This window comes from Amborella trichopoda, chromosome 12, assembly GCF_054954075.1.
Source record: "Amborella trichopoda isolate Santa Cruz 75 chromosome 12, AtrichopodaSantaCruz75HAP2 v2.0, whole genome shotgun sequence".
NCBI classification, from domain to species: Eukaryota; Viridiplantae; Streptophyta; class Magnoliopsida; order Amborellales; family Amborellaceae; genus Amborella; species Amborella trichopoda.
Window position 1 is genome coordinate 46,746,471 of NC_142347.1, and position 72,089 is coordinate 46,818,559.

The 72,089-nt window shown below is 34.7% G+C and overlaps 4 protein-coding genes, 1 long non-coding RNA gene and 4 other non-coding genes across 32 annotated transcripts in view; 2 read left to right on the forward strand and 7 right to left on the reverse strand.

The window, feature by feature from the left end:
* Positions 1–5,301: 5,301 nt before the first annotated feature.
* On the reverse strand, positions 5,302–15,341 carry LOC18435517 (protein YIP4b). The gene is made up of 4 exons (XM_006845561.4): positions 15,201–15,341; positions 14,147–14,775; positions 6,313–6,387; positions 5,302–5,773 (listed from the first exon to the last, which is right to left on the reverse strand). Exons 2-4 carry the CDS (start codon positions 14,648–14,650, stop codon positions 5,513–5,515), a joined length of 840 nt encoding a protein of 279 aa, XP_006845624.1. The 5' UTR covers positions 14,651–14,775; positions 15,201–15,341; the 3' UTR covers positions 5,302–5,512.
* LOC148779624 (uncharacterized) lies at positions 6,383–11,612 on the forward strand. Its single transcript, XR_016045347.1, has 3 exons — positions 6,383–7,978; positions 8,086–8,247; positions 8,331–11,612. It is a non-coding gene; the product is annotated as an uncharacterized LOC148779624 (long non-coding RNA).
* A 27,862-nt stretch (positions 15,342–43,203) lies between the features above and the next one.
* VDAC4 (voltage dependent anion channel 4) lies at positions 43,204–52,813 on the reverse strand. 19 transcript variants are annotated; one of them, XR_016045355.1, is made up of 8 exons: positions 52,711–52,813; positions 50,614–50,677; positions 46,124–46,191; positions 45,663–45,773; positions 45,258–45,344; positions 45,089–45,125; positions 44,702–44,910; positions 43,204–43,835 (listed from the first exon to the last, which is right to left on the reverse strand). XR_016045355.1 is itself a non-coding variant. In XM_011625530.3 (7 exons), the coding sequence occupies exons 2-7, from the start codon at positions 50,660–50,662 to the stop codon at positions 43,532–43,534; spliced, it is 828 nt and encodes a 275-aa protein (XP_011623832.1). In that variant the 5' UTR covers positions 50,663–50,677; positions 52,711–52,813; the 3' UTR covers positions 43,204–43,531. The 19 variants fall into 19 exon arrangements, 10 of the variants coding, with proteins under 10 accessions (XP_011623832.1, XP_088709045.1, XP_011623831.1 ...); XR_016045352.1 differs by having other exon boundaries at positions 45,046–45,125; XR_016045350.1 differs by having other exon boundaries at positions 44,996–45,125.
* LOC148779625 (small nucleolar RNA snoR99) lies at positions 46,636–46,736 on the reverse strand. Its single transcript, XR_016046642.1, has one exon. It is a non-coding gene; the product is annotated as a small nucleolar RNA snoR99 (small nucleolar RNA).
* Positions 47,411–47,510, reverse strand: LOC148779626 (small nucleolar RNA snoR99). The gene has a single exon (XR_016046643.1). It is a non-coding gene; the product is annotated as a small nucleolar RNA snoR99 (small nucleolar RNA).
* Positions 48,164–48,264, reverse strand: LOC148779627 (small nucleolar RNA snoR99). Its single transcript, XR_016046640.1, has one exon. It is a non-coding gene; the product is annotated as a small nucleolar RNA snoR99 (small nucleolar RNA).
* LOC148779628 (small nucleolar RNA snoR99) lies at positions 48,940–49,039 on the reverse strand. Its single transcript, XR_016046641.1, has one exon. It is a non-coding gene; the product is annotated as a small nucleolar RNA snoR99 (small nucleolar RNA).
* Positions 52,814–57,628: 4,815 nt separating the features above from the next.
* On the forward strand, positions 57,629–65,799 carry LOC18435519 (Transducin/WD40 repeat-like superfamily protein). 6 transcript variants are annotated; one of them, XM_088852923.1, is made up of 7 exons: positions 57,629–57,727; positions 57,908–58,045; positions 58,155–58,198; positions 59,382–59,514; positions 63,323–63,504; positions 63,610–63,805; positions 64,632–65,799. In XM_088852923.1, the coding sequence occupies exons 4-7, from the start codon at positions 59,392–59,394 to the stop codon at positions 65,661–65,663; spliced, it is 1,533 nt and encodes a 510-aa protein (XP_088709049.1). In that variant the 5' UTR covers positions 57,629–57,727; positions 57,908–58,045; positions 58,155–58,198; positions 59,382–59,391; the 3' UTR covers positions 65,664–65,799. The 6 variants fall into 6 exon arrangements, with proteins under 6 accessions (XP_088709049.1, XP_088709050.1, XP_088709051.1 ...); XM_088852924.1 differs by having other exon boundaries at positions 57,908–57,928; XM_088852925.1 differs by having other exon boundaries at positions 57,629–57,666; positions 57,908–57,928.
* A 3,352-nt stretch (positions 65,800–69,151) lies between these two features.
* Positions 69,152–72,089, reverse strand: part of LOC18435520 (beta-1,3-galactosyltransferase pvg3) — a 3,142-nt gene continuing 204 nt past the window's right edge. Inside the window, exons 1-2 of the mRNA XM_011625633.3 lie at positions 71,374–72,089; positions 69,152–69,668 (exon numbers count right to left, since the gene is read on the reverse strand). The exon at positions 71,374–72,089 is cut by the window's right edge and continues 204 nt beyond it. Of these exons, the coding sequence (XP_011623935.2) occupies positions 69,251–69,668; positions 71,374–71,948 (993 nt within the window). The 5' untranslated portion in view covers positions 71,949–72,089 and the 3' untranslated portion in view covers positions 69,152–69,250. The remainder of the gene's footprint in view (positions 69,669–71,373) is intronic.

The following is a 72,089-nucleotide window of genomic DNA, read 5'->3' on the forward strand; positions in this document are numbered from 1 at the left end:
TTTTCTCTTTGTATTTCTTTTTTTCCTTTTATATTTTTAGCTTAGTTTTAGTCTATACATACTTCCCTTTGATAAAGCTCTACTACACCTCTCTCTTTTCCTCTCTCTCTCTGATCACAATCAATTTAAAGTGGGAACTGAGTTAAATCCATGAGGTAACGTCTATGAAAGATATAAAAACTTTTGGAGTATTTACTCTCTCTCTCTCTATCACCATCATCAACATAGAATGGGTTAAATTTTTAAGTTAATCCACGAGCTAATGTCCTCAAATGAAAGATATAACACTTTGGTTGTCTATACGATAGATTTTTTTTGTTTTTGGGATAAGTAAACAGGGAAAAGGCCCTCTACCCATTTTCTATTAAAAATAGAGTGGAAAAAAATACAAGTTCAATCGAGTATAATCATCTATGTAGCATAAAAAATTACGGAAAATTATAGATGCCCCTATTGAACTTTCTTATCAACCTTCCCAAACAATTTTTTATAGCAACTTTTATCCCAAAACATACTTTTCTAGTAAATACCCCAAGTAAAAAATAAAATAAAATAAAAACCAAAATGCCTTCTCCTTAATTAAAATCCCTCTCTCCGCTCTTTCCTTTCCGGCGAAAGGAAAAATGGTCCGGCACTTCCAACTCCAGTCCGGTATTGTACTCTCTGTCGTCATAGTGTGCACGCGATCAAACACAAGGTGCCCATGGTCAAGCAAATACCCAATGCCGTCATAGTGTGCACGGCGATCAAGCACAAGGTGCCCATGGTCAAGCAAATACCCAATGCAATCCAACAGTTATTTTACCTCGGTTCGGAACAAAATGACATCGGTCCAACACTGTTTTACCTCGGTCTGGCATATTGTTTACTCGATATGGTCTATGCGCAATGGGGTTCGACAATGGTTTTATTGTACTGGTCCGGCAGTTTTTTTTTACTACGGGCCAACAATTAACCTTTTGTCATTGCGCATACTTGGAGGATGCGACTCGACCTTGTATGATTTTTGTCCAAATAACTACTATTTTTTTACTTGGGGGTATTTGTTAGAAAAATATGTTTTGGGATAAAAATTATAATTAAAAAATTGGTTGGAGAGAGGTTGCTAAAAAGTTCAATCTCACTCCATTTTAGTTTTCATTCTTCTTGAATTCGAAGTTTTTCTTTCTTGCATTCAACCACAAGCCCATGCACTTCCAGTAGAAATGAACAAATCCTAGTTTTGGACCTTATGTGGATACACATAATTTGGATTTCGGGGTGAATATGCATCCAAAATGTCCTACCGTGTCTCCTATCCTTACTGGACACTGATCACCCATGAACTATCATATACAGACGAAGAAATGTCATTTTCTTTTTTCATTATCTTTCTTTTTTTCTTTGAGTTCAAGGTTTTTTAGTTTCTTTCAACGACTTCAAAGCTTTACCATATAGATTAGGAGTCATTGTATAATGTTTATCACACATGAAATAAAAGTTAAAAATATTTATTGTATTTTATGTGTGCTTTAGCACACAGTCTTTTCTTTACTGTATTTACTAGTTTTGTTAATAAACGCAGTTGGGTTACTAAGTCGCAACAAAGGCCAACGTCCATTTGAGCCATGGGGTCTCAAATTATATACAAATAATTCTATGATAAAGTTTCATATTTAACCAGTTATTTCTAATAACTGCTCAAAGATTTGATTTTTTTCTTTTGGCCCTTTCTTATTTAGCGTGTGACACTATTTATTTGTTTAAATTAATGTGTGATTGGTCGTGATTCATGCCTTCTCCTTTTTCCCACCCAACAATTTTATGGGGGCATGCGTGCAATTGGTCCACCTCGTTGAAACTTTCATATGCATCCAAACATCTTTGTGAGGTGTTCTGGGTGCGTCAGCCCAAGAACCTACTGTCCTCCAGATATTTAGTCAATGGTCTCGACAGCTTAAAAAAAAAGAAAAAAGGAATTTTGAATTTCAAAAAATAAATATTATTTATTAAAATTAGGTTGCAGTATTTTATATTATTTATTTAAAAAAAAGGTATACAATGAGATCATTTATCTTTGGTCCAAGGTGATCACAATTAATCTTAACCATTGGAAATGGTTAAGATTAGCCCACTAGCTCATATGAATATATGAACCCAATGGTCCAGATTTAATTTAATAAATGAATAAACAATAATAGTAATCCATTAACAGTAGTAATAAAGATATTCGTTAATTATTCTGTAAGTTCAAAATATATTGATGTAATTGTAAAATAGGACATAATATTATAGAAAATTTGTTTCATTTCAAATCTAAATTTATTGAGTGGGGTTCTCGGAGGTAAGATTGGTTTTGAGCAAGAGAAGAGAAAAAGAAGGGAGTTGACTAATGGATGGGTTTGGCATATTGTAAAACAAAAAGACAGAATTTGTAAAGAAACAAAGTAAAATATAATTGTACACGGTTTCTATAAGTCAACGGAGTCACATGTAGAAATGCGGGCCCGTTAATAATTTATGCTTGAAATAGATTTTGATCTTAAGTTTTAGAGAATATATAATCTTTAACATATGGAGATTATTAATCTGTAAAAATAAATAAATTTGAAAAACTAGAAATGATATTTTTTTAAGAAAATATTTGAACAGTTGATTTTACTTTATCTTTGGAGGACTATTATTTACACGGGACCTGGTATTGATGGACGGTGTAGATCGCCAAGCCCGCATAGTAACAAGTGTGGGCTTGGATGCACCAAACAATTTTCCAACATAATTAGAGGGCGAACTGTGTCGAAGTTTCAAATTTGAGAGAGTATAAAGGATTTTGGTGAATGTGAAGGTCTAATATCGATGATAGTTATGAAGAGGGGCTATATTACTTGAAAAAGGTTTCTATGCTTCCCCTACAGCATAGAAGTTCTATCTTCCTCCTACCATCCAGCCGTCCAAGTCATTTACCCTTTTAAATTATCTTCCATCATTCAATCTCGTTATCTCAACGTTAAATAAGTCATTTGTACTCTTATTAAATCATTCAATTTCGTTATCACAAAGAGAGGGCTCTGTTTATTTTTTGGATCCGGTTTCTATGCGGCCAAGCCCGTAGATGTAGAAATGCGGGCCTCTTAATAAATCTATTTTTGAGATGGCTTTTAAGAATTAATTTTTAAGGACATGTAATCTCTCTAACATGGAGATCATCAATATGAAAATATAAATAAAATTTAAAAACTAAAAATAATAATTATAGTAAAAAAACATTTGGACTGTTTAGTTCCCATTGTTTTTAGATGGAACACCTACTTACATCCATCTTTAAGATGGATGCTTTACACTTTCTGGACTGCATATGTAGAAATGCGGTCCAACGTACATAAAACAATTTTCCTTATGTTTTTCTTTTTTTTCGATAAAAAGAACCAAATAGCAGCACAGCAGACTGCTGGGAACCTCTTATTTAGACTTTTTTTCAACTTCAATTTCTCTTTTTAATTCTCTATCGCGAAAACTCGACGAAATAAACTCGATTTCTTTGTTTAATGTGTTATAGCTAAACCCTCTTATCAAAGGTGTTGTGTTCCTTCTTTCATCCCCCAGTGTTCAACTACTTGGGATTAACTTGGGCCCACTTAGGTGGGTGTCCACGTCAAGGATCTTTGAAAAATAAAAAAATTATAGAAAATTTATAAAATAAAAAATCTATTTGTAACATGCTTTTTTTTATGAGTTCTTGTGACAAAGATTGAAAATCATTTTAGCTATAAATACTTTTTTTACATCTTTTTTGGATTATTTTGAAAATAGCCCCAATCACAAATTGATTTTTCAAAATCCATTGCTTTAATACTTTTTTTAACCTCAGTTAGATTTGTATGGTTTAATCTTACTTTAAACATATATTTTCTATTTTTTATTTTAACATTATTTAGCTTGAATAGTACTCCGCCCAACTTGGGTCGAGTTACTTGGGCTAAGGCCAAATACTCAGTCCTGGGCTGAGCACCTAGCCCCAGTCGTTCAATCGAACACTGCTCACCCCTGTTTGTCTCATGGATTCATCACCTATATTTCCTCTTTTCTGACCATCTCAGTTTGCTTAAATTGCCATGGGCTGTATACAGGTCGGGGCACGTCATCGCTCGGTTCTTGATGATCTAATTTATGACTTAACTACACTCATACCTGTGTTGACTCCGAGTTAATGTTGGCTAGGTCTAGGCCTAAATAAAAATTTACATTTAATAAAAATAAAATATGGGTGTGATTTGTATAAAGTGGTAAGATTATTTGCAGATGTAGGATCTGCAATACACAACCCATCTTAGTTGGCGGACATATCTTTAGGCAACGTTAAAAAAGGCCCCACATAGTGCCAAATTTACACCATGCAAATTTATATGTATAATGTGGATTAAGGCAACTTTACTTTAACAAAGGATGCTGCAACTTCATATAAATTTTTTCATGAGATCATCTACAAAAAGATTATTTATGTTTTGTACATGGAGATCACAATCATTCGCAACAAAAGACTAGCTTTAAGACCCTAAATTTTAGGGTTATAACCTATTTAACATATAGATTAACCTCAATAAAAAGTTTCTCCAATTGCACCCTCTTAAGTACTTAAAAATTCATAATATCTCATGATTGAGTAGAAACTGTCCAATTTTTAGAGGGTAAAATCTACGTATTAAAAAAATGAAATTCCAAACTTAATTTTTGAGAATAATCGTTAAATGATTCTAAGGAGGTTACCAAAATTTCAGATTAAAAAAAATCTTCCCAAGTAAGTCATTTAACTGATGGAGTAGAAGTAAACAATACTCCCAAGGGAGCATAGTGTATGTGCTCTATGTGCGATCCTTTGGTGCTCGTCCTAAATCAAAAAATGCCTCCAACCAAAACTAAGCAGTAACCAAAGGCAAGGGTAGTTTCCATTGCTTTACCTTGGTGTAAGTTATCATAATTGACAGAATGGAAAATATTTAACCAATCCCTAATGCACATAGAACTATTTGAGATAAATTTCAAAAGCACAAAAGTCCTTGTTCTGTTGATCAAGCAAAGGGTGCAATTTATAAGGGGGGTTAGCGTTAAACAATCCAAGTAAGGCGCACTTCCAAACTATGCCAGAAGATGCAGTTCCGGTATTGAAAACCTTATTATGGCCTGAAAATCTATTTTCACCTCTAATTAGGACATTTGAAGTTCCAAAAATGGTGCAGATCAAACAAAGCTGAGCACTTGAGAATAATGAAAATATCAAAACTATCAAAATAGCAAATCACTTACCAACACATACAAGGGCTGAGATTTATCCTCCAAAAACGAGGTTGGAAAATAGAGAAGAATATTCAATTGTGGCACATCTAAAATCTTCAATAAGCACAACCTATAGAAACACACCTTTATAACTATATCTCCTATGGCCAAGATGAATAGAAGAGTAAACCACTCCCACTAGCTATATTTAAGGTTTTTTGTTATATCCAAAAAAGGGATCACCCCATGTCTTTCTGTCTCTCTAATCTATGGCAATAATGAGAAAACCAACAGAGATGTACATGAGGAAGACGGGGTATAGAGCAAGAGCTTTCCTTTTAGGGGCAACAGCTGCACTCATGAACGGGTAAGCTGCCCAAGAACTCCAAGCCAATGTGATCAAAACCACGATTATCTTAATTATGACATTGTCCTTAAGCATGCAGATTACGGCTCCTACATCCAGAGGGAAGAGGCAGTAACCGAGAAGGCTGAGACTCTGGAAGAAGATTATGTGCCCACCCTGTGATGATCAGAGACATGATATCTCAGGAAAATTATTCCAATTTTTTTTTTTTTATTGTGGATATGTTATAAATTTGGATAAATACACTATAGTTCAATCACCATTGATCAGTGCCAATAACATGGTCCAATAACTATTGATAGATGAAATGATGGATGGTGGTGGAGAGAGAGTAGGACACAGGAGAATAGGATGTGATCCCACCACTCGCTCGATCCATCCATTGTTTCTCTATGGCCTATTGGACTAGGCATAATTTCCCATGACATGGCAGCAACTACAATGTTTACTGACACCACGAAGTTTAGTTCTGAGAAAAAGGTAGTTCGTGACTTCATGTAGACTTTAAACTCTTGTGAGAAAGCAAAAAGGCTAAGCTGCCAACCTTATATTTAGACTTATGACCCAATTCCCACATACTTATAACAGGAGCATGGCATGGTATCTATACAACAACAGAAGAAATAACGAGGTACCATTTTCATAAACTTTAATTTCTCAATGATGGGAAGCATTAGAAGAGATGTGGAGCTTACCAGGAGAAGCACGTTCAGTGTCAGAATGATGGCTCCAGCCGCAAGGACAGCAAAAGCAACAGCGAAAACTTCAGACTGCCAGAATTACACAAAGCACTTCATGAGTATCTCGTGACCGATAAAACAAAACATACACAGACAACTAAGATCAGATGCAAAAGCTGTGTTTGGAAGAAGTGCAAATCATTGGAGAAGTATATTGTCTCAATCCTACTAAAGAAGCAGGTAAACTGAGGTACAAACTTTGCCATTTAGGTTTCCAAATTTCCTCCAACAGTAAATGCAAGGGGTTCCACACAACAATCATGTAAACTTGTTGCTTCGTTCATCATATAACATTTGAGTTTTGCCACTTGTAATAAAGATATCAACAAATGCATCCATCACACAAATACGCAAATAAATAAACATGCACGCACACACGTGTGTAAATAGTATTTCCTTCACTTACACAAACAAACACACATGCACGTACACACTGTTGCATTGCAGTGTCTCCACCAAAAAAAAACGACAAAAAAAAGGGAGGACAGTCTTTTGGAGAAATTATCTTTATTAGGCTTGGATTTTTGTTTCTGTGGAGACCAACGCATCAATGGCACGTGTATGTGTGTGCATAACACCAAGCCTGATAAAGATAATTTTTCTCAATATTCCAATGCCTGTTCCTTTACCAATACCGACTGAAACCAGGTACTGTCTGGAAAGGTATGCCTGTGTAAGCCAATTGTTCATTTGAATTTACCATGAACTAATTGAATTACCTCTCAATGGTTGGTCATATTTAACATGGACAAATGTTCAGAAGAAGCAAACATCACAAAATGAATTGCTCCTTCATCAGTCTTGAATAAGAAATGTCCTTATTAACGAGGATTGAAACGAGTTCCCCAATCCCTACTTGGATCACTGAACTTTTATCTAATTTTTATTTTAAAAAAAATCGGACTTCAATAAACTGGTGAAAAAGTGGCCAGCAGATTTTAGTAGTTAGGACTGGGCAATTGTGGAGTCTATAAGAAGCTCAAAATACTGGATGGAATATTGGAAGTCCGGAACAGGATCTTTAGGGGTATTGGGAATACAAAGAGGGGTAGTTTAAAGAGAATGGTAATTTGGGCTGGTTAGCTTTCATGATCTAAGGAGGCAACCAAAGAGTTGGAGGATGAATCTAGGGTGTTCTGGTTTAAGAAGATGATCATAAAAAAGGCACCATGTAGAAAATCTATGACATTATCCCCAAAGTCATTCCACCAAGCACAAATTCATTCCAAATTCAAATAAACCTAAAACCCACAATTTTGCACATTTAGTATTAAAAAAATGACCCAAAAATACCCTCAACGAGGGGCATTTCCACCCTTGGGCGGGGCACAGGCCTGGGCGGCCGCCTAGGTGGGTTCAAGCGAGCGCCCAGGGATATCCACAGAGGCGGCGCTTTTTAAAGCACTGGATATTATGATATTATGACTTACCATATCACCAAGTCATGGGTTTAAGTACACCGAAGACAGATACCTGATGGAGCCATACCAATTCATGACTGAATTGATTCAAAGAATCCCAAGATTATTTTACAAATTGGATCCAAAGAAAGGCTATGACCATGTCAATTCAAGTTTCTTGGAGCATATGCTTGGTGGAATGAATTTGGGGATATTGGCTTGTAAGTCCACAGTCTCTTGCCAAATTATGATTCATGGAGTACCTAAAGGCTACTTTAAAAGCATAAGAAGCTCAAAAGTAGAAGTTCTGTTACTTTATTGTTACCAGAAAGGCGCCGGATTGAGGGGGGCTTCCCAGGCAGCAGTATATGGTCTCTAATTGTTTACACACGGATTGAGGGCTTCCCAGGCAGCAGTATATGGTCTCTAATTGTTTACACACGAGCTCTCCGATTGATCGAAGCATAGTTACCGGGATCTCCTATCTAAGGTGGCGCTCTTACTCCTGCAACACAATTCCGTGGTTCTGGTGCCAAAACTCGTTTCTAATTTGTTCACACTCTTTCATGGTAGGTAATGAATTCCAAGATGGAAGGTAGAAGAAAAGAGCGCAATATTTTTCCAGGCGGGAAATTAATCCCGAGCACAAATCAAGAGGCAGATAAAGAAAGTTAAGATTCAGGTTTGATAGATGGCATGTGGAGTATTCCTAGAATTAAAGCAATGAAGCAGGATCATAAATGTAGATGGCGGTATACTACTAGGAGAGATGGCCATGGAGCACTAGTTGGATTTGAACATTGAAAGGATGTATACGACAAAATATTCATAATGCCTATGAATCAATTTCATTAGTAGGAAATTATCAGCATGCTGTTTATTTTCCTAATCCCTTGGGCATGGAATGGAAGCCTGCACCAGGTTGTCAAAGATTCATCAAAGAGTGAAGCCACGACAACTTGTGGAATGGGTGCCTCCCCCAGAGGAGTATTCTGACAAACATCACACTGCTCCAAAGGAAACTGGGGCCCATTGGGTTTTGGACGCATGATAAGGATGGTCCAAGACCATGATAAATTAAAGGCTTATGTGGAATCATTTGTCATTTACTCCACATAGGACAACACAGCCGTAACAGATAGTGAAGGATTTAGGTCAACAGATGTTAAGCTTAATGTCATCCGTGGAAAGTGAGGAATGGGGGGAGAACTTCTATGGGAAATCGAGGATTTGTGCTCACAACTTTTTTATTATGGGCATTATGTTTTCTTTTTTTTTAGAAAAATTTATTGAAGACAATATTAGTATAGTAATGTAGGAAAAAACTTCATAATATTCAAGTATTTTATTTGATCGAAGTCACTAAAGTTATGAACTGATTAATAGACACACTATGATCAATTCCCTACTTTGAGGCTTTATTTTTTACTCGATACCCATAACACCTGGTTCTGGTCCAAACTGAAGAATCAAACTGTTGTCTAGTTTTTGTGACAAAAGAGAGCTCGTATATGCAGCCAAGAAACCTGGTTTGCTTTTAAAAACTTTAATTCATAAAAGAACTCAATCCATACAAAATTTCTAAGTGGTCAAGGACAAGTGAATCGCCTCAAGAAAAGATTACAACAGCAATGAGAAATTGCACACAAAAGAAAATCATTGACATCAAAGATTAAAAAGAATATACAAAAAAGAATATTGACATAAATGGAATTCCATCATAAGTTCAAATAATTTTCTATGAAAGATAAGAGAACTTCTAGATTAATCTTAAACTCATTCAAAACTTCTTTGCCAATTTTTTGGTTTATTTCCAGCAGAATATGTATGATCATACCAGTTTCAGAGGAAATTACAAGGTACAACATGGGCATTTACTAATTCTAGTAGCATTACTACACAAAACGAGAAAAGGAAAATGAAAAGAAACATTTTAATGTCATGAAAAAACATACATTAAATAAATCCTGATTGCAATGAAGAAAAGTAAGAGAGAAGTATGAATTGCACATCCTTCCAAATCAATCAGACAGCTCAGTTTGGACCTAATAAACTTTAAATTCATTACAAGACATAGTGATCAAAAGAAAACTGTCATACCTAATCTACACTGCAGGTTATTAAATCACAGCCAGCAAACCAACACTTTTTTTTTTCCAGGTCATGTGTTGGGATTCGAACCTAAGGCCGCTGTGTAGCAGCCTCTAAACCCCAATTGCTAAACAAAGAGGTTGAACCCAGACAAACCATAAGATTAAGATTGCGAAATGAGATTAAAATGAAATCAGCTGACACATCGCCCAAATCATTGGCACATAGCAATATAGCTTTTCTTTTGTGGTACATAGCAATATGGATGTTCTAGTACTACTTTTAGACATTCTAGAGCTTCTTTGGAACTAGAATACCGGAACTCTAAAGCTCATTCTAGAACAGAACATGTTTCTAAAAGGCAAATCACCAGAGCATTAGGTAATCCAAGTAATTATAGGAAGCCAACTGTCAAGGAACATAAGGTATGGGCACAACTTGAAACAACCTTGTAGATGTAGGTGGCAATTCATAGTTACAGACATATAATGATGCCATTTGGAGCCCAGCCTATGAAGGGCGAAGGGACCCAATTGGTTTAGTAATAATCATGACAAATGACCCATAGGAAGATAAAAGAACATATTATAAAAAGAAGTAGAAAACAATCAACTCCATAAAAACAAGGGATTGTACACAATGAGACCATTTACCTTCGGTACAAGCAGGTCACGATTACTTATAACCATCCGATGTGAAATTTCATTTCATAGCTTGAGTGTGTCACAAAGTTCGAGAAAATTTCTTTTGAACTTTGAAATTGGTCAATGCAATAAATGCAGCCACCCAATTTCACAACCAATGGTCAGGATTAATCGTGACCACCTCGCACCAAAAGTAAGTAGTCTCATTATATACTTTCCCTAAAAATAATCCATATCACATTTTCAAATATATATTTTTTTCCAAGGCAATTCATTCATATTTTGATAAATATAAATCATAAGATCATCATCCTCAAAGCCTTCTCCCAAACTATTTGGAGAAGGCTATACATATCCTGGTCTGCCATTCTGTTATCAAGGGCTATACCCTCAGTGAGGCCATATCATGAATATTTTTGGAAAAGTTTTACGTTGGCTGCCTACCTAACACAACCCACCTCCTTTACCCGGGCTTAGGACAAGTTTAGGGAAACTTTAAGGCCCTTACCCTTCATAGACTAAAATATAAATTAGAAGATGAAACACATAATATATAGCATGAATTATAAATGGTAACTTAGTACTTCACAGCTACAAAATGCTTAAGGATCTAGAATGACAAACTGATGTGTAACTACCAAGTAATTTAAGCAATTGAACATCAATATATGTTGGTCCAAATTGCTGAAAATTTTTCAAATAGCAAAAGAAAACCCTAAAACATTACTTGAACAGAAAGAGGAAAAAGAAAAGTTTACAGAAAACAGTTTTTGTTTGAGAGTCATACTACAAGTATGCCACTCTGGATATAATGGCTATCCATGAAACACCCTCCAATACATGCGTGGCACCATCTCATTCCGGATTTGCAAAGTTATTTCTCCGAAGTAAATAATCTTTATATTTAGTGATACGAGTCAATTTCATTAAAGATAAGCTACAAGAGCATATCATCTTAGATTACATTCATGTTTACCATACAATCCATGGATATTCATCTGAATCATGAAAATACAACCAAGCTTAAGTGCGTAACTAGATTGAGGGAACTCATGATCATATATTTCCTAAAGTTGGAGGTCAAACATGCACGAATGCATGAACGCGCACACACATGCAGGCATGCACACACACCCCTCCCATACCAAGACTTCAGGAAATACATCTTATAAGAAGAATGTGCATCAATTACTAAAATCATAATATACAACAAATCCCCTCCCTCAGATTGTATCCATCTATGGAATAATATAACATATATATATATATATATATAGGAAAATGATCCTGTGAGCCAGTTGGCTCACAAGAAAAAATGAGCCCAACAGCCCAAATTGAATCTAGACCGATCTGACGATCACGGATGTCTGGTAATGTTTGAATTTTAATTTTTTTTTCTACAAATCCAAGTCACTTGAAATTTTAGGCGTGTGTTCTTCTCATCATGCCTCACCTAATAAAAATATATAAAAATAATAATCCGCAAAAAAATAAATTGATCAAAATACCCCTGAAACTCTACGGGGGTATTTTGGTCAATTTTTTTCATGTAAAATATTTTTTTGATATTTTTATAAGATTCATCTATTTTTGATGAACACATGCCTAAAATTTCAAATGATTTGGATTTGTAGAAAAAAAATTTAAAATCCAAGCACTATCGGGCAGGGCATCAGTGATCGTCAAATCGCCCCAGATTCAATCTGGGTCGTTGGGGCTCATTTTTACTTGTGAGCCCACTGGCTCACAAGATCATTTTTCATATATATATATATATATATATATATATATATATATATATATATATATATATATATATATATATATATATATATATATATATATATACATGAAAAACCTAGGAATAACCTGCTTGCTCATATGAACATATGAGCCCAACAGCCCAGATTGAATCTGGGCCAATCTGACGATCACGAATGTTCGATAGTGCTTGAATTTTATTGTTTTTTCTATAAATCCAAATCACTTGAAATTTTAGATACGTGTTCTTCTCATCAAGGCGCACCTAATAAAAATATAAAAAAATTTATTCGAGAAAAATAAAATGACCAAAATACCCTCCGAAACTTTTTGGGGTATTTTGGTCAATTTATTTCATGTAAAATACTTTTTTGATATTTTTCGAAGATTCACCAATTTTTGATAAATACGTGCCTAAAATTTCAAGTGAAATAAAATTCAAACACTACCGAAAATCCGTGATTTTGCAAATCGACCCATATTCAATCTGGGCCATTGGGCTCATATGTTCATATGAGCTAGTGGGCTAATCCCAGTTTTTTCCATATATATATATATATATATATATATATATATATATATATATATACGAAAAGACTTAAAAATTCCTATAGGCGAACTGCTACATCGTTTCGCCTCCCTCACGGACATTACGGTTTTGCCTAAAAACCACCACAGACCTATGGGAGCCGTGGCGGTCCCTGTATATTTTTTGCGTCAATTTTGCGTCAAAAAAATCCCACCACGGACATGCTATATCGGTGACGGACCACCACGGACATGCTATATCCATGACGGTCTTTAATCCATGCCGTCCAAAAAAATCAGACGGCATGGGGCCTCTGGGCGAAAATACAGCTATATCCATGACGGTCTTTAATCCACGCCGTCCAAAAAAATCGGACGGCACCGAGCCTATGGGCAAAAATAAAGTTCATTTTCACCCATAGCTATGTGTGTGTGTGTGTGTGTTTATCCTAACACACAGAGAAAGAAACCTATCAGAATAGGTCTTTAAATATCACAAACGAAAAGCAAGATGTTATCTGGTTATTCTCTCTTCCTTTTTCTATTTATAATGTTCACCAAGAGAAGTAAATTATAATATGTGACTTCCACGGTTCTAAGAGAAGATCTAAGAAATGAACATTTGAAATGAAATACAAATTCACATTCCACCCACAGCCATCCTCCTCCCCTACAATGGACCTATTCATACCCTCCAAGTTTTCCTAGTCAGACAGCCTATTCCACTAGTTTAACTAAGTTGCCTCTTTGAGTTCATGCATTTTAGGTTGCATATTTTGCAACCAATGGATACCACCTAAGTTTTCTTGTTATTTTCTGAATTACATCTACCCAAGAAAATTTGAAAAATGCAAAGATCTTATTTATTCATATTATCCAAAAACTCCAATCCATTCATTCTGTCTTTCTAGAACTGAAGTTCCACCGATTCTCGATTCTATGAATTATTCACCTACTGATCATAAACAATAAGCTTTCCAACCCTGTTTTTGTAACATAGCATCTCTAAAATAGAATGTCAATATAAAGCATGTTCACAAAAAACATACTAGTCGCTTCTATTCAATATAACCAATATTTCAGGACCAATATAAAGTTACTGATGAGGAAAGAAATCATAATAAATAAAAATGAAAGAGATGTATCAGTACCAATACAAATCATTTTATTCTTCTATTTTAATCTACTTTATTGATAAAACCCATGTCCCAGAACTACTATAAAGACAAGATGAATAATGTAGTCATAATAAAATAACACAAAAACAAAAAATCGAAGCTATTGGTACACTACACAAGAATACCAGATCTTTCAAACATTATTCATTTTTCAGATACGAAATTTCCGAAAGCATCGGAAGCTCACCTTCTTCACCGAAGCAGACCAAGACAAAGTAAGACCAAGAAAGATGATGAAGAAAAATGGACCCCAAAGATCCCAATCTCTCAAAGCCTTTCCTGGATCCTCACGATATGGGTTAGGAAAAACCACGAGCTTAAGATTGCTCACTATTCTCGACATATCTCTCTTCACAGTGTCCCAAACTGGCTCAGTGAGAGTGTTCGTTGACGAACCAAATCCATTTGACCCAATGCTCGGCTTTGAGCTCACCGGTGGTTCAGAAGGCACAGGAGGAACAGGTGTAGAAGAAGTTACAGGTTTATGATAAGCTGGAGGAATCGAAGATGCAATAAATGGAGAAGAAGAGACTGGGATTGAAGCCCTTGGAGGACTTGGTGGCCTTGCTGGTAAAACAGTTTGAGGCCCTTGGAGGGAAGCAGATTGAACACTGGCATGAATAAGGCTCTCGATTTCATCGATGTCGGATTGAGAAGATGGGTGGAGAGGGATTGTATCGTTATGGGACATTTTCACTAAATTTGGAGATAATTTGCAGAGAATTGGATCTGAGATTCAGAAATTGAGATGAATGATGGATTGAGCTGTGATGAATTTGGAGAAAGCGACTATACCGGAGATCAATGTGGTACGATCTGAAAAGAGAAAAGAAAAAGAGAAGATCAGATTGCTTACAAAGCATGCAAACCCTAAGTAGATCACAACTGTTCCTCTGCAGCAAAAACTGCAATGCATATAGATAAATTATGAATAAATGACATATACGAAGAAATAAGAATCAAAACAAAAAGAAGAAAATAGGCACTTATAAACCATAAAACAGGACAAGATTTCAGAATTGAGCTAAAGAAACTGTAGATAATGCAAAAACCCAATCAAATCCATCCCTGTAACTCCACGGAAACTGGTTAAGGCACAATAAAACCGATTTAGGACACAGGAAAATCCTAAGAATTGGTAGAATGATGCAACTGAGTATATCACATAAAAAAAATCAAATTGGTGAATGAAGTGAATATTCAATGCAAAATACGGACAAAATGGGGGATTTAAAACGTACCCTAAATCCAAACGAGACTGTAAATTTGCAGAGAAATATACTCAGAGACCATTTATAATCGTTTTCGGAAGAGAAAACGGCCGATACTTTCCGTGATTTATTGAGATTGCAATTCTTCTCATAAACGCGGTAAAAAACGTCGTTCAGAAGAAATCGCCATTGCGTCGCGCGACCTGCAAAGCACATAAAATGGGAGTTGAAATTTCGGCGAAATTTTAAAGCCTTAAATATTCGGCGAAATGTGAGAAATAATGTAAAATAAAAGTGAAGGGGTCCATCACCGTCAATCGTTGGCTATTTGAAAATATATGTTATGAGCGTGTTCCAATAACCATTTCTTGCTATAACTTTGCACCATCATCGTAAACACACTGATGGAACGGTGATAACCACCCGCTGCATTGATTTGTCTCGACTTTAAAGGCAAATCTTGTGTTTGCGATTGTGATGAACTAAATTATAGGAGTCGATTTTGTGTTTGGGATTGTGATTAACGAAATTATAGGAGCTGATTTGGGTGAATCCTATTTAGGTTAGATCAAGTTTTTGGGTCCTTAAAAATATAGAAGGTTATGGGGTTTCTCGCTCTATAAATAAGTTTTATTCTAGAGAGAAATATACGGCAACGTATAGAGAAAAAAAGTGTGTTTGGGTGTTTATTGAGAGAGGAAGACTCCGTACGAGATTGGGTTTTGTTTGTCTGATTTTTTCAAGTAAGTGTTTATAATTTTTTTTTTTTTTTTTTTTGAAATTAGTGAAAAAAATATCAATCTTTGAATTAATGAAGAAAACATGGATAATTTTCGTTGTCTTTAGGTGTAGTGAGATATGTGACGATGCATATAAATTCTAATGTTTTTTTTAGTTTTTTCCTATTTTATTTTTTATTTTTTTGCTTGTCGTCGATTCTATTTTTTTTGTATTTCATGTCAAAAATCAACCGGTCTGGTTTAGAGCTTTGCGCACAACATTACTTGCATATTGTAGATTTTTTTATTTTTTTAAATTTTTTATTTTTATCGTTATATCGATTTGCGGAAGAAAATAGGTTTAGAGGCTTTTGGTGATTGCTGGCCGAACATCTGATCGATTCCCGCCTTTTTCTTTTCTCCTCTCCCAAGTTCCTTCATGCGTGCCTTATGATGTATTAATCAAAGAAAAAGAAGTACTTCCCTGTGATGTTACCAAATATTCTCCCTCCATCTTTATGATTTCATTAAGTTAGGGAAATCACAACCGTACATTACCTAGTTCTTGAAACCTGATGATTTTAACTAGGGAAATCTATCCAAATAGATGTTGATTAAATTTCAATTTTTGGATAATTTGCCAAATTAATTATAGGAATAGATATAATTCAAAGAATTTACTTTAGGGATAAATTATTTTTTAATATACCCTTTCTTAAGATAGGTTGAATTTTTAACAACAAATTTTCATTATAAAGAAATATTAAGAAAGCACGATATTTCTTCACTTTTACATGTCTAAATTGTAAAAAATTAACTTAATTTTATGTATGTATGAAGATCTATTTATTAGTCTTTTATAAAGATCTACGCAGCTTTCATATCCTTATTGTAAATTACTTAAGTTTTTTAAACAATAAAGTTCTTAATTAAAAAATAAACAAAGTAAGGAAGTGCCAATGACTTTCTTTTTAAACATAAAAATTAAAAAGCGCAAAAATTTAAAATTATCTTAATCTTTCATATGTAAGGAGACTTTATTTATTAGGACTTTATAAAGAGATATTTCTAGCTTAAATCTCCATATCCTATTTGATTGGATCCTCAAATGACGCTAAATTTATTGTATAATTTTTTCTTAACGGTTCTGATTATAGTAATTGAAATTGAAGGGTATAGTTGCACGATGTTAACATACAAAAGGGCTTTTAGTACATATTACGATAAATTTCTATTAAACATATTTTTTAATGATCATAAAAGTTGCCATTATCTTATTTTTATTACTAATATTATCATGTGAAAATAGAATTTTGAAAATTAATTTTCCTTGACAAAACAATGTTCTAATAAATAACGTTATTTGACTACAGTAGATGAACCTAAAACACTTTTAAAATAAATATTTCAAGTATGAAAAATAAAATGTTTTTTATTTTTAAAAAAAAATAATGAGAGCTAATTTGTGTGAAAATATTTCCACACCTAATTACATAAGGGAATTTTTTCACATGAAAATATTTCCCAAGCAATATTTTCACACAAACCATTACATAAATTGTTAAAGGAAATTATAGAAATCCAGAAACTAATGGAGTTTCATATCCTAAACTAGTCTAGGCAATAAATAAGGGAAGTCTAATTATATATTCTCATATCTTCAAGTCTTCAAGTCTTCTTTTAATATTTCTTATTTCCTTAATCTCTTTCTTTTATCCTATAAACTTAGTGTTAACTTTATTATTTTTCTATATCTTTTTCTCTTTTTTTATCCTATAAGCTTAGTGTTAACTTTTTCTTTTTCTATATATTTTTCTCTTGTTACTTTTCATTATTATGCTGATTTCTTACTTTTTTTATTTCTTATTTTTTTTTTTTTTTATTTTCATTAGATCCAATCAAGCAGTATCTATTATTCCTCTGGTTTCCCTAATTCGAATTCTATGTCACTTTGGGATTCGTGTTCTCTCTCTATCTCTGAATCTGATGAGTTCTCTTGTTTTTTCTTGACATCTTTCTTTCAAAACTAGTTATAATTTTCTCTTAAGCCATGTATTTCCCCTTTCTTTTATGCAGATTAGAGCTTCCCTCCCTTTTGGATCTCCTGGTTTCTTTTAGAAGTGAATAATTAAAAGTGGAATACTGATTACACCACGGCAAACAATAGCTTAGAAAGGAATTTGGATGAAGGACCCAAAATAAATCCAACCACCAAAAAATCGAAGAAATTAATGATATCAGATGATGGCCTCTAGGATAAATTTATACTGTTGGGTTTATGTGGCCTTTAAAGGCAGTGCTTGTAAAATGAAATAATACAGTGGAACATGAACTCAGTGGGAGTGTGGTCCCTTGTGGACCATACTAAACCAAAGATGTTTGGAAAATCTAGGCCAGTCGGTTGGAAAACCCAAGATATATGGGCATAGATAACAAATCGAGAAGGGTTCTGGGGCATCTCTTGATGAGATAGGAGCTTATGCCTGGATGAATAAGCCGAGGGACTGTGGAACCCTTGTGTGTGATGGTGGGCCTACAGAGATGGAGGCCAAAACCCCATCCATGATTCATCATATAGCATACATATCAATAGATCGTTCGGGAAAGCCAGATATCCACCGTTTAAGGTGAAGTATATGTATGTGCGAGAGATACCCCTATGCGCCATAGAGTTGTGGTCATATAAGGTCTTGGTGACCTTGACTCGTCTCTAGAGAAGGACCTGAAATCCACAAACTGGGATTGCGGCCCTTTGGCTCATCGGTCAGACTTTGGTGACCCACTAATGAGCCACTGCTTGGATTGCGGGTCATGGGAAACAATGGGTCGGTCTGATAAAGCAAGTATAGTTTATGGTCCACAGTTGAAGGTGGAGTGCCCCATGGTTGTTAATTCAATTCTTAAACCATATGGATATTAATTTAATTATGTTTATTTTATGATAGAAATTGTTTTAGAATTATTATTTGAATTCTTATGAGTCTTTTAATATTTTATTTATAATTTTTGGACTTATAAAAATAAATTTATTAATTTTACAAAAGTATAAAATTCAAATAATATTTTAGAAATTAATTTGTTAAATATCATGAGGGCCGATTGTGCATATGGGCCTACTATGTACCATGTGGGTGGGGCCCACACGTGCCACATATGGGTGGCACGCCCTACCTCTTGGTTTGCTTTATTGTCAAGTTATTCAAATTTAGGAAAGGTATTTTGTGGCATGTGATCTAATATTAGATATGGAAAAGATTGACCACATCTTATCCTAAATATTGGAAGCATATCTTGACTTGACATATCTTTGAATAGTATGGGAAAGATTATGTTATTTTATGGAATGAATAATATTTAAATGAGACTCAACTTATTTAAATATATTGATAGGAAAATGGTTTAAAGAAAGGGAGATAATGGTCTAAATACCTTTCATAATGTTGATGGCCCATTTATGGAATGGATGGCTCAGATCTCTCACCCCACAAGTTACTTGATCAACAGTCCATATTCAATCTCAAGAAAGAGGCATACTATGAGAAACTCTAAGAAACCCTAACCTAATTTTTCTCTATAAATAGGGGTCCACTATCTCCCCATTATTTACACTTTTCTCTCTCCCACAACTCTTTCTCCCATATGAGCACGCCCCACTCTCTCTCCTCTATGTCACTGTCTCTCTCCAACTTTCTCTCTTTAATCCTCTCTCTCCTAAGCCTCTAAAAGGGCATGCTCCAACCTTAGGTCTCCCACTTTCTCTCTCATGCTTTAAAATCTTCTCTCTCCTAAGCCTTTAAAAGGGCCTCTAAAAGGGCATGCTCCAACCTTAAGTCTCCCACTTTATCTCTCATGCTTTAAAAATACTAATGGTTAGAAAATTAAGGGTAAACCAAGAAAATTTTGGGGGTTAGAGTTTGTAGAGATTTAAGGGTAAATACTCAGTTTGGCCAAAATTTGTTTTTTCGATTTGAGATTGAACCTAAATAGTTAATCCTACGCCATAGGATATCAGTGACTCAGTGTGGGGTGTAATAAGCTCGGTTGAGATAATCTTCGGTACTCTCTTCTTTTGTTTCATGCTATATTTAATTATATTGGTTTTATATTCCCAAGCATAAGAATTGTGGATATTTTCTTTGTTTAAAGAAAATTGGTTTAATGGCATCAAGGTTTTTAAGATATTGGATTGGTTAGTTTTATTTTCTTTGAAGCAAAAATTATTGTAATAAGACTACTTGTAAGTGATTTTTGTCAAAAGAAAAGAAAATGAGTGAAAAGAAGAAAAAAAAAAAAAAAAAAAATTCCTGGCAAGATTGCATTAGTCTTTCTTTCATTGATGTCAGAGTTATTCATACCTGATGTCATTAGTTATCTTTTTCTCTATACTGAGTCTAGATCAAGCCTGAGAATGAGATATATAAAAGCTAATGACTTTTGTGGTCAAGTAATACACCGACAGTTAAGAATGATTGGAATAATCAAACAACGAAAAGGCACTGTGCTTAATGGGCATTCTGGGCTATTTTGGAGCCGTGATATAAAGAAGATAATGATGTATTTTTCTATTGCATACTCAGTAATATTGTGTGTCTTTGAGAGTAAGATCTACTTACAAAATTTCAGTCGGAGATCCTAAAGGAATTAAAAGTTACAGACTCATCAATGAAAGGTGTCAGTTCTGACCCAGCAAAATTCAAAAACTGTCTATTGAGTTCTGTGATTTTTCTCACCAATGATATGATTTTATTTCTTTCTGAAATTTTGTTGCGACTCATAAAATTGAGTCTACTTTCAAAAAAAAAAATTTCATTAAGAAATTCCTTGTGGTTTGAAAGATATGATCGATTTATTGAAGGGTGCGCAAGTGTTGTTTTCTATAATGAAAATTATTTCCATGACTTGGAAGTCAAGATTTTATTTCTATTTTTAACATAATGTTTTATGGCTCAAACTAAGTTTTTAGACTTCCATTCTGAGTCTAGTTTCTAATAAAATTTACTTAAGAGAGAAATATCAATGGGAAGAGAGGAATAAAAATTTTGGATTGAAGAAAGGTCATCCTGAATTTTCTGCAATTTGGTATGTCCTTCATTGAAGACATGAATAATTATATTTATCAAGTCTACTTAACAGAGTGATATAAGGCTTGTGGAAATATATGTGTTACTATTGTGTGCCTACTTTCAAACTAAAATTGGTTTGAAAGGGAAACTCCATGATGATAGAGATAAAAGACAATTTTACTAGATAATGTTCATCCTGGAGTTCTGCAGTATGATTTCTTTTGTGATATGAATGTCACTTATTTATTTCTCTAAAAAAAAAGTATTCTTTGGGATTTACACTATGATGTTGTGATTTGGTTTTGAGTCTAGTTTTTAACACAAAAGATTTCAGGAAGAAAATCTTTGAGGATTGAGAGAAACAATTTTTTTATTGAGAGATGCTCGACCTGATTTTCAATTGAAAAAATTGCATTGTGATGTAAATGTCACTAAAATGAATACTCATTAAATGATATGATTTAGGGATGGAACTGAGCATTATTTTATATTTTTTGAGTCTATTTCAATACTCAAAAGGATTTGAAGATTAACTCTTTATGAGTTGAAAGATATCATAGTTTTATCATAAGATGCTCAAGTTCTATTTTGCAGTAAATTAAAAAGATGTAACATTATTAAGGCATATCTTTGAATTCCTAATGATGGAGACATTTTTTTAGGGCTCATTTAAAAAGGTTTTATAATGTGCTATGAGTTTAGTTTATTATAATAAAACTTCAGGGAGAGGTAATACAGAGTTGACAATATACGACATTCTATGTGAAGAGTATTCGATCTGGGAATAGTAGAAAGAATAAGAAACACAATACCTAAAACAGCATCTTGGTTTCTTGGAAATAAAGGGATCATCTAAATATCAGTGGGAGAATCGAAATTGTGATATTTGAAAGAATGAGATAAAGATTTTCTTCACAGTGTAAGACAAGAGAATCCAAGTGCCGAAGAGATGGATACTTCGTAACATGTGAAACCGATGACCAATATATTCTCCATCAATTGCGTGCACTTCCAAGATCACAAAATCTTATCAAATAAGTAAAAGCAATGAATCAAGAATGCCTATGTACCACATTACATGGATTTCAGGTATGAAATATATCTTACATTACATGGTACGGTCATATAGGGAAAGATAATTCAATAACTTTGTTTAATATGCTTTGGTTGTATTTTGGCTAATTGTTTTATAAATATGTATGGAGTGTATGGACATTAATTGATACGTGTTAACAAATTTGAAAGAGTCGATTTTGAATACCTTGTGTTTTTGTGCCTTTTTGTGCTTGAGTATGAACTACTTAAAGTAGTAGTATGTGATTTGATCAAGGGATTTGAGCCCTAAGGATGAAACAGGAGACATGGGTGTGGTTCATTCAAATATGTAAGCACAAAGAGAGTGTTCTGATGGAACTCGATCTTGGTGACCATCCTCTCAATAATATCTATAATACGATATATTACATGTGATGATGATCTCTTGATATATTATCCATAATTACCAAAATTGAAGTATTTTGTCAAGGCTTTAATAGACATTATTTAGTCATGCTTTATTTTGGATAAAATTATAAGATGGTATATATGATTTTTTTTGTGGCCATGAACTTGACTTGGTAGGAAATTAAAGGTGAATTATGAAGAGTCTAAACATATATTTTAAATTTAAATTGAATGATTTAAGAAAAGCCTAAGTCTATGAATATAGTTTTGAGAAAATCACATAGTCTTGCAAGGTCCATTAAGTCTTTATGAAAATCATTTTAAACTGTCATACTATTATATAACTATTGCTTGTGAATGCATATATATACATATATATATATATATATATATATAAAATAAAAAAAAATTTATTAAAAAGAAAAACATTGTGTCTTGAAAGTATTTATAAAAGTAGAAGAAAAACTATCATACATTTTTTTTTAAAATGTCTATATGTCTTAATCTATGTTTCTAGTTATTTAGAATCCTCGATTACCTAAGATTTTAAATCATAGGGAATGTTGTATGAATGTCATCATAATAGGCTTCTTTGACACATGTTGTGTTGATTAGATAACTTGATTTGTATGAATTTACTACCAAGATGTCTAGTGTGGTTGAACATTTGTGGTTCATGAAGGTTTTTGCATATTGTGAAACCAACGGGTATTGAATTACATGTTGCAAGAGACTTGATATACTACCTCATGATATATGCATAAGAATGTTGAGAATGTATATGTTATATGTGCAATAATTGAGTGGGAGTTGCTATAGTCCCACGTTTTTTTAGCTGCTTGGATATTCAGATATACAAGTGCAAGATATCTCACGGATCCAAATGATGAGAAGTCTACATCTGGATATGTGTTCATGCTTGGAAGGGGTGCAGTTTCTTAGAAATCAAAAAAAGAGGATGTGACAAAAATGTCCACCATGGAGGCAGAATACGTGACATGTTGTTTGGTGATCGAGGAGGACGTATGGATTAAAAAATTTCTTAATCGACTTGATTTTCATCTCGTGCGTTGTGAGGTAGTAATAATTTTCTACAACAGCACGACGGTGATATGCATGTCAAAGGAGCTACGATTCCATAAGAACTCCAAGCATATAAAACCATGTTTTATCACTTGAGGAATGAGGAGAGATTGAGAAAGATCGAGATCCAGATAAATTAATATTCCAGTGGGAGCACCTGCTAGTATTTGACATGTCAGATGGAACAACAGACTACAATGTTGTTCACTCATGGATCCCCAACGTGTGGTACTAGTTGTATGGCTACAAAAGGAAGCAGTTTATTTGAAAAACGATTTTGAGCCCATGAACATACGACCCCATGCGATAAGCGTACGTGATGGTCGTCTGCGACAACATGTCCACGATGCGCAATGTGATGTGAAAGATGAGTTACGACCACTTTTGGGATGAGATCCGATCAGCAAAGAGAAAAAGGTGTTGCTTCTATAAATCTATTTGTAAAAGGATTGATGACGAAAGCCATGATTAATGTATTGAAAAAATAAGTAAAAATGCTCGAGAGATAATGTACTTGGGAGAAAGAGATGAAAATGAGAGAAAGTGAGAAACAGATAATGTAAGGCCTTCAAAGGCCAAGTGGGAGATGTTAGGTTTATGTAGGTCTTATGAGTGCTTGTAAAATGAAATAATATAGTGGAACATGAACTCAGTGGGAGTGTAGTCCCTCGTGGATCATACTAAGCAAACGATGTTTGCTGATACTGGACTGTGCTTGACGATCTATGCCAATCGGTTGGAAAACCCAAGGTATCTGGGTATAAAGAACAAATCGAGAAGGGTTTTGGGTTATCTCTTGATGAAGTCAAAGCTTATGCCTGAATGAATGAGCCGAGGGACTATGTGACCCTTGTGTATGATGGTGGGCCTACAGAGACGGGGGCCAAAGCCTTATCCATGATCCATCACAAGGCATGCATATCGATAAATTGGTCGGGAAAGCCAGATATCTACCTTTTAGGGTGAAGTGTATGCATGTGCGGAGATACCCCTATACGTCATAGAGTTGTGGTCACATAAGGTATTGGTGACCTTGACTCCTCTTTAGGGAAGGACCTGAAATTCACAGACTGGGATTGCGACCCCTTGACTCATTGGCCAGAATTTGGTGACCTGCTAATGAGCCCCTGCTTAGCCTGTGGGTCGGGAAACATTAGGTTAGTCTGATAAAGCAAGTATGGTATGTAGTCCACAGTTGAAGGTGGAGTGCCTCATGATTGTTAATTCAATTCCTAAACCATATAAATCAATTTCCCATCATATTAATTTAATTATGTTTATTTTATGATAGAAATTATTTTAGAATTATTATTTGAATTTTTATGAGTCTTTTAATATTTTATTTATAATTTTTTGACTTATAAAAATAAAGTTATTGATTTTACAATAGTATAAAATTCAAATAATATTTTAAAAATTAATTTGTTAAATATCATGGGGGCCCATAGTGTACATGGGCCCACCATGTACCATGTGGGTGGGGCCCACACGTGCCACACATGGGTGGCACGCCCCACCTCTTGGTTGTTTGCTTTGTTGTCAAGTTATTCAAATTTAGGAAAGGTATCTTGTGGCATGTGATCTAATATTAGATATGGAAAAGATTGACTACATCTTATCCTAAATATTGAAAGCATATCTTGACTTAACATATCTTTGAATAGTATGGGAAAGAATACGCTATTTTATGAAATGAATAATATTTAAATAAGATTCAATTTATTTATATATATTGATGGGAAAATGATTTGAAAAAAGGGGGATAATGGTCCAAGCACCTTCCATAATGTTGATGGCTCATATATGGAATGGATGGTTCAAATATCTCACCCTACAAGTCACTTGATCAACGGTCCATATTCAATCTCAAGAAAGAGGCAAACTATGAGAAACTCTAAGAAACCGTAAACTTAATTTTTCTCTATAACTAGGGGTGTACTTTCTCCCTATTCTCTACACTTTTCTCTCTCCCAGAACTCTCTCTCTCTCCTCTCTCTCCCATAAGGGCACGCCCCACTCTTTTTCCTCTGGGTCACTTTCTCTCTCCAACCCTCTCTCTCCTAAGCCTCTAGAGGGGCATGCCCCAACCCTAGGTCTGCCACTTTCTCTCTCATACTTTGAAAATACTAAGGGTTGGAAAATTAAGGGTAAGCCAAAAAAATTTTGGGGGTTAGAGTTTCTAGAGATTTAAGGGCGAACACTCAGTTTGGCCGAAATTTGTTTTCTCGATTCGAGATTGAAGCTAAACCGTTGATCTCGCGTTATCGGATGTTAGGGACTCGGTGTGGGGTATAATAAGCCCGATTGAGGTAATATCCGACACTCTCTTTTTATGTGTCTTGTCATATTTAATTATATTGGTTTTATATTCCCAAGCATAAGAATTGTGGATATTTTCTTTGTTTAAAGAAAATTGGTTTAATGGCATCAAGGTTTTTAAGATCTTGGATTGGTTAGTTTTATTTTCTTTGAAGCAAAAATTATTGCAATAAGACTACTTGTAAGTGATCTTTGCTAAAAGAAAAGAAAAAAGGTGAAAAGAAGAAAAAAAAAAAAAAAAAATTCCCCCCAGTAAAATCACATTAGTCTTGCTTTCATATACCAGAGGATGTTATAGCAAGAATCTTGTCGGCACTCCTAGTAAAATCCATCATCAGGTTCAAGGGGGTGTGCAAATCATGATAACAACTTCTCCGGTCTCCATACTTTGCTCGGATTTAATACCTAGTACCTCGTCCGTGTTCTAAGCCAGTTGCCATCGTCCCCTCAAGAAGTGGTTTCTTCTCTCTCGATGTTTCAGACATCTTAAACCATCTTAAAGTGTATAAGAGAGATCTAAAGTTTCTTAAGGAAGGGTTGGTGGGGGAGGGGAGTTGTAACATTGGTCTAGTGTACTTTTCTAAAATCAAAGCAAGTGAGGTAAAATACCCCATGGAATTCTATGTATACAACCCAAGATTACATTACTCTCCCTTTCCTCCAGGCTGAATGGAATAAATCCAGATTTTATTTTGACTCACTCAACTAGATATTTAAGATACTCGCCTTCTCTACAAAACCTAGTCTTGATAAGTTTTGGATTTTTAGTTCCTCAATTGGACAATGGAAATTGGTAAAAGGCCCCAGCCATACCCCAACAGATTGGAGGAGAAGTTTTGAAAGCAGTTTCTTATGTCTCAAAGGCGCATGTTACGATACCAGTTATGACCCCAATACTAAGCTAGAAATCTTTTTTATGGAAAGAAAAACCTGGGAAAGCATACCTTTACCTCCTAAAATTAAAGACGATGATTTTTACAGCTTTGTAGGGTCGGAAGAGAAAGTGTGTTTGTATCGGTTATCAAAAAGGAAGTTGACAATATGGGAATTGAGCTGAAACAGGAATGAGGTGATGGAATTGAGCTGAAATAGGAATGAGGTGATGGAATTGAGCCAAAACGGAAATGAGGTGACCGAGTTGAGCCGAAAATGGAATGAGGTGACTGAGTTGAGCCGAAAATGGAATGAGGTGACCACGCTAAGGATTAGCGAGGGTGTAGCATATGGTGGTTCATACTTCAATATTGCTCTATGAGGCCATTATGTCCTTTTTCTTGCAGAGACCAGCTACAATTCACACCGTTTGCTCTCTCCTAAGCGCCTTACAGCTGAGCTCACTTTGTAGAACTTGAGGAGTAGGAGCAATAGGGGAAAGAAATTCAAATTTCTTAGAAAATATTTTGATTGCAAACTTACCTTTCTTGATTTTTTTCCATTCACCCCAACACTCTATGTTCCCAAGTTCCCTACCACCTAGGTCATTAATTATTCCATAGGAATTTTTTCAGCCCATTCTTTTCTCCCTCTCAATTTTGCATATGAAATAAGACCTTGGTTGTTTTTCTCCCTCTCAACTTTGCAAATGAACTAATTTTGAGTTCTCTAGTTGTTAAGGGAAATATACATGAGTTTGGATTTGAATGTTTAAGTTTGCATACTGCATGTTGAACTACATTAAAAATAGTGATTGTATACTATGAGACTTACAAAGATGTTACAATTACTTTCTCAGTAAATGGTAAATTGGACGGTTTGAAGCATGTCCAAATTCAAGAAATTTTTTTTTAAACTTTGAGTCTAATTAATGATATTCTTACAACCACCTAATTTGAAATTTGATGGACAATAATAATTATCATCACATAGTACCCAATGATTGTTTGTCGGTATACTTTTTCATAAAAATATGATTATACATACAAACAAAGTTTTTAAGCTGAACATATGGGAGCTTGGGCCTAATTTCTTAAGTCTTATCTTGATGATAGCTATCTTAGCTGAAGTAGACTATCTTCTCTAAAATTAATATACTCCCATGTAATATTACCTTATGCTATTTAGTACATGTATAATTGGTTTGCAATTATTCGGATAGAGAGCTCTTTTCATTAGCTCGGTCATCTTTTCAAAAGGATAAATTTATTTATGAAACTGCTTATAAATCTATCTCAAATAATTCATGATGGATTTTATCAAACAACAAAGAAAAAAGTTTATATAAGAATGCTACCTTATAATGTAGAACTACGGATGCCCCTAAAAAATTCATCGAAAAAGGTAGTTTTAATGTTGAAAAACCCTTTGATTGATAATCTCGACCTCGAGATATATGACTATGAAAAATAAAAAGATTTTAAGTTTAAAAAATAATGCATTTTACAACATATTATCTACACTGTCCATTTTGAAGATTTTCATAGGTTTATAGATCTACTTGATTTTAACTATTTTTCAAATTTTAATTTTATAATTAGATATAAAAATAGATTTTGAGATAATCCTAAGAACATTTTACATCAAAAATATGTACCAGGGTAAAATTTGAAGGACACCTTACCTCTACACCTACAGAGGCGTCCATATGCAAACTGCACCCAACAATAAATAACTTATTTAATGATATTTATTTTATTGGATCAGTAAAGTATAAGTGAGAACAAGTACATCCAAAATACCTCTAAATTGTTAAATATATGGAAAATTATATATACCTCAAAATCAACTTTGTAAACATCCTCTCTAATAGTAAGTATCAAATCCTAACTCTTAACACAGTTTTTTCTTATATTTATCCCCAATCAGGAGCATTTTCATCCCTGTTTGGCGCTTAACAAATGTTGTCTTTTCAGTTTCAGACTAGGAACTGTCACCTCCTACATAATTGACAGTTTTCAAGAACTGGATGTCTCTGAATCTAGGTTGGAATGTACAAAATCTTTTCAAGTAAGAGAAACAAGGATCACATATACGATAGGGCTTTCTCTTGCTTGGTGCCAAAGATGCATTCATGGTCTTATGGCTGGAATGCCATTGAAGTGAACACTTTTTCTCTTAACTTAGTCTCCTGATAGGCTGATATATTTATCCATTTTCTACAGTAGAGTATTTCAGAAGAGAGTTTGGGGGTTTCAGTAGAGAGAGAGTGTGTGTGCGTTTGGGGGTTTCAGTAGAGAGAGAGCAAAATAGTTTCAAATATTTTGTTTTCTTAATTTTAGCTTTTTTGATAATGTTCCTTTCAATTTCTTAATTTTCATACTCTTAACTTTCAAATTCCTAATTTTTTTTAATTTTTAATTTCTTAAATTAAAACTCCAAATACATGGACAATCCTAATTTGGATGCTTCCAAAAATCCCGTGTTCATCATTTTCAAAAACTTTAATTTATATGGTTCAAATCATAGCCCGCCATCAACATTTTTTTTTAAAACTTCTCCCTGTTTTCAAAATTTTCTTAAAAATATTTTAAAAAACAAAGGAGTCGGATCTGCGCCAGTAATGATGATCAAAGTGAGCGACAAGTCTGACACGCTCCGAAAGGATCATCACAGGAAGAAAGGTATCATCATCATCATCATTTTAGCCTTTTCCCAATTAATTAAGGTTGACTAGTATAAGTTTATTAGGATTTATGATGAGTTTTGGTGAAATTTTACGTTGGCTACCTACCTAATACAACCATGCCCCTTTACCCAGGTATGGGATGGATTAAGAAAAAGCTTAAAGTCATCACCCGTCACGGGAAGAAAAGTATCATGAATTAGAAATTAAATTGTTCAAAATCCACCTAAAACTCGTAAACTTCCCTAAAATCTCCTAAACCATCCAAACTTTAGCTCAAAATCCCTTGGAAACACACGAGCCACGAGGTAACCTGTAATCTACTCAGTTGAGAACTCTCCCCTTCTCTTCTAAGACCACTTTCCAACCTATGTTTTACATATGAGAAGTTTTGTTTTCCTTGAATATGACACCACAACCTTAGCCAACAAAATGGAGCTCACAGCGACTGCCCCAACTGATGGGCTAAGCTCATCTCCAGGTCCTGCAGATCACAAGAGCCACAAGCCAATTGATGTCAGGCGCTCAAGCGATGACCTTGCTTCAAAAATATTTTGTTCAACTTTGTATTACTCTCACTTTGTGCCTCAAATGTCTACTTTATTATTATTCTCAAATCACACGCGTGCAACCCGAGCAACAAAGAGAGGCCCAATTGAGGGAATCCCAAGAAACCGAAGGCCTCGAATCTATAAAAGCCTAAAATCATCCCAAAACCTTAGACCTTAGCATCATCAGATACCTCAGAAATCAAACCATACACATTCTGACACCCAAAACCATGGAAATTAGCACCCTAAAGTCTGAACTTTAAAAAAAAGTATTTCAGGCCCAATTTTGGTTCCAAATAAAAATAGAGGTCACGACCTTTCCAACGGTTCAATAATCGCTTGGATATGATACACGGATTGAGAGGATGGCCCTTGCAAATTTGATTAGAATAAATAGCCATTTAGTCCCTAGCAAGGCCACCAGAAATGCCCAAGAGGGGGCTACCGACACCACAGATGTGGGGATCCTAACACCAGCATGACCACGGCTTGAGATGGAGGTGGCAAAACTGTCAGCAACAATATTCGAAATGATTGTCTGAACCACTGACCTAAAGGCCCATCGAAAAACAAGGCTCGAAGAGTCGTGAGAGTGCAACATTGGCAATGGTAGGGTTGGTGTTAGGGGTACTAATGCCACCCCCAATCAAACTCAAACATATTGAATATTGATTTTGCAGCACCAATAATTGAATTTGAATGATTAAGACCTAGTGTCGGTGGTGCCGATGCCAGCATTGCAGGTAGCAATGTTGGAGAAGGTCTTCTCCATGCACCTCAAGAATATTATTTTCATTAAATAGGAAGGACAATTATTGAAAATGAAATCATTACAGTGAGCATTGGTGGTGCCCACACCAACATTGGAGCCGCCAATGCTGGAGGTAGAAAAGAAAGGTAGCTTTGCCAGTGCCAATGCCCAAGTTGGAGACAACAATGCCCAAGACGGCATGGCGTTGGTAGTGGCAATGCCAACGTCAATGCCAGTGACACTGTCAATCAATGTACTTGACTAATATATGACCACTCTAATAGTGTTTCCATTAATGAAAGAAGATGTTTTGGACATGCCCAAGTGACTTACCAACAACAATGGCACTATAGACATGACTTTGAAATAATTGATGGTGCAATAGTGGCAGAGTTGTTATTGCTAACATTAGTGTTGCCATCGGTGGCATTGGTAGTCAATGGCCTAGATTAACCTAAAAGTTTTTTATTGTTTAAGGATAGGTTTTCTATAAATAGGGCCATTGGGCTCTGAATTTGAAAACTGAGACTTCGAATCTTAGCCGAAACATTGTCTCACTCAAGATTTGAACCCCTGAACCCCGAGACCTAAGCTTAAGCCCTAACCTCGATGTCCTAAAACCGAAATTTAGACATTATCAAGCACTAATCCTCCTGATACTAATATCCCTTACCTGAAAGACTCCGAAAGATTGGAAAAAATCGGCGCACAAAGCACAATTCTGATTCGGCAACTGACTTCGGGTGCCGGGCCTGGGGGCTCGGCTCAAGGTGAGCTCCCATTTTTCAAATCTTTTTTCCCAGATCTCCCCTTCTCTTATCAGAAAACTCTCTTTTCAAAACATCTTAGAGGATTATCAGTTTCCTCGCCCCTCTAGCTGGTTTACTGATAATCCATACGAGAGCAGTTCGATGAATGAATCCTCACCTGGGTAACAATTCGATGGACCCTTATCTTCTACTTATTTTTATCGACAAGTTTGCATTTGAAAATGATGCAGAAGTCATATTTCCTCTACCAAAAATTTCATGTATAAATATTATGTATATGAAAAACTGAGGCACTATTCAAGAGAGTGCCAACATCGATAAAGGGGCTACAAGGCCTAGAGACCAAGTGAACATAACCACTAATGAGCAATTTGTAGCTATGGTCACTAAATTAAATACGATCGATAAAGATAACGGATAGTGGATCGATACTGGCGCTACCATTTATGTGTTTAACAATCGAGAGCAGTTTAATACCTTTGAACCAATGGATGATGAAAATTCGGTTCAACTTGGAACCCAAGCTATGGCAAAAATACTTGTAAAGGGTACGATGGAACTAAAATTTAGTTCGGGCAAGGTTATTACCTTAGAAAATATGTATTACGTACCTGATACGAGAAAAAATCTTGTCTCAAGATGTATCTTGAATAAGAAGGGCTTTAAAATGATCATTGAGTCTGATAAACTCATTTTGACAAAAAATTGTATATTTGTTCGAAAGGGCTACTCTTGTGATGGGATGTTCAAGTTTTATTTTTACTTAATGAAATAAACAAGCCTTCTACTTATATTGTGACTTCTAGTAATGTATAGCATTGTAGATTAGGACATGTTACCTATACTTCTATTAAATCTTTGATTAAATTAGGATTGATCTATAATTGTGATAATTTGTCTAAAGGAAAATGTGAAATATGTGCACAAACAAAAATAACTAAAAAACCATTTCCTTCAATAAAAGTAAATAGTGAATTGTTAGGACTCATCCATAGTGATATATGTGATTTAAATAATATTCTAACTAGAGGTGGTAAATCATATTTTATTATATTTATTGATGATTTTTTGAGATATACTTACATTATTTGCTTAGACATAAAGATGAAGCTTTTGAAAATTTTTAAGTTTTCAAAGTAGAAGCGAAAAATAAACTTGGTAAGAAATTTAAAATTATAAGAAGTGATAGGGGTACAGAGTATTTATCAAATGAATTTAATGAATCTTGTGAAAATAATGGTATTATTCATCAAGTGACCACTCCTTAGTACAAATGGTGAATGCAATGCTTATTTCTTCTTCTTGGCCATTAAATTTTTATAATTTGTTTGTTTTATTTTGAATATAATTCTATATAAAAAGGGTAATAAGACTTTTTACGAGCTTTGATTCAATAGAAAACCTTCTTTAAATTTTCTCAAAGTATGGAATTGCCTTGCTCATGTTAAACTTCCAAATCCTACAATTACGTCCTAGAACATCTAAATGTGTGTTTGTAGGATATTCACTAAATAGTAAAGCATATAAATTTTTGAATTTAAATTCTAACATAATAATAGAATCTAGAGATGCTGAATTTCTTGAAAACCTTACTTGTAAAAATAAATTAAATAAACCAAGAAGCATACCAAATGAAAATAATTATAAAAATGATTATAATGTTGATGAAGAACATATAGAAAATCATTTGATGACAAAATAGAATTAAGAAGAAGCAAAAGAATTAGATGTGATCCATCTGACAAATTTGGACCAGATTTTTGCATTTATCTAGTTGAGGCTAATAAAAATAAATTATTAAACTCATTACCTATAGTCTCATATGTGGAGGAATATCCTACATCACTAAATGAAGCATTGGTATCCCAAGATGCAATTTTTTGGACAGGAGTTATAAATAATGAAATAGATTCCATAATGGCAAATAAAACTTAGAAATGAGTAGATCTTCCACCTAGTTCTAAACTCATAGGTTATAAATGGATATTTAAAAGAAAAAAGAATGTTGGTGGTTCCATTGATAACTATAAAGCAAGATTAGTAGTCAAAAGATTTCAACAAAAAGAAGGTATTGATTATTTAGACACATGTGCATATGTTGCAAGAATTGCTAGTATAAGATTGCTCTTACCAATTATCTCTATCAACCATCTAGTCATACATCAAAAGGATGTAAAAGCTATTTTATTAAATGGTGACTTAGATGAAAAATTTATATAGAACAACCAGAAGGGTTTGTGATGACTTAGATGAAGAAATTTATATGGAGCAACCATAAGGGTTTGTGGTGCCAGGTCATGAAAATAAAGTTTGCCAATTAGTTAAATCTCTTTATTGACTTAAACAATCACCTAAACAATGACGTAAGAAATTTGATAATGTTTTGATATCAAGTGGTTTTAAGAAGATAAATTTGTATATATTAAGAAAATAAATTATTTATGTGTCATAATTTGTCTATATATAGACATCGTGTTTATCTTTGGTTCTAAATTTGAAATAGTGTTGGAAACTAAAAGACTTCTCATATCTAACATTAATATGACATACTTAGAAGAGGATGATGTGATACTTGATATCAAAATAGTGAGAAAATAAAATAAATTTATCTTAGTTTAATCTCACTACAATGAGAATATACTCCATAAGTTTGAGCGTATTGATTGTAAGTCAGTCTCTACCCCTATAGATTTTCATAGTACGTTAAAGAAAAATGATTGGAGATGTATATCTCAAATTGAATATGTTAAGGTAATTGGTAGTTTATTATATACAATGGCTAGCATGAGGCCTGACATTGCATATGTAGTAGGCAAACTTAGTACATATAGATATACAATTGCATAAGTAAATAGCATTGAGATGTTATATCTCGAGTATTAAGACACTTGAAAGGAACTATCAATTCTAGCATAAATTATGTAGGTTATCCCAGAGTGTTATAAGGTATAACAATGCTAATTGGAACCAAAAAAAAATCCAAGATTGACTATCAACAAATAGATAGATCTTTACATAACAAAAGGTACGAAATCATGGGGTCAAATAAACAAATGTGTATTTTACGCTCTACTATGGAGTCTAAAATTATTGCTTTTGACTCTGCTGGTAAAGAGGTAGAATGGATAAATAACTTGTTATATGATATTTCCATATAGCCAAAACCAATACCTGCAATCACAATATATTGTGGTAATCAAGCTACTATTATGAGAGCATGTAATAATATATATAATTGCCTAAGTAAATAGCATTGAGATGTTATATCTCGAGTATTCAGACACTTGAAAGGAACGTTCAATTACGGCATAAATTATGTAGGTTATCCCGGAGTGTTATAAGGTATAACAATGCTAATTGGAACAAAAAAAAATCCAAGATTGACTATCAATCGATAGATAGATCTTTACACAACAAAATGCACGAAATCATGGGGTCAAATAAACAAATGTGTATTTTACACTCTACTATAGAGTCTAAAATTATTGTTTTTGACTCTATTGGTAAAAAGGCAGAATGGATAAATAACTTGTTATATGATATTTCCATATAGCCAAAACCAATACTTGCAATCACAATATATTGTGGTAATCAAGCTACTATTATGAGAGCATGTAATGATGTATATAATGAAAGATATAGGGAAAATTATAGATACACCGCCCTCTCCCCCCCCACGATTTTCTAAAAATGTACTCATATTGCGAGAAGACATAACTCCATTAAAATGTTAATTGGAGATGAAGCGATTAGTGTAGAATATGTATAATAAAAGGAAATTTGCTTGATCTTTTGACAAAAGACTTTGTAAAGGATGACATTAGTATTATGTCAAAAAGAATGGGGCAAGAGTCTATTGAGTAATCATCTATAGCAGGAACTCAGCTTAGTCTTTTATAACTTCAAAATTCTTAGTTCAATGTCGTAAAAACAAATTGTAAATATGATTAATTTGGTTACTAGATGATAAAATAGTATTAACACTCATTCCAAAAAAATCCATACGGTGGATAAGTTTAGTGATGACATGTATGTTAGTAGGTTGAGTTATACTCTAAAATTGTCTATGCACTACACATAAGTTAGAGTGTTTTATATGCAGGGGCAGTCCAGATAGACACACCTATATAACTGTGGAAGTGAGGCCACTTCGTATGAGATGGGACTCGTCGTTATTAACACTTATGAAATCGGGATATAAGCACACGGCCCAAAACACCATAATTGAATAATGTTTGTAAGTTATGCTACCGATTTGTTAGATAAGCAACGTGGATCAAATTTATATGCTACAATGATACTTGATGGATTTTATAGTGGACACTCTAAGTGAAGGTTTCAAATCAAAAGTTACCTTCATGGTGTGCAATAATATGTTGTTTATATTTTTTTTTTGTTATTTACAAATAGTGAAGGAAAATATTAGTATTGTTTGCTTTGAAAATTCTCGTGTATATTTCAAAATAGCAACATGGGTTTTTGTGGGTTTTTTTAAGCTATATTTGTAAAGAAATAAAGTAATAGGTTTTTTGCGCCATATTGAAGAAAGGAGATTTAACTAAACAGTATTAAAGAGTTGGCATTCACATACCTTATTCTCTTAGTACCAGGTGAGAGAATGATTGTGCATGTGCAGAACACACAAAGTGTGCCCCACAAGAGTGCTTGATAACGCACTTTGCACTTCGCATGTGAGAGCCACCCCTTGCCTGAGCACGTGTATCTTTGTTGTTTAGCATGGTTGGTGTATCTTTGTTGCTGTCTCAGGGTGTGGTTGGGGTTCTCTCTCAGTTTACGCTTCCTTTTTTGCCTAAGGTGGGTAGTGTGATTCGGAAGATTGTAAAAGGAATTATTTTGTAGGAAGTATGGATAGAGAGAAATAGGATAACTTTTGAGGGTTTGGCTTTGCCTTTTGAGAAGGCCACTCATTTAATCAAATTGTCCATATGGTCAATCCTCTCTGTGATTAAGGAGGGGTGAGGGATCACAACAGTAGATGTTATGGTCAATCTTTCTAACTTATTTTCTCTTGAGGTGACGAAATGTCGGCCTAAGGGGTTATGGTATGCTCCACCTACGGGTTGTCTGAATATATAAATTTTGATGGGAGCTCTATAGGGAATCCTGGTCTAGCTGGCATAGGGGGTGTTATTCGTGACTGTTATGGGAATATTGTCTTGTCCTATGCAAGACCTATTAGTGTGGCAACAGCAAATTTCACAGAAATGAGCGCATTGCTTAGGGGGCTAAAAATTTTCATAGAGCGAAACTTGGGTACTACCTGCATAGTTGAAGGCGACTCACTGAATGTTATTAGTTGGTGCAGAAATGAGCAAAATGTACCTTGGGAACTTCGGTCTTTATGGTTACAGATTATAGACGCTTCCGCATCCTTATCTGTGTCTTTCTCCCATGTCTATCGCGAGGTTAATGGTATTGTTGATGCATTAGCCAAAGGCAGTGTTTCTCTTGCTTCATTTTCTATTCCTCATGATGTAATTTCCTTCTAGTCTTTCAATAAAACATTTGACCTCTGGTTAAAAAAAAAATTCAAATACATTTTATAAGTGGTTGAGTGTACAAATTTCTTAAAGGAATTTATGAAGCACATAAGCAATTGTAGATTAAAATGCTAATATATCTCAAGACATTTTTTATTAAGATATGAATCAAAAGCACCAATCGGCGGTCTAAAACCAGCCAGTCCCAAAATTTCAACAGGTTTACGTACCCCTTTTCTCAACACTTCTCGTTAAAAACACTATTTTAAAACTTAAAGTCGGGTTTTGTAATAACCCTTCAAGTGAACCAATCATGCAAGTTGGATGTGAATTTTTTAAAAGTTTTCTGCAACTTTAAATTCTTTTCACACTTCTAATTTCTCTATATCATGCAATATGACTCCTCCTTTCCATATAACCCATTTGATACCCCTTTTTCTTTCTTTTTTTTCTTTTTTTTTTTTTTTTCTTTTTTTTTTTTTTAAATTCCCTTACAATATCATTTCCACTTCCAACCCACTTTCTCTATGACCAAATTGATTCCTCTTTTCTCTTTCTTTGGGTCATACCCAACCGATTAACCAGGTGTGTCAGTACCATACTACATGTTCTTATACAAAACAGAAGGGCTAATCAAAATGGCACCCATTACTAAATATAAATAAATGGGATTGTCTATAAAGAGACCATTTATCTTTTATCTCTGGAAGTCACAATCATTTGTGTCCCTTAATTTTAAAAAATGGGTAATTGTAAGAGTGTCATTAAATAGGCATAAAGTTCTAAAAAAAATTCTCAGACTTTGTGACTCACCCCAAGTCATCCGATTTAATATCTAATGAGTAAAAATAATTGTGACTTCTGTGTACAAAAAAAATGGACTTCTTGTAGACAATCCTTGAACAATAATACAAATAATATATTTCAAGGGTCGGAATTCTAGTCCAGCATGCCTGCACAAGTTGCCCACTGTTTGGTGGTGATTGCGAGACTATCTTGCAATCACCGCCGTCCAATTAAGTTGGACAATGGGCAGCTCATGCAGGAATGCTGGTGAAACAATTACCATATTTTTAATCGCAAAATTTGTATACTCCCTTAGGAGTTTATTTCTATTTACTCCCTTAAATAAAACCCAATAATTTGAGACGTGACCTCTTCAATGCATAGACTAACCTTGGTAAAAGAAATTTCTTAATTGAACCCGCTATGCACTAGAAAAAATAATATCTCAAGATTGAATAGAGACTGCCTAATTTTTGAAAGGCACGAACTAAATTATCAGATCACTCAAAACTTCAAAAAAAAATTTGAAAAAATTCATCTATTGATTCTTAAAAGGGTTCCAAAATTTCATATCCTAAAACATTCTCCTAAATAGGTATTTTGAAAGAGTGGATGCATAGCATATCTACTCATTTCGAATGAATATAATGGAGATAAATTAGAAAAAGAACGGCTACTGAAGGAAGGAAAATTTATCAAAATACCTATTAAAGATAAAGTATTTGACACTATACCCATTAGCAACTATTTTAGTTTAAGGTAATATATTTATTTGAGGTGTTTTGAAATTAAATTAAAAGAAATGAATAAAACACTAAATTGTTTATCTCTCTTAGGTAATTGGATAAATTTGCTTTAAAAGAAAAATCTCCGGTTACCGAAGGACACTACGTTGAGTATATCCTCCCAGTGCCCCTCTTGCAAAGATGGTACACTGAGGAGTCCCACCTCTTTTAGTGTTTTTATTTACTTCTGGAGTTACAATAATTCAATTGTACTTTTTTTAACATAATAATTCAGTTGTACTTTTCCTCATCTTCCAAAACTGAATTAGAATATTTAAATCACTCTTTCCCTGTGATGAGGCCGCTCGCACAGGCGAGTTACTCAAGACTCGACATGGTAGCAGTCTGAGTAGGAACCGACCAAACTAGACCGGTTCCTGTACTACTACTTTACAGACTCGACCGAGTCTCTTGGAGTCATGGATGGCTTGGATTTGGAAAGAACTCGTACTGAAGCACGTGTAAGCCATTGAAATAATGGCCATAATTGGCATCTACGAAAGAGTGAGGTAAGGACACAAGAATCACGCTACAAACTTTCTCATGTGCGGGAATTCGCTTTCCCACGCACCCTAGCTTGCTTCTGGAATACTAGTGTTCCGACCACAGTCAGCAAGTCGTGAACTATCAATAAGTCGGCTCAGCATATAAGAAGTCGGATGAAAAAATCGGATAGAAAATACGATTGGCAAAAATATTCATATATAGATATCACTAATATATCGGATTAGGCTCAAAAAAATTAGAGTAAAAAAATTGGATAAATTTATAATATTAAAAAATTTAAAATTCTAAAAAATAAAAATTATGTCAAAGCTATCAATAACTAATTCATTTATAAAAAATTTACTAGACTAATATAATTGAGTCAATTAATTTAGATATCTAGTGACTCTCATCCAATCATCTAATATTAAATACATAATTAACTAGTATATACCAACAAAAATGTACCATATAAATCTACCCATTAAATATTTTAAGAAACATCCCACCAACTTATTACATACCAAAAACAAATATATTATATAAATTTATTCATTAAATACTTTAACTATAGTATGGTGACATATATACTATAAAAATTCATTAAATACTTAAAACATCACACCTACTTAGCTGGTACCAAAAAAAAGTTAACGATTATTTTTTCTCATTACAATGATTTAACTGTAGTATGGTGACTATGTCACTACATAACTATAGTTAAAGTTTTATAAATTTTTTTAATTGAAAATAGGGTCTTAGAAATTTGGGTTCCATATATTTGTGTTTAAGGTTTAGAGAGAGAAATGACGTGGAAGAGGCTCATGGCCATTAAGGTTTATAGAGAGAGTAAAAGGAAGTATAGAGAGAGTAAAAGGAAGTAGGAAAAGCTCATCGGCTTTGGTTTATAGAGAGAGAAGAAGGAAGAATGAAGAGTTCATCGGCTTCACAAACCCTAATGGAAAAGGCCCTAACTGATTTTTAGAAATAGAAAAGAAAAGGAAGATAGGATGCTGATTTGGGATAGTTTGAATAGGATTTTTTTCTCTGATTTGAGTTGTTGTTATTTGAAAGAAAGCCTTAATTATACTGCGTTGTTATTTGAGAGAAAGTCTTAATTATACTGATTTGTGAAGAGGCCCTAACTGATTTTTTGATTTGTGAAGAGGCCCTAACTGATTGTAGAGAGAGAAAAGGAAGAGGGTTTTTCATTTGTTGGGGAAACAACAAGTTTGGGGGATTGCTTGCTCCTGTAAGTTTACAATTTACACTATATTGTTTATCTTTGTTATCACATAATCAAAAACATGTACTCACACTCTCTGCTTCTCATTCATCAATAAAAGATTATGTTTTGAGCTCTAATTTGTGCCATAAACATTATTTTCATAAAAACAATTATCACAAATAATAACAAAAATCTGCATATATATGATTTTCTTTACACAATGATTCACTTTACGAAATGATTTGCTATAGACAATGTTATTTCATTTGCACAATGATTTTCCATAATAACAACTTTGTTTAAATTTTTTTTTAAAAAAAAAAAAAAAAAAATTTAGACTTTCAATCTGCAATTGTGGCTTTGAAGAACATAGTGATGATAAAAATTTCTATTTTAGGTTTTTTTTTAAATAATATTTTTTTTCAAAAGCATGAAAGTAACAATGGCTGCAATACACAAAACAAGGGGGAAAAATTATAGGTAAAGAAAGATACGATTTTTTGGCCAAATTTAAATCGAATTATGAAAAACTCAAGTTTTAAACGTTTTTTTATGAAAAGTACACGATTTTTTCACAACCTTTTCAAAAGGTCGCCGTTAAAAATTGCTTCCATAAAAATGCCGATTAAACAGCGATTTAATAACTATGGTTTCACTTAAAAAGTCCAAAATGCCCTTCTGTATCATTTGATCTTCAAGTAATATAGGAACAATAAAAATAAAAATACAGTTCACAAAGGTCTCTAATTTGAATTTATGTAATTTGGTTGTTAAACCTAAAAATCCACATATATATATATATATATATTATATTATATTATAGAAGTAACATACACTTCAAAAATCCAGTAGATGATATTGTTCTAAAGTTGGAAAAGGTTTTGATTTATCATCTCGACCTCGAGATAGATCGATATAAAGAAAATCATTCAAGTCCTCAAAATTGATGCATCTATTTTCAAGATTTTCAAACGTTTATAGGTCTGCATGATCTCTATTGTATTCATTTTTTAAAATTTAATAATTAGAATTAAAAATAGATTTTTTAAGCCATTATATGGTTTCAGACACAGAAAGTACATTTTCCAGCAAAATTTAGAGCCGCCTTATTTGTAGAGTACAAGGTGGGCATCTTACAAACGTCACCCTTTGTGTGTCATATCAGCCCTGAACCATTAGCTAGCCACCCTTACAGCACCCCTTCTTCTAAATCTGTTTTGACCCCAAAATTTCAAGGATGATCCTAAAAAGAGTGGATCAAACAAAATTTAGAAGAGGAAAGATTTTTCAGCACATCGAAACCAGAACCGCAATGCCCGAATAGATCTTTAACAATGCTCCAGTTTCTCTCTCCTCTAAACACCAATGTTTAGTCTTTCTTTTCAATTTTTCATGGGCATATTCGCTACGATCAAGAGGATGTGTGCAACAAAATTATCTTACCTGGCCTTACAAGGCCTATTTGTTCCCTCCGGCATGGACCAGCAAGTCCTGGTCCGCCCTAAACCAAAAATTTAGTGAACTTGGAAAATTTTGGCTTGGCATCCCTACTGGGTGGAAATGCCTCATCATTTGCCATATACTGTATAAAGCAAGGGCCAATTTTCTCATGATATTGTACACGAAAGGTAATGAAATATTTGCAGGGGCTTCTTTAACTTTTAAACCCGTGCTGTGCAGGAGCAATACTTTACTCGGGAGGAATTTTATACACAATTTTTTCGGATCCACATGAGAATATTTTTTTCAAAAAAACAAATTGAAATTTTGACTTCTGCAAGGACATAACCCTCCGAAAATTGGAGAGTCTCTAAAAACGTTTCCTTTGAAATTTTGAGTTCATCAACACATGGATCTCACCCTCAGAAAATTGGAGGGTGTCAAAAAAACGTTTCTCAAAGAAACATGAAGAATGAGATTTGGACGTCGTCTTTTTTTGAAATTAGCCTGAGAGTTGAAAGGGCCACATCCACAAACACAAAATTTGGGGTGCCACAAATACCGCTGGATTTTACTCGAAGGGGTAAATGCACAGTATGCTCCCTCAAGAATATGAAAGCTTTGGGCATCTTGCCATCTTACGGTAAAAACTCGTCTTGTGCACTCAGTTCCATGTGACCTATATACACCACAAGGAAGACTTTGTATGTGCGACTGCTTGTACAGTGGTGGTACATGATCACTTCAAAAACCTCATTACAAGGATTTTTTGGGATCTTCCTTGATTCAATTTGTAACCAATTTCAAAAACAATAAAATTTATTTTGAGCTCCCAAAATTCAAGTGCCCATCATCCATAAAAGGACGTTCCAGAAATCATTTTCAGACAGTGCAGATATAGAGTTTTAAAAGCTCAAAAACATTTGGATCCGGTTTCTATGCGGCCCGCATATGTAGAAATGCAGGCCTAGTAATAAATCTATTTTTGAGATGGATTTTTTTACTTAATTTTTAAGGACATTTAATCTCTAACATGAAGATCATGAATATGGAAAAATGAACAAATTTTAAAACTAAAAATAATAATTCTAATAAAAAAACATTCGCACCGTTAGTTTCCATTGTTTTTGGATAGAACACCTACTTGCATCCATCTTAATCTTTAAGACGGATGCTTTACACTTTTTGGACCGCATATGTAGTCATGCGGTCCAGCCCGCATGAAAAAATTTTCTAAAACATTTTGTTTTCCCTCTTTTTTTGGTAAACCAAGCAAATATTGCATCTGGCGTAGAGGAATGTAAGGACAGGCACAAAAACAGTCTATCCTGCAAATTGCACATAATTATGGAGATAAAAAACATTGCGTGAAGCCTGGAATATCTCCACCGAAATGGAAATTTGACAGTGGAGGGGTGATCAGGGCATTTAACCCCATGCACCAAGTGCAGATGATCTTTTCCCTTCACTGGTTGCGACTTGATATATAGGACTTGTATATCTAGTAATACAGTCGATGCAAGAACAGTCAGAATCATCACAGACAAGATTTACACCAATCAAATCTCCCCCAAAATTGGGTTCATCCTTACGTACCAAAATGTTTGAGAAAAATAGTTTGCGACTGCCCCCCACCTTTTCTCTCAATACAAACAAGACAAACCAAAACCAGCTGAGTTTAAAAATTTACGACACAAAAAATAGTGAGAGAGAGGAGCAAGAGAGTGCAAATAAATCAAAACTACTTGCTCACTTTTATGAGTGACCTATAGTGCTGTGGGTATAAATCTGAATCACTTGCTCACTTATACGAGTGACCTATAGTATTGTGAATTTTGGTAACTTGAATATTCTTGCTTAACCACAGAGAGAGAAATTTAGGACCTGAGAGCAACTGCAAGGCCAAACCTGGTGGAACTTACAGTCTTTGGATCCATTTCAGCAGAGAAGGTCATCAAGGATTTTGGCCTCCACTGCCTTTGGCAGAGCATAGCTACCTTCCCATCGTTACTGAACCGGGTTTTGACCATGGTGTAAGGATCCACAAAATGAGAGCTACCAATGGTGAAATTATTTTCGTATGTTGTGAGCTTGTGGGAAATCTCAGCAGCAACAGCAGTTCCATTGACTGGATTCACAGTGTGAAGATATGAAGCCTTCAAAGTCTCCCCCTTGTCGGCTCTGCACAATGGAGATTTAACTGGTTTTTAGTCTTTCAAGTCTAAGACTTTATAAAGCTTACAGGCATGGGATTCCTATAAATGGGAAAATAAATCTTCGTCTTTCACATTTGAAACTTCATAAAGCTTATAGTTGTGGGATTCCTATTAATGGGAAAATAAATCTTCAAAATGCTTATCTTATAAACAGGCTTCACGACCAAAATGTAATGGAAGTTTCTAAAGAGCACTATAACTACAATTGCAGCAATATAGTAATGGTCTGTGCCAAATGAAGAATTTGATGAGTATCAAATTAACATATAAATTAAGCAAAAGCAGCTTATACACGATTCATGAATGACAGACAAGACTAATATGCCCTTGAGTACAAGAGGACCACAAATGGATAAATGTACTAAATCATGCTTACATTTTTTTATAAACCAAACATGGATGGTTCTATTTTGTTGTATAAATCAAGATCTGAGTCAATAACACAATATTTTCAGTAAATTCACAGCTGCCCAAGCAATATAATGATGCTTCAAACTGGCCAACATATTGAATTGTCCCCAAATTTATGAGGAAAGAGCTAAGCCAAAGCAATGGAATTTCAAGTACAAAACATGTTTAGATGATATGGCAACATAATGCTAGAATGTGCAAGTTATAGAATAGAATTTTCATTTATACTTTATCCACATACCAGCCATAGAAAACAAACAAACTGCTTATTTGACCATTTTTTATAATTAAACTACTTCTCTCAGCAGTAGAACTTCAATGCACATATTGCTGCATTACCACGGACTATAATAAATATATGCAAACTAGAAGCACTTTCAATGAAATTTCAAATGAAGAACCAAAACAAACTAGACATACACCATAAGAGCTGCTGAGTAATCTTCCTTGGTTAAGCCAATGCCCACATTATACTTGGTTAGGGAGGCAGTAGCCGTGTCAAATGCAACCTCACCACCGAGACTCACCTCCCCATTGCCCACAGCTGCTGAAAATTCGAGCAGAGGGGTGGGTGTCAAGCCAATGCTTGAATTGATGGCTGCACGGTCATGGAGGTACTGCACTTCGAGCTGAGGCGAAAGGTATAAAGAAATCAAGATTGATGAGTAATGGATAAAAAGTAAAAACAAATAAATAAAAGAAGTGAAAACATACTGTAATCAATGGACAATGGGAAACCGTGGTACATATGGGTCACCACGCACATCTAAAGGGTGCCTAGTGATGGAAAGAGAGTGCAGAACTCACAATCACGGTCATATCCTGATCTATCTGGAACCTCTCTCTGCATCATCCAGCATTTCACTAAGGTCAGACCCCAATAACTATGATTTTCCATAGCCCATTAGATTGTAGTATAAATGCTCATATAAAAGACGTAAGAACTTCTACTTCACACTCATACGGAACTACCGACTTTGCCTGACTTGTGGTCTGGTATTTTAAAGCTGAGTGCTGTCTTTGAGCTAGGAAAAATTTCGTTGACAGTGATCGTGCTCGTGATCTACAAAAAAGCAAAAGCAAAAGTTAAACAATAAAAATAAAAAGGTGTTAGTTTTGACAATCAAAAAAATGAAAAATAAAAAATAAAAAAATAAAGTGTTAGTTTTATATAGTAAAAAAAAAAGCTCTCGCTGCCTCCCTCACACTCACAGACAGAAAAAGTAAGGACAAACGTAATGCATGACCATACAAGCAAGAAAAGAGGAGCAGAAACACAATCAGAAGCATGTGCACACATCAATATAGAATTAATGCAGCGTCTTCAAAACTGACCAAGCTATAAAAGCAAGCATAGTTCATTCGACGAAATGACCCTTACATTACAATTGGTATCCACTTTCACATCTACAGTGGTATTTCCACTCTTGTACTGTGTGCTTAGATCTCCAGTAAAGAATTGCCCCCTCTTCAATCCGGTAGTTGTAAGTGCCTGCCAGTATACATTCCAGTACATTCAGGACAAGAGAACCAACATGTATTCTCCTACAAACAAGTAACACGTTAGTAAAAACTAAAAAGTGCACACACACAAATACACTTACTAATAATGCATGCTATTGCACAAAAGTGTCGGGACAATAATTAAACAATTCAAATAAATAAAAATAAAAACTATTTCAAAATTTAAATGCACCTTAGAATTGCACAGAATCCAACTCCTATGACAACCTTTAAACAATTAATAAAATCTTAAGGCTGATCCTAAAGAGCCCCATGCCATTATAAAACAAATATTAATTCTACAGGTAATAACAAATCTTCCACGGATTCATGTCTTACCAGCCCATTATCACTTAACATTGTCAATGTAAACTTCTCATCATAATTGTAGTCTCTAGTTAGGAGATCTGCATCAAAGCCAGCAGTTTCAAGTTCAGGAGAGGAACAATTAATAGGCAATTATACAAATGCAAAAGTACTACAGTTAAAATATGTCAAATTATCATAAGCAAACACACATCTATAACCAAGCAAGTTTCTTTTCAGAAATAACCTTAAGGTTCCCAAGTTAGGACTCAGGAATAACCTTAAAGATTTCCAAGTTACAAACAAAATGATGAAGGGACATACCACTCTCTATGTACAGAATTTGCACTTTTACGGTAAGAGTCAGTGAATTAAAAGGGAAGGAGGTCAGGGGGGCCGAAAACAATTGCTAGGCCATATTCAAATAGATCAACTTAAAAACTCACTTAGCAATTAGCATAGCTCAAGATATAGATTCAACTAAAGCTATTAGAACAATCGATCCCAGCTTGGCCTTGAAATTTTATGTCTTAATTTTGTTAGTAGATTTCCCCATTCTGAATGATCAGAGAAGACAGAGAAAACTTTGCTGACATAGTGAAGCTAATGGCATTAAATATCAGGAACAGGTTCATCCCTGAGACAGAAGTATTAAAAGCCATAGGAGCAGACTTAGAGTCCCAACATAGAATGCTACAAAGGATGAACAAATATACAAAAAATATTTAGAAGGAAAAGCCCTATCATAACCCTGCAGCTGAGAGCGAAGAGGAGAAACCCCAGATTTCTAATAACTAAATTCTAAATTGACAACTATATACTAACGAGTTAATTGCTACATCTGTACATCTGTGCAGTTAATGTGAACTTCTCTTCAAAACTACGGTCTCTAGTTAAGAGATCTGTATCAAAGCAAGCAGTTTAGATCGCAGGGGTGGAACACTTCATTGCACTACAGTTAAAATATGCCAAATTATCATAAGAAAATACGCAAATATGACCGTGCAAGTTTCCTTTCAAGAAGAACCTTATGTTCTCATGGTACACACAAAATGATAACAAGATGTGTCACTATATGATCAGAGTTTGCATTTTTATGGTAAGTAGTCGGTAAATTAATTAATAAATCAATTAGTTAACTAAAGAACTAAAAAGGATTGCTAGGATATCCTCAAGCAGAACTACTTAAGACTTCACTTAATATATAAGGTGTAGATATCAGTCAAGTAACATAGATTTAACTAAAGCTATTAGAATAATCGAATTCCAGATTAGAGTAGAAAGTTCTTATGTATCCATTTTGTCATACCAAATAAAGTGGATTTTCCTATTCTGAATGTCAGAGAAGACAGAGAGAGCTTCACTGACAAATTAAAGCAAATGGGATTAAATATCAGGGAACAGTTCATCCCTGAGACACAGGTATTGAAACATAGGAGTAGATATCCAGTCCCATTATAGAATGCTATAAAAAATAAATAAATATACAAAACATATAGAAGGAAAGCCCTATCACAAACCTCCAACTGGGAGTGAAGAAGGAAAACCCCAGATTTCTAATAACGTGATTCTAGTGTGACAAATACATAGTAATGAGTGAATTGATACATTTGCACAGTAAATGTAAACTTCTCTGTCATAAATGTAGACTGTAGTTAAGAGATTCCATCAGAGCTGGCAGTTTCAGGTTCAGGAGAGGAACAATTTATTGGCAATAATACAAAACAAAAGTGCTACAGTTAAAATATGCCAAATTCCCAGAAGAAAACATGCATATATAATCATGCAGGTTGCATTCAGGAATAACCTTAAGGATCCCAAGTTACAAACAAAATGATAAAGGGATATACCACTATGTGATCAGAGTTTGAACTTTAATGGCAAGAAATCAGTAAATTAAAACCAAAAAAAAAAGGATTCCAGTCCATCCTCAAGAAGATCTACTTAAGACTTCACTTAATATATCAGACACATAAATTAGCAGAAGCAACATCGATTCAATTAAAGAAAATTTGAATCCCAGCTTGGAGTTCAAAGTTCACATGTATTCATTTTGTTGTACAAAATAGAGTGGATTTTCCCATTCTGAATGATCAGAGAAGACAAAGAGAGCATCGCTGACAAAGTGAAGCTAATGGGATTAAATATCAGGGACCGATTCATCCCTGAGGCACAGGTATTATAAGCCATAGGGGCAGACGTCCAGTCCCAAAATAGAATGCTATGAAAGAAAATAAATATATGAAAATAAAGAGAACAAAAGGCTCTATAACAACCCTTTAACTGAGAGCGAAGAAGAGAAACCCAAAATATTTAATAAATAATAACTTGATTCTAATTAACAAATATATACTAATTGGTCAATTGCTACATTGTGCAGTCAAAGCAAACTTCTTTTCACAATTGTAGTCTCTAGTTAGGAGATCTGCGTCAAAGCAAGCAGTTCCAGGTTCAGTGCAATACTTTATTGCCAATTACACAAAAGTAAGATTACTACAGTTAAAGTGTGCCAAATTATCATAAGCAGACATGCATATAAAAGCGCAAGTTGCCTTTCAGAAATAACCCTAAGGTTCCCATGTTACCAACAAAATGATAAGAGGATGTGTGACTTTGTGATCAGAGTTTCTACTTTATGGTAATAAGTCAGTTCATTATAAAATACAAAAATAAAATAAAAAACTCAAAAGGATTGCTTGGCCATCCTCACGCAGATTAACTTAAGACTTAGTGTATAAGACACAGACATTAGCTCAAGAAACATAGATTCAACTAAAGCTATTAGAACAATTGTAGCCAGCTTGGTGTTGAAGTTCTTCTGTATTCGCTTTGTTAAACCAAATAAAGTGGATTTTCCCATTATGAATGATCAGAGAAGACAGAAAGGGCTTCCTGACAAAGTGAAGCTAATGGGATTAAATATCAGGGACTGGTTCATCCCTGAGGCACAGGTATTAAAAGCCATAGGGGCAGACATTCAGTCCCGATATAAAATGCTATAAAAAATAAATAAATATACAAGAATACAGAGAAGGAAAAGCCCTGTCACAACACTGCAACTGAAAGTGAAGAGATGAAAACCCAGATTTATAATAACTTAATTCTGATTTGAGAAACATAAATTAATGAGTCAACTGATACATTTATGCAGTCAATTTCTTATCCAATTGAATATTAACAAATATAACCTGTATCAAGATCCTTCTTTATTGTAAAGTCATGTAGGTGAACTACAGACTAAACTTTTTTGTGTTTTATAAAATTTATAACCCTAAACGTATTCTGGGGTTTTAAATCATATATCCTCTCAGCAAATGCATAATACCAAGATGGCCATGTCCAAGATGAGAAAGGGAATCTTCAATAAACCGAAAAGGACACTTGGGGATATGCATTGGAGCACTTCTTGCAGAGCAGCAATGCTGTTACTGATAAATCTATGTCTACATACATTTTCCAAACTTCGAAAGTACTCAGTCATAAGGAACAATAATAAGAATTTTAAAAAAAAAAAAAAAGTAATATGGAACAGCTAAAGAAAATATATCAGCTTTCTTTTTCATTTTTATCAATGAAAGCAAGTATATCAGCTTTCTCATATCTATTCAGGTTTTTTTGGGCAAATTATTCAAGTGCAATTTGAAGATGAGTTGCGATTACAACAGTTAACATTATCAAAAAAAAAAAAAAGATGAGTTGTGATTACAATTACACAAATATGCGAATGAATTAGAGACAAGACAGATTGGCAAGCAAATTTATGGTATAACACACTTGGGTTTTGATCCAGCATGGCAGAATAAAATAAAATATGACCGTGTCATTTTTTTTTTAAAGTGAAACGAATTTGTCTTTAATCTTTAGCAATGATATGCAAACTTATAAATCATCACAGATGCAAGTTCCTCAGGCTATATAAAGCACTACCAAATACAATATAACCATGACGATTAGCACAATCACAGAATCACCAATATTTACATCGGCAACAATTTAGAATAGGGAACTCATAGCATACTAGTATATTGTTCATTTATTACATGAGTACATGCAATTTCCATCCTGCATTCTCATAGAAGGGTGGTGCAAATAAACTGATCTGCTGCTTCACTGGGCATTGGCAGAGGAACAATTAATCTCCACTGTGGTCACTGGCACAGGTGGCGGAGATTACATACAGTGTACAAATAATATACTACATGTACTATAGTAAACTCTTTTCAGAAGAAATGGTCCCCAAACTCAGGGATAATAAAGTTAGATCCTTTCAATTTTTTTATATAATTAGATATCGAAACCAGGTTTAAACTTTTGAAGAACGGAAACAAAATACACCAACTAAATAGTAAGTACAAAACCACAGCTACTGAAAAGTGAAAAGCCAACAACTGGTACAAAAGAATAATTTCAGTGTAAAACAAGCGCAGAACAATTTCATGCTCCAAAATCAACATTGTTTTCGTAAAATACAGACACCCAAAATTTTAAGTTTTCAATCAACAACGTAAAACAAGATGAAATACCTCTAGCTTTCTTTCCAATGTCTGAGAATGGTCCGGGACCCTTGGCCATATTTAACAGTTGCAACTGTAAAAGGTATGCTTCTATCTGTCATTAATATGACCAAGTATAACTTACTATGCTACTTCTATGGAAACAAGATAATGTCATAAAATGAATATAAATATAAGCATGCATTAAAAGAATAGAAATCATAAATTTTCCCATCTTACTATACCAAATTCGTGTCATCCTCCACTCACATAATTGCAATTTTATCCCATTATAATAGGCTTCTAAAATAGACTTCTGCTAATCATGCATATGTCCTAGTTGTTTTCAGTCACTGTCCCCAAATATGCATTAATTCTATGGATATGCTAATCCATTGAATTAAGCAAGATCGTATGGCTATGTGAGTCATGGAATACCAACTTTAGAATGTAAGAATGGGAAAAGCAAATTTACACAGAGAGGAGAGAGACAGATATGTATAAGAATTTCTCAATTTCTCATAAGAAATGGAAGAGCAAGCTTCATATGGTGATTCTTTTGAGATGCACAGTTTGTTCCAATGACTGACCAACATTACCTCTAACCAAACACAAAGTCTTCAGACCCATATATCTTTCAGGCCATCAAAATGAACAAGCTGCCAACCCTTTCACTAAAATGTGCATTCCATATCCTTGCTTTTCAGGTACTTATAATCATCATATATAAAATATAATAATAACACACGAAACTCAGCAATGTCCAATATTTAAACCTCCCAATATATAATCTGACAATAAATCATATTACATTTTGAATTAGAGGAATTCCAATAGTTATTGAGAACCTAGCAATCATTTTCCAAACTCATCAAACAAAAGTTTGGGTAACTAAAATCTTCCATGTTGGCAATGTTTGTGCACAAATACTTATACTATGGTTTTTTCTTTTTCTTTTTTTTTTTTGGGCTGGGGGGATTGGGAGGGGTGGGGGAGGGTGGGGTAGGGGGTATGGGTCTGTGGGGTGTTGGTGGGGAAGGCCTCAATTCCAAAACCACAAAGAGCACTATAAAGCCCCTCTAATGCCCAAAAAAACACTTAAGCTTAAACCTACGACCTCACAAAAAGGCATATAACACCACCATCTCAAGGAATCTGTCTATGGATTTACAAAAAATAAAGCTTTACGGATAAATTATTTGGAAAAAAAATAACAACAACATGAGACCGCTCTCTTACATCCCCGCCTTCCCCAAAGATTTCAGTAGCATATCTAACGAACCCAACCATACACAGTTGACTGATAACTGTAATTAAATGAGTATCCGACCACAAAATATACATAAAATGAGCAGCACCATCAGTCATATTGAACCACCTAAAAACAACCCTCTCTATCTAACTGTACATCTGCGTTTACCATAAAAAATGGACCCATTACTGCCTGTTTGCGCGACCCATGGACCACCAACTAGGTTAACTACAACCATATTAGAGAGAGAGAGAGAGAGACTCCATTTTAGTATTAGTTGCACACAGAATAACTGTATTAGCCCGTATGCAATAGAGATTAGAGAGAGAGAGCGAGGAGAGAGGGATACACCATGTCTCAGGACACAATACTACAGAATAAACCCTAAACCCAACACTTCAAAATAATATGGAAAAAAACATATAAAACCATAAAAAATAAAATAAATATCACCAGGAAAAGAAAATGGAAACACTGAACTTTCCAGATTCATGAAGAAACACCATAAAAACACAACATTAGATACCTAACAATATAAAGACAGGTCAATATACATAGATCATATGAATGCATAACATTTACCTAGTAAAAATGCAAAAAACAAAAAAAAAATCCAAAATATGATGAATAGTACAGGGGAACTCAAAGTTTACACAGATGAAATACAAACTTAATATATGATTAACCATTTTTTTTTTAGAAAGAAAAAATGAAAATGAAAGTGATGAACTATTGATCAAATAAATACAGAAATGGCACTACCAAGCTAAAAAATGATACCTTCCACTATAAAGGAGAGAGAAAAGGGAACTCTTCACATAAGAGAGAAAGAAACAGGGAGAATGGACAGTTCCAAACTAGAGAGAGAGTGAGACCTGTAAATGTTCAAATACTGAACTCTCTTCAGAAGGGACGATGGCAGAGAGGGGAATGGAATCGGAACCACAAGACAGGAGTAGAATGGTAAAATTTGATTCCAAATGACAAAAATGCCCCCGCAGAACGTCTAATTCAAAGGTTCAATGCTTTTTTGGGTAAACCAAAGCCGCGGGTCTATAAAAATGAGGCCCAAAAAACTCTAATTCGTTGAGGCCGCCAAAAAAAGACTTTGGTACTTGGGAATAGTGAAGCTATCGTCCGTTTGAGCCTCCGTCTTAGTTTTCGGATGGTTAGTGACCTTGTGCGCAAGCCCATGAAATTTTGGATTTCGGACTCGTCGCGAAATTTCGGCGATTTTCGTACGGAGAGAAAGTACTACCGTTCCCGAGTAGAGTTTTGTCTTCTTATATTTGGAAAATGGGTGAAGGCTCTATAAGGTGTCAACCTTATGCTGTTGAAGTAAGGTGTACCTCAAAACTATGTCATTGAGCTTTGCGATGATATTCAAATCTATTGTTGCTTTTAATTATGAAATTTAAAGTTAAAAAAATAGTGAAGATCTAACAAATTGATAAATACGTGAAAATTGTTAGGCTAGATAATATATTAGAAGATTAACTATTTTTAAGACTAAAAATTCCTTTTTTTTTTCATGTCATGAATCTTGAGGTCAAGATGATCGATATGAGAGTTTTCCATCATAAGAACAGCCTTCTCTAGAGAGTTTTTTAAGTGTACTTTACTCATACAGTATAAGATGGACACCTTATATAAACGTTTATCTTAAAAAACAAGTTATATCAGGTGCCAACTTTATATAAGGCACGCCTCAAAAATCCATCAAAGTTGTTTAGATGCTACAAAGCCCTCTTATTACAATCTTGATCTCGATATAATGGAATATGAAAAAGAAAATAATTTCAAATTCTAAAAATAGTGTATTTCATAACATATTCTCCACCATTATTAAAGTTTTGAGTTTCATAATTAGAATAGAGATATACTTATTAGTCATTGTTGAAATTTTTGACATCAAATGTGCATCTTTCGGCAAGGTTTGGAGGTAGCCTTTACTTGAATGGTATGAGGTTGAGAGCGCCCTTTATATTCCTAGTAACTTTTTTTTTTCATCCTACTCATTCTACACATATTCGGGATCAAAGCATGGGGCAATGTAGGAATGGAAAAAAACATTGAAACTCGTGAATTGGAAAAAAGTATGCACTTTCAAAAAAAAATAGGGTCTAGGAGTTAAAAAGTTTACATTGATAAATATTATTATGTTGACTAAATGGTGGTGGCACTTCCAAAATCAATATTATAGCTTCTGGGGAGAGATGTTAAAGGAAAAATATGAAGTAAATGTATTGACTCGTCTCATTAAAAGTCTAATATCTGAAGTTGATTTTTCAAGTATTTGTAAAGGAATTGATGTGTGATAGTCATTATATCTTAGTCATTGTTGCATAGTGGTTGGAAAGGGATATCAAACCTTGTTTTGGTTTGACAAGTAGTTGGGAGACAATGCTCTTCGAGATTCTTTCCCTGAGGTCTTCTCCAAACCGACAATCCATTAGCCTCAATCAAACATCTCAGATGAGCTAATTTTACTAACTCTTCCTGAAATATTTTTTGTAGGTACAAGAGGATCTCGGATTCTTTCTTTCATGAGTTCCGATTACTTATGAATCTGTTGCATAATTTTTTCTATGTTCTCAATAGAGATGATCGATTGGTATGGGAACTCACAGCTTCAGGGAATTTTTCAATAAGGATATCTATCGACTGCTGCATGAGGAGAATCACATAGTGACTGATCAAGGTTTAGCAATAATAAATAATTTGCAGGTGCTGCTGAAGGTTCAGTTATTTTTACGGGTAGGTCTTAAAAAAAAACTAACTACTGTGGATGACCTTGTCAATGTTTGTAGGCTATGTTTGAGGGATAATGAAAGTGCGGACCATATTATTTTATATTGTCATTTCACTCTAAGCATGTATGATTGGTGTAGAAAGTTGTTAAATATCATGATCCCACAAAGCCCAAAGTTGATATTCTCTCAATGGATGAATCCTGGTTTGTCGAAAATTGTCACCATGTTATTAAGAGTTTTATGGATGAGCACTATCTAGAACATTCGGAGAGAGAGAAATAGAAAAACATCTGAAAGAACACACAGTGATATTGAAGTTTTGAAGTCCAACACCTTAGCAACATCAGCTGAATAGTTTTCAACAAACAATGATTGTAAGTTTATGCCAAAATCACATATTTTTTAGAACCCATATGATGGTGCTAAGCTTAATAATTACAAACAGACTTGAAATACTATTTAGATGCCTCCTCATGAAAATTGCTTAAAACTCAACTTTGATGGAAGCTCGATTGGAGACCCAAGCCCAGCAGGTTATGATGGTACCTTGATATATCATATGAGTAGTTACAAATTCACCTACTCGGGACCATGTGGATATACAATTGTGAATGAAGCTGAGGCAAGAACTCTAGTGGAGGGATTAAAGATAATAAAAAACCTCGAGAGTCGAAAGATGATTGAAGGTGATTCAATCAATATCATTGATTGGGCAAGAGGAGAAATGAAGCCACATTAGAGATTATGCGGCATTTTCGATAAAAAAAATTTTCATTTTAAATAGTGGTTCTTTTGAGTTATCTCATTATTTTAGGATGACCAATATATAAACTGATGCTTTAACAAAGGGTGGTGTGTGCCAACATTTATCGGTGGTTACATCGTTTTTTTTTTAACCTCATTGTAATCGTTTATGATTATGAGTGAATGAAATTCATAGTAACTAATTTAAAAAAAAATCCAGAATTACCAATCTTCCAACTTTTTATAATTTTTAAAATTTTATTAAAAATTGGTTGGTTGCCTCCGACTCACTCGAAAGTCAAACAAGGACACTCGAGCTAGGCCCCTCGTGAATCAAAGCCCAAATCCAATTGAATGACATTGGAGGATCTTCTAATTGATTATCTCGATCTGAAGATATGGAAATATGAAGAAAAGAAGAACTTAAATCTTTAAAAAATTAATGCATAAGTTATTTAGACTATCTATTTTTAAGGTTTTCAAATTTTTATAGATTTTCTTGATCAGTATTTTTTAAAAAATTTTAAATTTATAATTAAGGATAAAAATAGATTTTCAAACCACCATAAAGTTTTTGACACCATAACTACATCTCCAAACAAATTTTAAAAGTGCACATTACTTCTACGGTATAAAGAGAGCGCCTTATACAAACCTCACTATTTCTATAATTCACTCCCCTGACGAAAATTGATTTTAGGTATACTATTAGGCCCCCAAAATTTGGTGTTGTCACATCTTCAACCCGACAACCAACCTTAAAAAAGGGAATACAATTTGTAGAGAACAGTTATTAGAAAACGCCGGGGCCGCACAAAATCCCTTTGTCCAACGTAGGAATCATTCACCCCATTCTTGTTCAACGTATATATAGGACAACGACCAGGTCTAGAAGGGAACCGGCGGTTCCGGAATCGGTCACTCCATTCTTATTCAACGTATATATAGGAAAACGGCTAGGTCTAGAAGGGAACAAGTGGGTCCGCACAATAAAACGAACCGCCGATTCAGTGATCTTGATCGGGTTTTGGCTAGTACATTGTTTTTTCACATGTTTTTTCACCAATTCACTGTTTTTTTATACAATAAAATGATGATCTAGATTGTCGATTCACCAACCGATACCGACTTTTGGGTGCCGGATCTAGGGCACTTATCCATTTTTAAATAGTATGCTCCTCTAGGAGCATTACATATATGCCATGCACTTTCCTTTTTTGGGAGACCGGACGCTTCGCCGTCCAAAGAAGTGTGCCGCTTCTTGTAGCAAAGTAGTAGGTGTATTAGTGAGTGGCACCAATTTTTTTTGGGCGAATCAGTGGGGGGGGGGGGGGGGTGGGGGGGGGGGGGAAGGGCCTCTGCCTTAGTAGAAATTGAGTTTAGGGGGTATCGTTGTAAATTATCAAACGCTAATCAGTTAGGCTCGGGCTTTTTGCCTAGCCACTAGCACCAATCACTATTGAAAAACACAATATTTGTCATATTTGTTCATGAAAAAAAGTTACCAGTGGTTGTGATTGATAATTAATAGCGGTTTAGATTATACTTAAATGTATATTGCTATTTAAACTTTAATTTTCATTTTTTAATGTAATTTTAATTTTTTATTTGATAAAATTTTGAACGTAGTATTACGACACACAAAAACAGAACGCACAAAGAACATCTTCTAAAAAATAAAATGACCAAATTACCAATGGAATATAAGGGGGTAATTCAGTCATTTAAAAATTTTAAAATATTTTTTATGTTTTCTATGACGTGTGATGGTGTCAAGCGTACTAGAGTTTCAACTGAATCCATTTTATAAAAAATATTAAAATTGACGTAATAACATGCATTCATCATTTAGTCAATCATTTAGTCAATATATAATGGACCCGGTTTCTATGCGGCCAAATCCGCATGTGTAGAAATACAGGCTTCCTAATAAATTTATTTTTGAGATAGATTTTAAGACTTAAATTTTAAAGACATGTAATCTCTAACATGGATATCACGAATATAAATAAATAATTTTTTTAAAAAATTATAAATAATAATTATAATCATAAAACATTTAAACCGTTAGTTTCTATTGGTTTTAGACAAAAAACGAGACTTACACTTTCTAGACCTCATATATAGAAATGCAGGCCAACCCGCATGAAACAATTTTTCATATATAATAGGTGGGAGTATAACTTGAACTACCTTTTATTTTAGGCACAACCTGTTGGTAGCTTTATTACTCCTTGTTGTTTATTTTTGTTAAAAATGAACAAATTTAGGAGCTTATTGTTGGTGCTTTTCAAACAAGCGAGGTTCATCGAGGGACAAGGACCAAAAAATTATGTAATAATTCCTGACCTAGTGTTCAAAATATTATTAGTCACATTTTGATGCGATGAAGAAGGTACAATGGCGCCAACTCTAAAAACCAGCAAATTTCTTACTTTACAAAAAAATTATATAAGGTGTCAATTGATTAGACACAAAATTTAAAAATATAAAAAGTTCTGCAACTTCGTGACTCACCAAGCCATCCAAATAACAAAGATAAGGGTGAATAATAATTGCTCGAAATTCTTATCAGGAATCAGAAGAAGAAGACATGGTGATCAATTGCCCTCTCTTGGTTTTTCTTCGACCTTTTTGTTTCTTTCCTTTCTATTCGTTATACTCTCCGGTGCACACTCTCTTCCACCAAAACCCTAATTTTTCACTTCAACAAGTAGGGTCTCGGCCTGTTTCTTATGCTTGTGTTTTCCTTCTTCTCAATTCTAAGATAGTAGTCCTAATATACGTGGCATAGAAACGTTTCATAATTTTTGGATTTGCAGGATTGCTTGAGGTTCGACGATTAATTGCAGGGTGAAGATTGAAGGTACGTTCTGCACACTATCTCATGGTGAAGATTACAGAATTTTCCTTTTTTACCTGGCTTGTCTTTGATCTTGTTATTTTTATGGTAATTGAGATCTTGATTGTTTGGAATGGCGTTCTTTATGCTCTTATTTTCTTCTGATTTAGTTCCAGTCCCATGGATTATATACATTCAAAGCCAATAACTGTTTCAGCACTGTTAAACTTTGTGTTTTTTTTATATTTTTTGGGCAATTGATTTGTGGTTGCACTCATTTGAATGGATAAATTAATCGGCCAAATTTTTTTTTTTTGAATGAAGTGGCTATTGGAAATTAAAATACGTAAACCTCTATCATATCTATTTTATTCCTTTCTCATCTCTCCTTTTGCTCATAGCTCTCTAAAACTGACATTTATGCGGAACCAGGTGATCTATTCCCTTCTATATTTCTCATGGTTTCTAAGCTCTATGTTTCTCACGATACAAATCTTTCTTTATCTATTTAGTTATCTATATTTCTCACGATATCAGTCTATTTTATCTCTCTAATCATCTATATTTCTCATAATATCAATCTCTATTTCTCTCTCTAAACATGTTTTTCTTTTTTCATTTGTTATATTTTTCAGAAAACCAACGAAGCTAGGCCATATACTGCAACTTATCCAAAAGGCCCATCAAAATACCTATTGCTCACAAGTATAGTTTTGAAGTTAACCTCCCCCATTTTAAGCCCTCATTACCGTGCAGTTTTCCTCTAGAAAACATGTGCAGTGGGTGGTTGAGGACGAATTCTGCATATTTGTGAAGAGTTGATCCACTGCCGTCGTGGTCCTTATCTTAAAAGCTCATAGAATGACTATTGCTAAGTTTTAATATTCCATTTTAGCCACGTAGAGTAATCTCACCAATACTTATGAAACAAATGAAGACCCAGGTTCATGAAAGAACTCTAATGAGGATTTTGGAGGCCTCATTTGAGCAGTGCTTCTCTTTGAGACCCTTCTTTGAGCATATTCAAATTATCATGTCATTTGCAATTAGGTGTAGATAAAGAACACTCATATCAGGTAATTATTGTTTTGAGCCTCTGTATATACGAATGATCCTCCTGCTAATATGAAATATCCTCATGGAAGTTATAGACTTAACGGTATTATTATTTTTCTATAAGATACTTGATGATATCATATTGACACAGGAAGAAAGTAATGGATGGACCGGCAGTCATGGCTATCAGGCATGCCTTGAGTGCACTTCGAAGGCGTCATTTACTTGAGGAAGGGGCTCATATTCCAGCTTTTTCTGCCTTGTCAAGACAATTTGTGACACAGGTAAAATCATGCTTGTTCTAGTTTTGTGTTCTGTAGATTATCATTGGTTACTGCTATGCTAAAGATAATTTGTAGCAAAAAGAATGGGGGTATAGTAGGTCTCCATGGTATCACAACATGGTCAAATGGTGTTTATTAAGTGAAATGTGAATTGACTGGTGGTTTAAGTTCTTTCCATCAGGTTAGGTGATATTATTTTTTATTTTTAAAGTGCCAATGGCAGGTTAGGTCCACCATATAATGTTTCTGATCTTCTAAATTCTTATCCTGATGATCTCCTCTATAAATTTTCTGGTTCAAAAATCTTTGAAATTTTAGTTTGTGATGTTTATGCAGATGTTGTCTCCTATAATTAGTTTTTTTGTAGATTGCTTTGATGTTGCCTTAGTTCTTGAGTTGATTTCTTGGTTTGTTTTATTAATTTTAGTTTGAGAAGTTTACCAGATAGTGTCTTCTGTAATTAGTGTTCATAGATTGTTTTGATTTCGCCTTTGTTTTTGAGTTGACTTCGTGGTTTGTTGTGTTTCTAGCATGATTGCGAAAAAGCATTAACCTTTTCTTTGATCAGGTAAACAAATGAATGGGTCATAAGTATAAAAAGTTACAATCTTATTGGGGCCTGCTGGACTTTAAGCCCATTCATTCCTTGGATAGTTTGGTTTGTAATATGTTGGATAGTCAGGTGGACTATAAGATAAACATGAATGACAATCTTTTAATACATTGATGGGTCTTCTATGGCATCTTGAGCATTCATGCCCCGTGTAAAATCTCTCCTCTGTTAATTTTTTTCATGCTTAATGAAAAATCAAAAGTTTTTTTTTTTTTTGGGGTTAAAAGTTTTGCCCCTGGCAAGTCCAAACACATTTGCTTGGATAAATGAAAAGTTCTTTTGGACCTTTTCATTTCGGTTGATGTAAAATAGGTTTAAGTCTTCAATCTCCTACATATAAAGTTGTCTTGAACTTTCGACTTCTTGAGAAACTTCAGTTAATCTCCTATATAATTTAATCACTTGTGTATACTAACAACAAGCTATACACTTTTATCTTAGTTTAAATGCAATAGAGTGCTCTCTCTATTGCCTTGTAAGTTCCTGCTTTCTTTACTGCTTCCTTGAATCATGGGAACCATGCTTTATAATTTCCTTGAGCCGATATTAGTGGTCTGTGATCCTTATTTAAGATGCTTACTGAAGAATGTGCTCCTCTAGAGAAAACTTGTGATAGAGTACCTCGAGATTTGATTTGTGGGTGTTGGAAAAGAAAGGCGTCTTTAGACACTACATCGACGTGGTGAGAGATATGTATGATGGAGCGCTAATTAGTATACGGACAACTAGTGGAGAGACGAGTGACGTTTCTGTGAGAATAAGTCTACATTAAGGGTCAGCCTTGAGCCCGTACCTCTTTGTCTTAGTTATGGACGACTTAACTATGCACTTACAGGATGAGGTACCATGGTGCATGTTGTTCGCGGATAACATAGTTTTGATTGATGAAACCCGAAACGGTATCAACACAAAGTTAGAACTTTGGAGGGATACTTTAGATTCCAAAGGTTTTAAAATTAGTCAGACTAAGACAAAGTATATGGAGTGCAAGTTTAGTAATAATAGAGATGAGGAAATAGTCAAGATTGACGGCCGAAAAGTACAAAAAGACTGCACTTTCGATATCTTGGGTCGATAATCTAGGAAAACGGATAGATCAAATAAGATGTCACACACATAATTAGAGCTGGGTGGGTGAAGTGGAGATGTGCAATTGGAATTTTATGTGATCGCCTCATACTAATGAGGCTGAAGGGCAAGTTTTATAGGACAACGGTGATACCAGCTTTGCTCTATGGGACAGAATGCTGGGCGAACAAAAACAATAGACCCATAGAATGAGTGTAGCGAAGATGAGGATGTTGAGATGGATGAGTGGCAAGACAAGAAGGGATAGAATTCGAAATGAATCTATTCGAGAAAAGTTAGGCGTGGCACCAATAGACGATAAAATGAGAAAGAGTAGACTTAGGTGGATTGGTCATATGCGGTGCTGACCAAGTATAGCACCTGTTAGGATGTGCGAGTTAGTTCAAGTAGAAGGACTGAAAAGGGCAAGGAGTAGGCCCAAAAGGATGGTATTTGAAAGTAGTCTGAAAAGATAGGGGGACTTATGACCTCACTGAGGATATGACCTTTAATAGAGCAGCATAGAGTTTCAGCCCAACTAATTGGGTAAAGGCTAAAATGATGATGATGATGATGACTGAAGAATGTGCAGTAGGTAGTTCTAATTTGGCTTCTTTTTGTGGAAATAGTGCCATCATATTCCTTCATGTTTTTTTTGGGGTAAGCAGAGCCATGTAGATTACTTTTGTAAAATATCCAAGCAAAAGGGCATTTTGGTAGTCATTGAGGACATGAGGAATTCCATTTCTTTCTCTTCACTTGTTCCATAGTTGGCAGGCCTAGAGGAATCCACAAGGATGTTTACACTTGTTTAAACTATTTAAGGTTTCATTGAGGTTCTAAAAATTAACAGTACAACACCTGTTAGGAGGTGTGAGTTAGTTCAAGTAGAAGGCTAAAAAAGGACAAGTCGTAGGCCCAAAAGGATATGATTGGTAGCAGCGAGAAAAGATATGTAGACTTATGATCTCATTGAGGGTATGGCCCTTGATAGAGCAAAATGAAGGATTAGGATTTGTGTAGCCAACACCAATAGTTAGGAAAACGCTCTGACGACGACGACGACGACGACGATGATGATGATGATGATGATGATGATGTGGTTCTAAAAATTGGCAAGCTATAAGTAATGAAAATCTCGAGGAGGGTCTGCTGCTTTGCTCACATATTCCAAGGAGATTGCTGTATTTTGGCCATGAAATAGTGTGGTGTTTCTCATGAAGCAGAGACTTCATAACTCTTTTTAACTGATCAAACCCTGAGGCTTGATCGTAATTCATATACAAAGGTATGTAGAAATTACAATAAAGAGTCATCTCTGTTTTTCTTGTCCTGGAAGCCATTTTGATGAAGATGAAAAATGATGCCACACTGATCTAGGTATAGGGCAGTTATGGGGCGTGGGGGTCAAATATGGCAAATCAAAATATAAATGGAATGGATTTTTGGGGTCCCTAAGGGCCGGAGATATGCGTGTACTAAAACTAAATTTAAGAGTGAGAAGCTTCCTAGAATTTCTGTAGGTTTGAGAACGGAATTGTGAATGGCAGTGCGTGGGGTCCTAACTTATATCTTAGTTTCTCTGTTTTTTGTGAAGCTTGAAAATTTAGAGAGTTTCTATTCTATCCATTTCTTCAAAGTCAGGAAGCATATGCATTTCAGTGGTAATATACATATCATACAGTAAAAATGTCAAAGTAAAATGGATTCCTGTCGTTTATTAAGAAAACTAAATGTTTTAGAATATTATGCTGGTTGTAACATGCACTGGCGGAAAAATAATGGAACTGTTACAGAGTAAATTTTTTTGGAATTCCTTCATCCATTTTTTCTGACAATTGGAACAAGATATACAGGATTACGGGCAGTTCATTGATGAATATGTTATTACAGTCGTCATGTGAGCTTTGTCAATGGAAAATTTGTCAATATTTTCGTTTTAATTTCTTAATAAGAATACAAAGTTTAGTTGCTTGTTATTTATAGCTCTTTTACCTGTGCATCCCCAGCCCCCTAAAAAGAAGAAGAACTGAAGAACAAACAAAAAGACTACCTAAAAAAAAGAAAAAAGATGTTTTTCGTTTTTGGGAGCATGGATTCTCATTTTACCAGGAACTATCCATGCAGGGCTCAGAGTGGAAGGAGAAAGCAGAAGGCCTTGAAGTTGAACTACAACAGTGTTACAAAGCTCAAGCGCGGCTCTCAGAACAGCTTGTAGTAGAAGTGGCAGAGTGCAGAGATGCAAAAGCTTTGCTTCAAGAGAAAGAAACCAGTTTAAATGAACTACAGAAGGAAGTTGCTGAAGGAAGGTCTCGTCTGTATTTCTTAGCCATTCTATCTGTGTAGTAGCATTTTGAGTCAGCTGTCTTTTAATTAGATGCTGTTACTAAAGATGGGCCTCACTTGTTTCACAGGGATGAAATATCCAAGTTGAAGGAGTTACTAGAGGAGAACAGGAAAGCTCTTGACCTGGCTATTAGTGAAAACCAAGAGCTCAGATCACAGTTGGAAGAGGAAATTTTGAAAGCAAGGAATGCCGAATCTGAAAACAAGATGCTGATTGATCGGTGGATGATGCAAAAGATGCAAGATGCAGAACGACTCAATGAAGTAAGTTTCCTTTTTTTCTTTTTTTTATCTTGTGAATTTTTCCTTACCTTTCATCAGTCCATTTGTGGGTGTAAGTATTGGAGTAGGACACTATAGGAGACTAAACAGGGGAACCCACTCTGTTTCCGACAATGGTGGAAATCCACTATACTTATGTGCGACCCACTACACTGAATCTCTAGGCATCAAATATGATATCTGGTACTTCAAAGGGACATGCTCCATCCATTCCCAGTGATGGACTGTGGAGATCAACTGTGCCTGGGTGGATGGACAGCCAAAGTGGGACCACCATGTTTAATGCTGATTGCCGCATCCCCCTGTTGGGATGCTTACCATACCCCATTGAATTGTGGTATACTTGAATATTTGCTTACCTTACCCCATTGGATTGTGGTATACTTGAATATTTGCTTGGGAGTAATAGGACTTTGCCATAGTCCATTCATGACATGTGTGATGATGAAATGATATGAGTGTGATGAAGAGAGTGCGACCCACCATGGAGATCATGCCCTATTCTATTGTGTTCCTCACCTTCACTGTCTAATTGAACAGTCAGTCTTACGTTCAATGGACTAAGATTTTCTGTAGTTCATTGGACTGTAATGACTCTGGTTGTCTTTCTAGGCCTGAATATTTGGAAAGCGTACCATTGTCTGATATAATATTATATATGGCACCTCCACCCATTGTCTGTTCCTGATGGGCATTGGAGATCAACTGTACCCTCTGAATTACCCAAAAAAAAAAAAAAGAAATATCAGTCTGCTAAATTTGAGGGAAGCTTCTCTCTCTCTCATCTTATTCTCTCACCCTGCCACAGGCCAATGCCATATATAAAGAGATGATGGACAAGCTCAAGGCCAGCAACATGCAACAGCTAGTGCAGCAACAAGTCGACGGGGTCGTCAGGCTGAGTGAGACTTGGACCAGCGAGGCACTGACTGACCTTCCCTCACCTACATGGAAGCACAGGCTCCAAGCCCATGAAGGTGCATGTGGCTCAATCCTCTTTGAGCCCAACTCTGACTGCCTCATAACCGGAGGGCTTGACCAAATTATCAGGGTATGGGATACAAGAACCGGTACCAATACGAACACCCTAACTGGCTGCCTTGGTTCAATTCTTGATCTAGCCATAGCCCGCGATAAGTGTATCATCGCAGCAACAAGTTCGAACAAAATGTTTGTGTTCGACCAACTCTCAAGGCGACTTAGTCACACCTTAACGGGCCATCTTGACAAGGTTTGTGCAGTTGATGCGAGTAAGGTTTCGGGCAAGAGCCTGGTAAGTGCAGCCTATGATCGAACCATTAGGACTTGGGACCTTGTCAAGGGGTATTGTACTGCAACTCTTATGTGTCATAGCAATTGCAATGCGCTTTGCTATGGGATCGATGGGCAAACTGTGTTTACAGGGCATGTTGACGGCAACCTGAGGTTATGGGATTTAAGGGTTAGTGGTGGAGGGAAAATGGTAAGTGAGGTGGCAGCTCATGCTTATTCGGTGACATCGGTTTCTCTCTCTCGCGGTGGCTTGCTAGTTCTAACCAGTGGGAGAGACAACGTGCATAACTTGTTTGATGTAAGGGCCTCACTGGAGGTTTGTGGGAACTTCAGGGGAGGGAGCGGAAGCGCGACCAATTGGAATCGGTCTTGTATTAGCCCGGACGACAATTATGTGGTGGCAGGGTCGAGTGACGGTATGGTGCATGTTTGGTCGAGGAGAGAGAAGGGTGAAATTGTGAGCATGTTAAGAGGGCACGAGGCTTCGGTGCTCACATGTGCATGGAGTGATACGGGGGGGCCTTTGGCATCTGCTGATAAGAAGGGGGCCGTGTACTTATGGGTGTGATTGGTGGGGGTTCCACTTCGGTTTAATGGGGTGTGCCTATAGTTGTGATTTGTGAATGGGTTTTGAAGTTTACTGACAAGAACTGGTTTTATGGTTGTGAACAGAGTTTTAAAACCCAGAATTTGGTTTTGGATCACCTACTCACTGTAAAAATCTAGATTGGCTGGATCGATGATCTCAACTTAGTCAAACCCTAACAAAATGGGAGTACCATGCGTGTTAAAGGTGATCAAATTACTGAAATGTCGTTTTGCTTATTCAGGGAACATAGGCAATTTGGAGACATTTTTTACCTAAGGGACCGTTTAGATCCATGGAAAAAGATTATTTTTTTTGAAATCTATTAAATAGATATCTGCTGTTTCAAAATTTTTGTAGAGAGAAACTATCTCAAATTTTAAATTTTAGAGAAAGTACCTGAAAATATTTAGAGAGAGAAACTATCTCAAACTTTTTAAAGAGAACCATCCTAAAATTTAGGTTTTAGAGAGATAAACTACCTCCAAATTTTATTGCGAAAAAAAGCTATCTCAATTTTTTTAAAAACTATCTCAATTTTTAAGTTTGAGAGAGAGAACCTGAAATTTTTTAGAGAGAAATATCTCAAATTTTTTTCAGAGAGGAACTATTTCAAATTTCAAGATTTAGAGAGGAAGTATATTAAAATTTCATAGAGAAATTATATCAAATATTAGAGAAGGAAATTATCTCAAATTTTAAATTTTAGAGACAGCAAGTATCTAAAAATTTAGAGATAGAAAACAATCTCAAAAATTTTAGAGAGAAATTATCTCAAATTTTTTAGAGAAAAAATCTATCAAATTTCAAGTTTTGTAGAGTATCTTAAAATTTTAGAAAGAGCGAAATTATATCAAATTTTAAAGAGAGAAATTACTTAAATTTTTTTAGAGAGAAACTAACTTGTATTTTAAGTTTTAAAGAGAGAATTATTTTAGAATTTTAGAGAGAGAGTACCTGGAATTTTTAGAGAGAAATTTATCTAAAAAATTCTAGGGAGAAGCCATTTTAAATTTTAAGTTTTAAAGAGAAAATATTTTAAAATTTTATAGTAAAACTTATATTATATTTTAGAGAGAGAAACTATTGAAAATTTTTTAGAGAGAAATTATATAAATTTTTTTAAAGAGAGTGATAAAAATGACATTATAATGAATAATAAATTCAAAGCACTTAATGATTTTTTTTTTTTTTTTTTAAGCCATGAAAATGTTATGCATCCATGGATACAAGTAGTCCCCAAGTGAAATAAAAAAAATAAAATAAATCTTCTAATTTAATAGCCATCTTTTAAGGATTCGGTTTGTATAGAGCCGAGGCTCTAAACAATCAAAGTAAAGTGCAGCTTCAAATAATATCGAGAAATTTGGTTTTAATAATGAAAAATTTTGTGATGGCTTTCAAATATATTTTCATCATTAATTATAAAATTTAAAGCTTAAAAAATTGTGCAAATTGAGTAGATTTATGAAAACTTGAAAATTGATGGTTTAAAAATGCGTGACAAGATGTACTATTTTTAAAACTTGAAATTTGTTTTTTTTTCTCACGTCCATGTGTCTTGAAGTCTAGATGATGAATTTGAGGATATTTGAGCATCAAATCAACCTCTTCTAGTGAATCAATTTGAGGATATTTGAGCATCAAATCAACCTCTCCTAGTGAATCTTTTGAGGTGGGCTTTAATTTGATTGCTTAGAGCCTTGGTTCTATATAAACTTTTTCTTTCTTTTAATCTCCATAAATTCTCTAATCTGCCTTGAAATATTTTGATCCCCTACTGATTTCGTGGGGATTTTGACCCTTAAATATTATTTTCTCTTTTCCAAGTACGATCATCGACTTCAATCAATATACGGAAAAAGTTTATATAAGGATGTAATTTTATAATGTAGAACTATGACGCCCCTCAAAAATCTATCGAAAAAAGTAGTTTTAATGTTGAAAAACCTTTTGATTAATCATTTCGACATCTAGATGTATGAATATGAAACATAAAAATATTTGAAGTCTCAGAAATAATACATTTTACAACATATTATCCACACTGTCCATTTCAAGATTTTCATATGCTTATAGATCTACTTGATTTTAACTATTTTTGAAATTTTAAATTTTATAATTAGATATAAATATAAATTTTAAGATAATCTTAAAAATATTTTATACAGACTTATATACCATGATAAAATTTAAAGATGCACCTTGCCCTACACCTTCGGATGCATCCCGATGCCAACTGAACCCTTGCTTGTATATGATATGATTGGCTCCTTTCTTACTCCAAGTTCAATACCTTTTACATGCATTGCCACTCGATGAAGTCAAATATAATTCCTCTCAATTTAAAAATTAATAATTTAACCCCTCTCTTTCTCGATGAAGTCAAATATAATTCCTCTCAATTTAAAAAATAATAATTTAACCCCTCTCTTTCTCTCTCTACCATGTCCCGTATAGCAAAATAGAGAACTCTCTCTCTCTCTAATGAGAGTGGTTGAGGCTTTATGGGAATATAAAACTGCAGCATCGCAGGCTACTTTGAAATTGGAATGCGTCCATGCATCAATTTCTCAATTCTTAGCCTAGTTTACGGAGATGAAATTAAACAATTCTTCTTTAAAAGTCTAAAAATTGAGAATGAAATCAGCCCACTGTTACAAGACCAAGAGATATCTTTGTATAATATTGGTACCGTAATAATGGCTACTGAGGGCTGCCAATGGCCCTAGGGGCTTCCCCGGAAAAACTTGAGTCAATGGCTACTAAGGGCTGCCTGGCTGGCAATGAGCTGGGTGGCCCTGCCTGAAAAAACTTGAATCAAGCCAGGGATGACAGCTGGGCCACCTAGCTAAGGGCTTTGGGCTAGGCCCAATCGAGCCCCCTTGGCTAGGCCAATCGAGCCTATTGCTGGCCTTAATGGCCAACCTCGTTATTGTTATTCAAGATGATTTATTATTTAGTGGACAAAGTTTTTTTTTTGAATGTTATTTATCCAAATTTTTTTAATGTTTGATCCCCACTCACAACCTGTAACATTTGCACCATCTATATAAAAAAAATGAAAAAAAATATGTAATGAGACAATTTATTTTTGGTACAAAGTGGTCAATTAATCTTGACCATTAGGTGTGACATTAGATGGCTATATTTTATTTATTCCATTGACCAAGCTCAAACTTCAATTTTTTTTTTTTTCGAACTTTGTGACACACCCAAGTTATCAAATCTCTATAAGTAATTGTGACTTTTTTGTATCAAAGGTAGATTGAGGACAATTCCACAAATTGAGGACAATTGATTAATATGCCTATTAGAGATTAACAATTGAACACTTTACCCATGTCTGTGTAATTTAATTTAAAAATATCCATCAAAATACATATGATTTGAAATAGTTGCAAATGTGTAAGATGTTACATATTACATCTCTCGTGAGTATTTTGTTAAATTTCCCTAAAATTAGTAAATGCATATCAGCATTGTCCAATTGATCATTATTTGATTGTACAAACAAATATTCTCAAAATGATCGCAACCATCTCAGGCTTAGAGAGAGAGACATCCAACTATAACAAATGGTACATCTTTGATGGTTTAACCCCATCTGTTACATTAAAGTACCTCAGCACTTGAGCCCAAGTGCGCTTATTCTTGAGCCTGTGCACCCCAATTGTATCAGGCATGTATTCATGAGAGCAAGTAGTAAGACCAGGTACATCATACATCCTTGGTGTAGCAGTAAACCTGTTCTTGGCTCGATTCCCTTCATTAAACCACTCACTAACAAGTTTATCTTCAAACCCCTCTGCGTGGTTTCTTGTTATGTTTGATATACCGATCCATTCCACTAAGTCCCATGATAAAATGTAACCCATGCCTCCCATGTATCCGAAGAATGGGTCTGTGCTTTTGCATGGGATCACGCGCCCATAGTAGAAGTCGGTTCGAGGCAATGGATCGAGCGACCTAGCCAGCACGTCAAGCCTGCATCAAAGGTTCAAAATTTTAGTATAATGGGTCATAAAGGCAGGGATTTTTTTTTTGTTTTGGATAAAACGACTGCAGGTTTTGCCCTTCTTAGTCACCTGGCCATGGGGTGGAAACGGGCATTGCACCCTGGTCATAAAAGGCTAGAGCAGAACCTTGTAGTTTAACGTTATGCCGTGAGGATGATATGCCATAACTAACGGGGGCAATTAATTTTGCGTGACAATTTTTACAAAAATTACAGGAGAATTTCTTGGCTGAGGCAACTTACTTCGGTGAGTCTTAATGACCCGGTGCGTCTTAATGACTCGCCCAAGTGTTGTATAGAGCAAAGAAGCCCTATAATTTTTTTTTTTTTTAAAAAAAAAAAAGAATAAGACAAAGGTTGTAAAAGTAAAATAAAAGCAACTGCAATTTTGAAAAGTCCAAATAAACTTGAAAAAGTGATTTAAAAAATTAACTCATAGTTGGGGATATTAAAAACATCTTAAATAAATAAATAAATAAATAAATAAATAAATATATATATATATATATATATATATATATATATATATATATAAGGATTATGGCTGTAAAAACACACACCACTCTTTGCCAAAAGCTTTAAAGCATATACAAAAAAGTTATACACCATTTGCACAGTATTTTTATATTTTTATATTTTTTAAAGTTTTCTATGTACCCCAATGTATACAACAAACTCAGCCTCCCTCAACAATGGAAATAACGTAAACAACTGCTTATGTATGAGCCTTTATTAAGTTACAGTTAATAATTGAAGTGCTTTACATCTCACTCGTATCTTTTAATACAAATTTAAATATTGAGTGATTTACATACGGATTCTAAAATTTTAGGTAAAATACAAAATGCTTCACTTATATGCAGGAGTGACAAAGAAGATCGGTCAATCCACTTATATTTTTTTTAAAAAAAATTCCTTTCGGTCCACTCGCATTTTGATTACTATTTTTTTTTAGTTTTTTTTGTTAGTAGGGCAGTGTCGACCTTCTTTGTAATTTCCACCTATAAGCATAATATTTTGTATTTTACTTAAAATTTTAGGATTTGTACGTAAATCACTCTTAGATATTAGATCATTCTTTTGACCAAATTTCAAATTGCCGATCAAATAACACATCATTATAGGTTTTGAAATTGATCAAATTACACCTATGATTAATTATTAAATAGTTGAAATTTTATATGTGATTGAAATATTGAATTAATTCCCAAATATATGGAAAAATGTTATATATTTTGAGTCCATTATTGTCATCAAAAGATGGTTAAAACTTTGAGATGCATTTGTTCCTACGGTCAAACTTCGGAGTTGGCTGTTCACTGTTAAAATCAAAGGTTCGAGGTGCAATGCAGCAAACTGTTCATGTGTAGCATGTATCACGGTATGCTCTACCATATTTTTATTAATTAAATCATGCAGTAGGTTTCCAAAAATAACGAATATAACACGCACGTTTTCCAGAAATATCAGAATCAACTGGTGTTATAACGGATGACATCCATTAATTTTTTGCAAATTCAAAAAGGGCAATTACTCTGTCACAGTTGTACAGATAAAATGCCCCATGCAAAACAAATCGACTGGCATTTTATTTGGCACGTTAGCGATAGAAAAAAGGTAAGGTCAAGTTGATAATATTGTTATAACAATCGTGATAACAGTGATAAACCTTGCCTGAAATACATGTCGTCGTCTGTCTTCATGACGTAATCGTACGGCTGCGATAACATTGCCGGAAGGCTGGAGAAATACGTGTAGGTCTTGCCCTTATCCATGTTCTCGGAGCACTGCAGAATGATTATATCGTTGAATTTCATAATTTCAAGGGCCACGATTACACGATCGTTCCCATCGGTGACATTGCAGATGACGAACTTGACGTCGATTTCAGCCACGTTGGTGGTCTGAGTACTGTAGGCTAGCCGGAGTAGATTGCGGCCATTGTAGCTACCAGGGCGCGTCAGGATTCCCATAAGCATTCGGAATTTTGGTGCCGGAAAATTGGTTTTTTCAGTGAATTTTTTGGGAGGGTCACATGGGCAAGAGGAGGAGGTGGAATTAGAATTCGGAGAAATGGAACTAGGGTTAGGGTTGGCGAAAGTGAAGAAGGCGGAGCGACCGGCGTCGATGAGGGAATGGAGCTCCACTTGGTCCATGGACATGAGCACAATGGTCATAGCCACTAAGAAGGAGGAGATGAACATGAGAGAGAATTTGAGTGGAGTGTTCCATTCCCATTGCTTCTCCATTTGAGAGAGAGAGAGAGAGAGAGATGCTGGTGGGGTTAGAGTTGTATAATGACATTCAAGAGGGTTTTGAATAAAGAGTTTATAAGCTTTAGAGAGAGAGAGAGAGAGGTAGCGTTCATGGCGCCGGTTGATGTGTTTGCC

Coding starts and splice junctions, on each gene's coding strand:
- VDAC4 (XM_011625530.3), bottom strand. CDS start 50,662: ATGGCCAAGGGTCCCGGACCATTCTCAGACATTGGAAAGAAAGCTAGA. Junction 46,192..50,613: donor CATTGGAAAGAAAGCTAGAG/GTATTTCATCTT, acceptor GCTTTGATGCAG/ATCTCCTAACTAGAGACTAC. Junction 43,836..44,701: donor TACTCAGCAGCTCTTATGGT/GTATGTCTAGTT, acceptor TCCATTGTGCAG/AGCCGACAAGGGGGAGACTT.
- LOC18435519 (XM_088852923.1), top strand. CDS start 59,392: ATGGATGGACCGGCAGTCATGGCTATCAGGCATGCCTTGAGTGCACTT. Junction 63,505..63,609: donor AAGGAAGTTGCTGAAGGAAG/GTCTCGTCTGTA, acceptor CTTGTTTCACAG/GGATGAAATATCCAAGTTGA. Junction 63,806..64,631: donor ATGCAGAACGACTCAATGAA/GTAAGTTTCCTT, acceptor ACCCTGCCACAG/GCCAATGCCATATATAAAGA.
- LOC18435517 (XM_006845561.4), bottom strand. CDS start 14,650: ATGTCCCATAACGATACAATCCCTCTCCACCCATCTTCTCAATCCGAC. Junction 6,388..14,146: donor GGTCTGCTTCGGTGAAGAAG/GTGAGCTTCCGA, acceptor TAATTCTGGCAG/TCTGAAGTTTTCGCTGTTGC. Junction 5,774..6,312: donor CACTGAACGTGCTTCTCCTG/GTAAGCTCCACA, acceptor TGATCATCACAG/GGTGGGCACATAATCTTCTT.